A 72,089-nucleotide genomic window follows, 5' to 3' on the forward strand; every position below is an offset into this window, starting at 1 on the left:
GCTGCCACATGAAAAAGTCCCTCCAGTGGTAATTATCACATTAATCAAAAGCACATAAACCATTGATATCAGAATAATAGAACAAGTAAGCTGTGCAGAATAAAAGCAACTTACCTCTGTACACACAAATAAACCTGATACAAACCTTTGTACACACAAATAATAAAAAATGTTTTTGTCTCAAAAAGCACACATTACCATAGTGCTCCTTGGCACTGAAGAAAACTACTGTTTGCTATGCGCTCCCTGTGAAAGGGTAGCATGCCGTAACTCATAGAGAAGTCAGCCAATATTTGAATTGGGCTGACTCATTGCCCCTTGATGCATTCTCAAGTGGCTGGAAGAAAAAAGTGAATGACATGACTATAGACAAATGGATGACGTGGGGGTGAAAACCCTTATAAGTTACTATTTTATGCATGACATTTTTGTAAAATCGAATGTTCTTGGCTAACACAGATCTAAAATCACCAATCGTTCTGCCAGCCTCATGAATGAAAAAAAGAAAGAAAGAATGAAACTAAGTAAGAAAGACAGAAAAAAGGAAAGAAAGAAAGAAACTAGGCACGAAAGAAAGCAAAAAATAAGTAAAGGCAGAAAGAGAGGAAAGAAGGAAGGAAAGAACTAAAGAAAAAGAAAGAAAGAAAGAAGTCAAGTGAGAAAAAAAGCAAGAAAGAAGGAAAGAAAAAGCAGGAAGGAAGAAGAAAGAAAGAAAGAAAGAAAGAAAGAAAGAAAGAAAGAAAGAAAGAAAGAAAGAAAGAAAGAAAGAAAGAAAGAAAGAAAGAAAGAAAGAAAGAAAGAAAGAAAAAAGAAATTAAGAAAGAAAGAAAGAAAGAAAGAAAGAGTTACAGGTGCTGCAAATTCAACACCATAAAGCCTGTTTTTTTCCTTGGCCAGAGTTTAATAAAGAACCAGTGGTGAAACTGAGCCCAGAATACACCTCATCTGAAGAATTGTCCCCTTATGAATTCACATGGTATACTATTAAAGCTTTCAGTTTGTGAACTGTATGCATAGTAAAACAAGCATTGGCATAGCCAATGGGTCTTGCCGACAGGACCTAATTAGTGTTTAGCCACGCAAGAGAATAGGGTTTGGGGCAGGGAGTGGGTTTGCTTAGACTAGTGTCCTGCCCAACTGGTATTTTGCTGCATCTTTCCGTTATTGCATCCAGATATATAATACAACAATTGACATTACACCTAAAACAAGCCAGGACTATTGGCTTTGTCAATGGATGTTAGTTGCATAAGATAAATAAACAACAACTATGGCTTTGCTGTCCATAATATTGAAAATGCTTCACTTCTAAAATGATGAGACTGTGAACCAACCATAAAGAGTCTCTTTGAACTTACATCAAACACCGATGAAGGGTTTTCCATCTAGGCACCTGATTTTTAGAACTACAGGTGGTCAGCACCGGCAGGACCCGGCCCACTTGAAGCCCTGGTTTTACCAAGCGTGTATGAAGCTCACCGCCACTGCGTCTCATCATAGATTCAAACTTTTGATCCCTAAGTATGGATGCCCAAGACCATCTGCCCTGGACACAGGCACCTGGCATTCTATCCCGGAAAACATTAGACCTAGCAGGCTAGCACGCAACCCCCACCGTCCACAAGCTTGTGAAGACCTGTCTGCTTGGCTTGGAAATGGGTGGGACGCACAGGGACCGAGTTCCAACAACAATTCTTTGCTGCAATTCACGTCCCTCCTCGAGATTGTGTTTTTCATTAAGGGTGTGTCAGGGAGAGTCCATCCCAGCTGATATGAGAGGGGTACAAAGGAGGAGTTTGCAGGTCAAAGTTTGAAAAAATAACTCATATGTTGGCAGACAACGAGCTCCCCTCTCCACTGCAAACTATCTCTCATCGGTGAACTCCCAGTGAAAATGATTTCCATTTCCAGTTGTGCCTAACTCCTGTCTGTTAGCTTTATTTTTATTTTTTGCCCTAATCTTTGAAGCTACCATATGTGGGGTCGTGCTGGTGCTACACAAATCAACCACAAACAGAACCAAGCATATATCCACGCACACGTACAAGTATACACACTCATGCAAGTAGGCAGTGAAGAGGGAGCATGCGGGCACCTGATCTGCCAGCCAGAGTCTGTCTCCAGCTCCTCGTGCTGCCCAAGCAGAGCCCTCCTCCCCCTGCACACTGCACCAGATGCTTTAGGCACATGTCTTTTGTTATCCGGAGTGACTAAATCATTGATATCATGGATACTGTGACAGTAAGCACTCTGGCACTGTTAATTGTAATGTTACTGATGCAAAATAATAAATAAAGATTTTTAAAAGCACGTCTCTTTAAACAAAAAAAACAACAAAGTTACAAAAAGAAAGATTTTTAAAAAGGTGCCAACTGGAAAGACGATGTAGGTCCCCAGGCAGTGTGCCTTGTTGCCGGGTTTAACAGAATGCCAGCCGTGTCCTAATGTTTGAGGGTGAAGGGCAGGGGGGAGCTGGACATGAAAATCTGGGCATTAGTGAGGGGTGGGGTTTGTTGTAATGAGAAAGACAAGAATTAGCAAGATTGTGTTCCAGCTCGACGTTTTTTTTTTTTTTTTAAATGAATGTCGCAAGTTGCTAAACTGGCAACCAGTACCCATGTCGGGGAGAGATCGCCATGCCAGGCACATCGTGGGAAGGCTTTTACAGTAACGGTGACAAATCTTGTGCTGAAACAAAGAGGCCCTGTCTCCCTTAAGGGAAGAAAGAGAGAGATGGGTCCTGCAGAAGAGTCGGCGATTTCTGACATCCCTTTTCCCAGTCCTTCCCCTCCCCCTCCCGTTCCTCACCGGATCCGTTACCCCAACACTGATGCCCCTCGTGTATCGGCTTGGCAGACTAGCATTGGCAAAGCCAATAGGTCCTGCCTTTTGGCTTTGCCAATGCTTTTTGCTGACTCTGTTCAGCCTTTTAACAAACAATGGTGTGCCGCGGGGGGGGCAGGGCGGGGGAGCACCTCACGGGTTGCCGCAAGTGGGTAGGGGGGCAGAAACAAAAAAAATGCAGACAACGGAAGGAGGGCGGGAGCATGTGTCATGGACAACGGAAGGGGGGGAGCAAAGGATATGCTGACAGCGGGAGGGGGGCGGGCCTGGTGAGCATGGACACCAGGAGGGGGTGGGGGGTTACCTCACGGGTCACCGCAAGTGGGTAGCGGGGAACAAAGAGAATGAAGACAATGGGAGGGGAGTGGCAACATTGTGAACACAGACAATGGGTGGGCGGCGGGAGCAAAGCAACAGGAAATTAAACAAATGCAGCCGCTAAAGTGAAAGCGACCCCGCTGTGTTTAATTAGTAACCTGATCCACGACGAGGAATGCAGCTGCCACCCTACGTGCCGCTGCTTGCTCCCGAGAGTATAACGCTGTGGGAGTGCACCTTTAGAGAAGAGGTGGGACATGCACCCACATTTGGCCATTTGCGTGCTTTAATTAAACAAAGACACATCCTAACTCTTTCGTCACCAGGACTGTCCGTACTGGGTTGAATGCAATTCTCCTTCTGTCAGCGCTAAGAGACCAAATACAAATACAAATTATTGAAAGACACACGCAAAGGCCAATCCAATGGGTTAAGGGAGTCAGACCCACACAGAGAAGTTTAGAGTGCTCATAAGAAGCCTCCCATTGAGCATGTGCGCTGGGCTAGGCTCGACCAAAAAAAAAAAGGATAACTCAATACAGAACAGTTGCAATTGGATGTAATCTGTTATTCTGTGAAATAGTAACAGTCAGATAAGCAAAAGACACTCCGAAAGAAATTTACAACACCACTGGCAGGAGACAGGAACTGATAAAGTTGGAATGTGCCCTGTGTACACACCTGGTGGAGTGTGTCCTGTTATCACTTCAGGCTCTAAACACAAAGCAGCACCAAAGAAGTTATAAAGTAAAAACAAGCATTGGCATAGCCAATAGATCTCGCCTTTGGGACCTTATAAGTGTTTAGCCGTGCAACAGTTGCATAACTAAATACTTATAAGGTCCCAAAAGCGAGACATATTGGCTATGAAAAGCGGCCCTGCGGCCGCGAAAGTGAAAGTGATCGCGATCACGATCAAACATCAAAGCGGCCGTGCGGCCGCGAAAATGAAAGTAATAGGGGTAAAGCGCGGCGCGCGCGCCCGCGCACATGCACTGTAGCTCTAGGCTTGCCTGGTAGCACTTTTTGGAGCCCTCTCAATAAGTCTCGCCAGACCAGCGCATGCGCTGGATCAGGCGAGACCTAACAAAACACTGGGGCTAAAGGGAATTCCTTCTCTGCAGATTTGCTCAGTGTGAGAAAGGAAAATGCAGTCAATCAATGTGAAGTTAACCAGTGGCAAAAGTAGGCTGGCCCACTGCCCCACGCTGTATACTGTAGTGGATGGATGCAAAATGTGAATAACAGCTGATCAATGGATGAGGAGAGTTAGCGGAAAGCTCCTTTACGTAAGTATATTACACATATATTTTTTGTAAAATAAAAACGTATTGGCTAACGCAAGACCTAAACATGTTCTTCCAGGTTTTGTTCTTAGGCCAGGCCCTGTACCCAACCTTCCATGGGTGGCCAAGACGCCATGGCTGGCCAACCCCAATGGTCTTCCAGCGTCCCAATGCCCCATTCTTTTTCCCCTGAGCACAGCAGTACTACTGTGAAATTACATTGCATGGTGCTGCATTGAGTGTCACAGTAGTATCTAGAATTAAAAATCTCTATAATTTGACACCAGGGGCTGTCCTGCAGGGACCCCCCCCCCACAAGGGCCAGTGGCTCAGAGTACCCCTACCCTACACCACCTAATCCCTTATTTTTGTTTTTGACAGCATGGAGACCGAGTCATAAAATGTAAGCCACAATTTTCTTTTTATGTTGCGACCAACCAATCATATTGCATGTTTTGAGCTTGCTGTAGTAGTGAGTCACTAGATATCTATACATTGTTCACCGTAATATCTCAAAATTGCTGAACAGATTTTTTTTAAAAATCACAAAAGTACACTCTCAGGATCAAGATCTAGCTCTCGGTCAAATATGGTGTAATTCTGTTCAGCAGTTTTTGCTTTACTGTTGTTCAAATTTCCTGTGGGAATTTGCATGGGGAGACCTTGTTTTGGGACACCTGCTTTTTCTCAGCCCCAATTTACAAATTACCCCAAAACTTTCTGGGAAGGAGCTGAGGTAGGTGAACCTTTTTGGGAAAGTTTTATGAAAATTTGTCAAATGGTGCCAAAGTTATCAAACCAATAAATGCATTACTTTTGGAAACACGGTCCTCACTATAACTATACCTAAATAGGTAGCCCTGCCCATTTTACCTTTTAACTGTGTCCCCGCAGGGGGTGCGGGGGGAGATGGGGAGACTACCAGCTGAAAGCGATTAGGAAATTAAGGGCCAGATGTACGACGCGCAAAATAGCGCCTTGCAAATTGCGATGCGCTATTTTGCATGTACAACAGTGTTTTGACCACTGTTTGCGATTCCCAATGGGGTCGTAAATTTTGAGGCTCATTAATATTAATGAGCCTCTCGCAATTTGCGAGCCCATTGGGAATGACAGGCTCTCCCAGGTATGGTGGCCTGCTGGGTTCAGCAGACCACCATGTCCGGGACTGCTTTTAAGTAAAGCAGTTTTTTAAAATAAATGCAGCCCGTTTTCCTTAAAGGAAAAGGGGATGCATTTTTTTTTTTAATTGAAATGTTTTTGTTTCATTTTTTAAGTGCAGGTAGTGGTCCCTGGGACCCATGCCTGCCCTTAAAACATATTTTTAGAGATAGTCACAAAATGGAAAGGGTCCCCTTCCAAATTGCAACTGCATTACTACCCTCTTGAAGAGGGTGGTAATTTGCGAGTGTTTTGCAACCGCAATTGCTGGCACAAAACATTCGTACATTAATTTGCGGACGCATTTTCCTAATTGCAACTCGCATTTGCTAAATAGCGAGTCACAAATAATTTGCGACTCGCTATTTAGGAATTGTACATGGCCCTGTAGGTCTTTGCGGGCGCAAACGTGTCGCAAACCAGTTTGCACATGCAAAAAAGGGTCGTACATCTGGCCCAAAGTGCAGTTGTCCCACTGCCTGGCCGCCTAGAACTAGATAGTTAGGTGCGCTCCTGCAGCTCACATACGTCTTCGGTTCCAGCTCCTATCGCGCTTTGTTTCAGAAAGAGGATCGTAATTACTCCTATGGGTTTTGATTTTCATCCCCCTCCCTCTCCGGCCTTTGATTGAAACCAGTCATTTTGGTTGTTGGAAGAACCTAAGCCCCTCTGCAGTGTTTACTGATAAACGGCCTCTGCAAAAGCCATTTGCTCGAACCAGCCATCCATGTATTACAGATAGTACACAGTATTCCTTCCTTCTCGCTTTTTTTCCCCTTTTCAAGACAAATCAGCTCCGTTTTTAGTTTGATTAAAGTCTGCGCTATGCACTGTTGGATTAATGCAATGACTTCATCGCCGGCATGTATTCCCAGAGCAAGGTTGCATTCCTCCCGACTAAAGATGTGTTTTATTTGATTTGTTTTTAATAACTGGCGCTGTAATTTCATTTTCGAGCTGAATATGTTTGCATATTTTATTTTCTCTTTACATTCCCCGGGCGGAAAGGGCGCCCGTCCCGCATTCAGGCCTGGTTAGAGGCGATCCTTTATTTTCCCTGGGAGCGGCACTCGCGGTGTGCCACCGGCCACCGGCCACCGAGCGGGCACTGTCAGAGCACGTCGCACGCGCGATGAGGCCTAATTAGGCCTCCAGGATTTGCCCAGCGTGCCCCGAGTGATCATACTCACGGCAGGACTCAGGGGCATATTAACAAGCCAGGCGATAAAATTATCGCCGCTTTAGCGTCAGAAAACTGCCGCGAAAACGGCGATAATGGGCTTGATTATATGCTCTATGGAATTCCGATTGAAGCTTAGTTTAGATGCCCTTCACATCTAACATGGGTTTCAATTGGAATTCCATAGAGCATATTATCAAGCCCATTATCGCCGCTCGGCGATAATTTTATCGCGTGTCTTGATAATATGCCCCTCAGTGCGGTTGCGCATGGGATGCAGTTTTCTTTGGGGAGGGTGATTGTGCAGCAGAGTAATGCAGGCGCTGAGGCGCGGGGAGGGGCATCCTCCTGGGGGGCCCTATCAAAGGTCTATGAATAGCTGAGAAACGTGGGAGTCTCAGGACACCCTCGCCACATTCTGCGGGGTGTCGGGCAACGCTATTTTACATTAAGCCATAAACACACGAGGCAGCGCAAATGATTCACGTACCTCAGACACATCTTTTACCTCAAGATCCCTTCCTGGAGACATTACAGTACATGAGATCACGTGAGTTCGGGCCATGACTAAATCACTACACCCTGACTTTGATCTTACTCAAAGCACAAGTAGATGATGAAGCGCTGGAGGTCTCAGGAGGCCCCCTGCAGTTCTTGAATGAGGCTCGTGCACCCAGTACCCCTACAAAATCAGTGCCAGTGTGCCCAAAGCCCACACACACGCCGATGAGTTATCGGCCTCAGCTTCTCTAGCTTCTCTGGCTTGAAGCACCACTGACATGACATCATGTTAGGGTCACCAAGCATGGGTGCACATTCAGCCCAGTGAGTGTAAAAAATTCAGAACAAAGGGGCAAAATTCATGACAAAAATTCAGGACAGGAGGTCAAAATTTAGGACAAAACCTCGGGACAAAATGTAGGTATTACAGACACGTCAGAGGAGGTAGCACAATTGTATAAAAGTAAGTAAATAGACAACCACTGAAGGACAAGTCAAAATAAGTTTAAATTAGGTTGAGACAATCGTGCACTTCTCAGTTTTTCAGTTTGCCCGCAGCTTGCTACCTGAGACGATTCAAAACTAGCATCTCGCTCCAGCAGGTATGGGTCACCAGACAATGGTGAACCACACCTGAATATAAGCGAGGCCGCTTTTATTGTTGATTGAAAACTACTGGATATACAAGGCACTTTGCAGTGCCAGCTGCCAGAAACTAAACCGTCCCCTCCCAGGGAAACACCCGATGCCAGGTCCGGCCAGTCAGGCCTTGCTACCACCCTCCAATGGTGCCCCTCATCTTCACATAGACCGTCTCTCGTGTATTTAATTTCTTTTATAGTGTTACTTATCCTAAGCATGTAGGGCAGGGTCTTGAGTGCGTTACATCACACACACATTATATAGAGACAATGACTCATATAAACGTGAAAGTCAGTGTGTAGGAAATGTTACTTAAGATAGTGGATGCTACAAGATGTAATCATTCTTTTATCTATCATTCAGTCTTTCATCAATCATTCTGTCCTTCCACCTGTGTGCCCATCTATATCCAAACATATTCAACCATTTGCAAACATAACCACCATGTATCCTTCCATCCATAATTTCACTCATATCCCTCCATCCACACTTTCACTCATCCATCCATTATTCATCCACCCACCCTTTCACCCCATCCATCCGTACACTCATCCATTCACTCTTCTACCCATCCATCTATTCACCCATCCATCTATCCATCCATTTACCCTTTCACCCATCCAGCCATCCTTTCACTTACTCAGCCATCCACCCAGTCACTAACCCTTCCACCCATTCACCCTTTCAGTCATTTATCCTCCCTTTCTCTCTCCATCCCCCTTTCACTTATCCATCCATCCTTCCACCCACCCACCCATCCATTCATGAATCCATCCATTGGCCCTATTACTCATTCATCCTTTCACTCATCCTTCCGTTCTCTCATCCATCCACCCTTTCACTTCTTCACTCATCTATCCATCCTTTTGTCCATCTACCCCCTCTTTCACTCACTCATGAATCCTTACATTTCACCCATTCACTCATCCATCCATCCATTCACCCTTTTCACTTATCAATTCATCAATCCATCCATCCTTTCACTCATCCATCCACCCATTCACTCTCCCATCATCTACCCTTTCACTCATCCATCCATCCTTTTACTCACCCATCCACCCTTTTACCCATCCATCTACCTTTCCACCCATACATCTATCTATTTACCCTTTCTCTCATCCATCCATCCTTCCACTCACTCACTCATCCATCCATCCTTTCTTTTATTATCAACCCATTCACCCTTTCATTCACCCATTCATCCTTTCACTATTTACTCACCCACCTTTTCACATTATGAGCTGAGCCTTTGTCTGCAGATTTGCAGACCGAAGAGGCCCATCAAGAACTTCACCTCACTGTAGTTCCTAAAGCAAGGGGTGGGGGGGGGAGGGGTGGGGGAGGGTTCACTATGCCCCTGCACATAGGCAATCTGAAAACTAAGAAGTCATAAGTCATGCATGATGCACAGTGCCAGGAAGTGAGGTGACTGTGACATGGTGTTGTTTCCAGGGTTTTAAGTGGGGTAAAAATACTGGGGGGGTTGAATCCATCATCGTTCTTTAGCTCACTTTGCCACTCCAGTTCAGACACAGCTATATTCAAATCAGTCTTGACCCTGTGCCTCATGGGAATAGTCCAGCCCCAAACTGCCAAGCCATGTCTTCCCTGGACCAGAAACAAGCATCCTGGGACCTGGGGTGGTGGGCTGGACTGTTCCCATGAGGCACAGGGTCAAGACTGATTTGCATATAGCTGTGATTGAACTGGGGTGGTGGAGTGTGCTAAAGAATGATGATGGATTCAACCCAGATCTGTGACTGGGGGTGAGTGCTTGAAAAGTTTCAGCGCTCCGTCCATCATCTCCTTGTGTTTGCTTTGTTTGCCCTAAGTTGGCATGTTATGCCCAGACGTGAGTCTCTTGCTCACTTTGCCACTGGATTCAAGCTAGCCTGGCTGATGAGGGCTGTTAGCTTGAAACCGGTCCCAGGATGCTTGTTTCTGGTCCAGGGAAGACATGGCTTAGTAGTTCAGGCTGGACTATTCTCATGAGGCACAGGGTCAAGACTGATTTGCATATAGCTGTGTCTGAACTGGGGTGGCGAAGTGAGCTAAAGAATGATGATGGATTCAACCCAGATCTGTGACTGGGGGTGAGTGCTTGAAAAGTTTCAGCGTTCGTCCATCATAGATAACATCCATACTATTACAATTCGTATGACATTTGAGGGTAAAGCTGTGGTGGTTATGTGAGAAATCTTTAATGGTCATTGTGAGTACACAGGCTTTGCAAAGTCCACAACTGAAGTGCCCAGAACTGGCAGTAGGTTCCAGTGAGATGGTAACTCAATATTGGTTGGTAATTTCAAAAGGGCACTCACCACATGATCCCTTACACGTTTTCCCTTTTTAAAGGCATATGTGGGCGTGGCTTGGACGGCAATGGGTGCAGGCGCCTGAATCCAGCGCTCCGCCGAACCTGGGAGCGAGCAACATAAAAGAACTTACATGTGCTGATGAACAAAAAACAGGAAAATACCATAGGACGTCGGAACGATCGGGGGAGAAGCTGATCTGCTTATAAGCCCGCCAACAAGGAGAAGGAAATCAGTGAAGAAGGTAACTCCCAGTACGAAGGAGAAAGAAGATCCAAGATGGTGCCCGCTAACTGAAACCCCCCGTAGCCGATACCTGAAGTTTAACCACGCTCGCAGAGATTCCAGCAGCTAACTCACCTAAGGTTAGTGCTGGAGGGCCTCCCGTGTAGTATCACAGAGATAACGCTACTCACTGTAAGAGGCCGGGGGGAGTAGAAGATCGATAATCTGCCCAGAGCGAAAATGAAACTGATACTGGGAATGGGGGCCGCCATCTTGAGAGAGCTGACAAACAACTCGGCACATTTCGGGAGTGCAGCTGTGGTCCGACGAGAGTTACAGGGACGCGAACAAGGATCTGCGAAAAAGCGAACGGGGCAACTTAGGGTAAAACGCAAGCACGTTTTTTTGCCCAACGGGTACCTCCATGCACGAGATCTAACGAGATCTAACGAGTTTCGTGCGTGTGCAAAAAAATAAAAAAATAAACGAAATCGTAAGTGCTCCCTAGAGCCGCCGCCTCATATTGTTTTGTGCCGCCATCTTAGGTAACGCCGGACAAGCAAATTGGACTGTACAAGCTCCAGGCCAGCGCACGCTCAGCATAGCGGGAGGGATTGCGGTATCTTAAAGCTTGTGGAAACACACAGCGGAGGGCCAACACAACCTAGCCCAAAGAGATCAAAGTGTCTGAGGACCCTCGCGCAAGGGGGTGATCGGAAAGTAACGTAACAACCGGAGTGAAAATGAAAAGAAAGTCAGCAATAACATACCCCAGCCACAGTACGGACTGAAAATAATAATAACAAAACCGCCGCATGCTGAATACTGGTAAACGAGCATGCTAAAGACAAACCCCCATAGCGACCCATACAAACCTCACAGAACTCACAGAGATAGACTCCAACTTTTTCCATCGCGGACGAGATAATACCATACTAGCGCATGCCTAGGTAAAGCGCAACGGCGTTTTATCTCTAAGTAAAGTGCTAAATAAGATATGTCATGGTGAGCATGAGGTGAGCGTTTCGAACTCAGGGGGTTACATAACGTGGAGGAACTCGTACCATCCAAGCTTCAATAACACAATATATAGATCAAGGTGGTCTAAAGAATAACAGCAACCAGCTCACTTGCGTAGGCCAGCTGGCTCAAACCCATCATACAGTGTACAGAGTGGTCCAGACCTCTTTGGTAGAAGCGCAGACGGCAAGAACACCAAGCCCAACATCAGCCCTGCGGCTTAGAAAACTGTGCCGACAACCGAGGAAAGTCAAAAGCGATATTTTAGTACCAACAAAAGAGGATCACAAGAGAACCAACCATAGAGCGGAAGGTCAGAGGTAGGCTCAGCCTACAGCAGGAGAAGAGAGGGCTGGCAGCTATGGCTGGTAATGACGGGAAACTTACGCAGCAGCCCAAAAAGAATAAGAGTGACACTCTGGAATCCCCAATCAAACAAAGACCAGACATCAACAGCACGCTGGACATGATTTTTAAAAAACTGGCGGAAGTACATGACCTAGCTAAATCGACCAAGCAAACCACGGATGCTATCCAGCTGGAAATGGCTGCAGTCAGAGCGGGCATACATGCAGCGAACAATAGACTAACAGAAGTAGAAAAGAGGGTGAGTGATGTGGAGGATGGCGAGCAAAAGGCAAACAAGGCCTTGCTAGAAGTTTCCAAAACCACAGCAATGCTCCAAAGACAAACAGCAGACTTAGACGACCGCAACAGGAGGGGGAACATCAGAATACTAGGGGTCGCCGAGGGGGAAGAGGAGAAAAGTGGGTCATGCATTGCTTTCAGACAGGACATGATCCCTAAATTTACTAACTTAAAGTTTGACCTGCCATTGGAGCTAGACAAGGCTTACAGAGTTCCAGCCTACAGATAATCAAATATGGCTACACTGCGCCCCATAATATGCAAGCCTCTGATATTGCAGCATACCGAAGCCATCTTCGCAGTGGCCAGGAAAAAACAGAATCTGCTGTGGAACGGACAAACAATCATTCTCACCCAGGACTACTCCAAATACACAGTGGACATAAGAAAACGTTTTCTGGCCCAAAGAGACAGTCTAAGGAAGGAAAACATCCTATTCTCATTCATAGGCCCTACGAAATTCAGAATCACAGACAAGGGCAGAACGCACATCTTCGAAGACCCAAATGACCTGTCCAGCTATCTACAGGTCCGACTCCGCAAGAAATGAATTTCTCCCAAGCAAGCGCGAACAAGAGGAGAGCCTTACCAGAACTGGGGGGGAAATGAATAAATGTATATCATCTCAAAATTTCTGGCATTGTAGTCTTCCTCCACTACTATGCAAACATCCATGATCTACCTCACCTCACCATCTACCTCAGACAGGTCGCTACTTCCGTACACTTTTCTACCTCAAGGGCCAGATGGTCGAAACTAACTCAGGGAAGGCCCTGAACCTGGATCATAAAACGGACACACCGCTTTTGGAGCACTAACAGAGCACGTCCTTGAACAAAACTTTGCAGAGACAAATCATGCTGATAAGATATAAGAGAAAACATAATCACTAATATCCTTTCTAACATCAGTGACGTGAATAGAGTAGCATGCTAAATAAGTTGCAAGTAGCTTTTGACGCTAGGGCGATTAACGCCACAGATGCATGTGTACACAGTTCCATATTTCATCCCAGGGGAAACGGAGCTGGATCTTTGCTGTCGCATGTCCAGAATTCTAGGTGTGGGATGCGGGGGGGAGGGTTTTTTTGGGGGGGTTTAGCTTTTTTTACGTCATGTTAGTATTGTTTGTCAGGCACTCATGCTTAGTTTCTACCCTCTGTACCCTTTTCTCTGTAAACTTTCCACCTACACTTCCGCACGCATTGTGGAGATTGAAACCAGGTCAAGGGAGGGAGCGGGGGCGTGGGCACGAAGAAGTTTGAGACAGAAAACACATTCACGAAGTCCCAGAAAGAGCAGGAGTATTATCATACGGAGAGTGAACATGGCCTTGACTAATCAACCGTTTCCTAGCTTCGTAAAATGACATCTAACCCTAAGAATTCATTAACGTCCAACTTAAAGATAGTCTCCCTAAATGTTAAAGGCCTCAATCACCCAGTTAAAAGGAAAAAAATACTTGACTACTTAGCTAAAACTAAAGCGGACATCTTTCTCCTACAGGAGACTAGGCTATCCCTGGACGATGCAGAACGGATTAGGGCGAGATGGGTTGGCCAGATGGCTTGCTCTCCGGCAGTAGGTAAGGAACGTGGAGTGGTCACCTTGATAAATAGGAACTCCAAGATAAATATAGAAGATCATCAATGCGATTTAGAAGGGAGAATTCTATTAACACAGCTGAAAAGGGGGATGAAAACATTCATGTACTCAACATATACGGACCAAACACAGATGACTCCGCCTTCTGGGACAGCATCTCGGATAGGTTGGAGGCACTCCCACAAAATGACCTAACAGTGATGGCAGGTGACTTCAACATGGCGTTAGACTACACTATAGACAGACAATCACAGTGCCATACACTACCCCCGGGGGACACAAAGTACTCAAAAATGTATGTACCAGATTCAATCTGAAAGACACCTGGCAACTTCAGCACCCGGACACAAGAGATTACACTTTTTACTCAAACCCACACAACTCATACAGCAGAATTGACTACATACTGATCTCAGGCACACACACCCACCTAATAGAGCATATGGACATAGTCACGAGAACTATCTCAGACCATTCCTGTATCAGCCTCCTACTAAGTGGACGCCATAACGAGGATCATCCTCGTAGATGGAGATTCAACAGTGATGTGGTGACAGAACAAAGCAACAGAACTAAAATAGAGATGGCCATAAAAGAATACATTAACTTTAATGACACTACAGACACGGACCCAAAAACCATGTGGGACGCTTTGAAAGCCACAGTTAGGGGGACAATTATGGACATTAAAGGCAAGATGAACAAGAACGCTAAGGCCCAGTTGGACCAACTAGAATCAGACATTCAAAGACTAGAGACAGTACATATCTCAGACTCAAAGAACGTAGGGGTCCTTACAGAACTCACAAAGAGAAATACGAATTCAACAGAATTCGGAGCGAGAGAGCGGGTCTGTGGATAAACAAATTTAAAGCAATAAACCTATGCGAGGCCAACAAAGCTGGGAAGATCCTGGCATCCTACCTAAAACACAAACAAAGACAGCATACCATCTCCGCAATCACAGACTCACATAACATCACACACACACAACATAAAGAAATTCTATGCACATTTAGTGTATTCTACCAGGAGCTCTACAATAAAGACCAAACACTGGACGAAAAGGGCTGCATCGATTACCTTAACAGATTAAACCTCCCAAAAATAACGCCAGAAGGCGCTCTCACTTTAGGGAAAGAGATTAGTTCAGCCGAAATTGAGATGGCAGTTAAGTCTCTCAAAGCTAATAAGGCACCCGGGCCGGATGGATACACAATCACCTTCTATAAAACTTTCATAACCTTGCTTCAGCCAACTATGAAAAAAGTTTTTAACCATTGCGAGGGGACAGGGATGGTCTCACATACCATATCCGAAGCGAATCTTATAGTTATCCCCAAAGAAGGCAAAAATACCCAGTTCCCCAAAACTACAGGCCTATCTCCCTAATTAAGGTTGATTGCAAGATATATGCAAAAATCCTGGCAGCAAGGCTTAATAAGGTACTTCCACATCTTATAAGCAACACACAAGTTGGCTTCCTCAGGACACGCATGTCGCACGACAACACCAGACTTTTATGCCACATTATCGACAGAGCGGCCAAGTTGAACAGGCCTGCACGCACTTGACGCAGAGAAGGCTTTTGATAGGGTATTGTGGCATTTCCTAGAACAGTGCATGCAGGCTTTCAACCTGGGTAGCGCTTTCACAAGGAAAGTTATGGCACTATATGATAATCCTACGGCTCACATAGTGCTCAATGGGGCTGTCTCTGAGCCCTTTAGGCTCCATAGAGGGACAAGACAATGTTGCACACTGTCCCCCTCACTATTCTTACTTGCACTAGTGCCTCTGATTAAAGACATCGAGACCAATGAAGAGATGAAAGGGTTCGTCTTCAATGAGGTCACAATCAAACTAGCAGCATATGCGGAGGACATCCTCGTTGTCACTGAAAGCCCGAAAGCCTCCATCATGGCCCTCATGTATTCCATAAACAAATATTCGGACCATTCCGGCTATAAACTTAACAAAGATAAGTCGGAATGCAAACCTCTCAATTTACACACCACTAGAGACATATTGGGGGATTCGGGTCTCGCTTGGCAAACCAGTTTCATTAAATACCTGGGCATCTACTTTGACAACGATCTTAAAAACACACTGGAATACAATGAAAAAATTTTGTTGGACAAGATAAAGAAGCTGCTTGAGGGATGGTCGCTGAAATTTATTACGTGGTGGGGGAGGATTGAAACAATCAAAATGATGGTAACTCCAATGATCAACTACCTGACTAATATGCTCCCTCTAACTCTCATTGATGACTTCCATCGCAAAATAGATAAGATGTTAAATAACTTCATCTGGCGAGACAAAAAAGCCAGGATTAGCCTTAAAAAACTAAGACTGGCGAAAATTTTGGGCGGATTTAACCTGGCAGATTTTAAGACCTTCCAAACGGCCTTTTTGGCAAAACAGGGTAGCTACTGGATTCTACCAGACCAGGAGTACACACCTGTTTGGCTGAAAGTAGAAAGAGCTATACTAAATAACCTCGATCCATTAGCACTTCTAACAGCCAGTAAACATAAAACGTTAGTAAACCCTATACTCACAAACACCAGAAACGCCCTACTGAAGATAAGACCAGAAGCTGGAACATAGAATAATAAATTCGAGATGGGAATCATTATGGGCAAACAATAAGATAAAATACAAAGGCAAACCGCTCTCTATGAATACGTGGAGGAAAACAGGGATTTCCCTTCCCATTCAGCTCGAAGAGGGAGGGAGTCCCACCACTTTCAGCTCGCTTAAAACCAAACACAACTTGCCAGATATTGAGCTTTATAATTTCCTAAAAATCAAAACTGCACTGTCCACAGCGAGACTGTCTAATACCAAGCCTTCAATCATCCAGTATATGTCCAACCTTAATAAAATAGGTCACCAGTTATCACACATTTATAGACTTCTACGACCGAACACATCGAAACTTAACGAGAAGACATGGAATTACTGGGAATCGCAGCTCGGAGGTACACTGAGCGAGAAAGAAACCCAATTACTATGGTCCTCCCCTACACAAAGTAAGATAACCCTGGTACTAGCTCAGACAAAATTCTGGACACTACACAAACTACACTAGACCCCAGCGCGCCTGGCGAACCTAGGCTTGAACACAAATGACCAATGCTGGAATTGTAATAGCGGAAGGGGGGATCTGGCTCACCTCATATATCACTGTCCTAAAGTCAAAGCTTACTGGGAGAAGATCTTTGCCTTTCTAAAAGACATGTTAGGGTGTTTCTTAAAACTGAGTTTGCCACCCTGGTAACAGCCCCTATTAGGACCAATAGGGGCAGAACCAATCACACAACGGGATAGCGACTTACTTGATCTCCTACTAACAGCAGGTGTAAAAATGGTTCTAAATAAGTGGAAAGACACATCCAAGGCATCGTTTAAGGGTTGGCTCAACTGGGTGACATACCTTAGAGGTGCAGACGCGATGGCACTACGAGACTCACCATGGAGACAGCCCGACAGGGGAATGTAGGCATCCCTGGACAAGTACTTAGACCCCTATGAACCTCCATGAAGAAGTCTAGTATAGCGACTTGACTCCAACCTCTCTAGACAATCGTGAGCAAGTTTTTCTCTTCTCTCTCCGCTCTGGTCCCTTCTCTCTGCTCTGGTCCCTTCTTCCCTGTTCCTACCTGTGACCCTTTACTAGAACAGAGGGTGAAGGGCAGCCTATAAGGAAACAGAAATAAACAAACTGTACCTCAAACGGTACAACCAACAGGTGCTGCCCAGTAACATCACGCGAGACAAGGTGCATATATGTTTTATGTCTACTTGTTTAGTTTTTTCATTTTTCGTTTCTTTTGTTTTTGACTTTTGTATATGACAAAATCTCAATAAAATCTTATTGAAATTTAAAAAAAAAAAGGCATACGTGGGCTTCTTTTTGAGTCCCACGTCATCAGAGATCAAGGCTCAGTGCTGTTGATGATCTTTTTAATGGCATTACTCCTACAGCAGAAGGTGGTGAAACAAACAATTCTCTGCTGAGAAGGATCAATCTTTTGTTTGGATTCCAAAGTGTCTCCTGTGGACAATGCCACGCTCTCTTGTGTGAACGCTTGAGTAACCTTTTGGGGAACCACAGTTCCTGTAGTTTCTTGACCAAGATGTCAGATTCCTTGAAGTAATCAACCCTACGAAGCGGTTTTTTTCACTAAGCAGCCCTTTGCAAATATCAGCCCTTTATTGTGTTGTATTTACTTCAAACCTGGAAGTGGCATGGATATAAAATTAGTGCAGACATGGGTTCCAATACGAATGACACACACAATCAAGTTTCCATGGTCGAACGTACTCATTAATGTGTAATGGTACTTTCAAGGTCCTGAGATTTTCTAAACCCATGAAACAACGAAGATTATTCACTTACTATTTCATGATGAGCATTCATGTTATAGTTCACTGATATTAGTCCCATGTCAGCAGCTGTGCTGAGACCAAGTAAACAGACACTTGATGCCGTACCTTTCAGTACAAGAATGGGTGCTAGTACTTTCATTTTCTTGTGTTTCATTGTGGCTTCAAATGAACCTTGACTTTTTGATGGCATTGATGCAGCCTAGGTATACACTTTAGTTTTCACTGGCGCAAGCCATGGCAATGGAGATAGTTCATTGTATTTCTCCTCAGGCATTATGTTTATCAACACACCACTGTCAATAATAAAATGTATTGAGCACCTGTTTACCTTTACTATAATCTTTGGACAATGCTTGAATGACTTTGGGGCTTTTTCATGTCGACTTTTCTTTGACCTGTATTTTTCTTCACTAACGGCCAGTACAACATGCGCATTGTTCTGAGGTAAACATTGACACTGCACAACCATCGTCTTCACTGTCACTTGATGCAGATACTGAAGAACCCTTTGACAATAAGTTAGCTGATGATTGACTTCTTGAGGTGTCGATTTGCCTTAATTGGTGTGGTAGCTTGGGGTTGTGGGCATGCATGGCGTGTCTCTTCTTGAGCATTCGTGCAGCCATTTTGTCTTCACAGCGTGATAGAGTTGCTTTTTCCTTCGCTTTACAAAGCATTAATAAATAGGTCTCCTTCCCACAGCCTTTGCAAAACTGTCCAATGGTGGGACATTTCCCTTCATGTGGAATTGAAAATCCACACCTGAAGCACATCTTTCGTGGAGACATCTGTCTGAGTCTTGCTGGCTTGCGCTTTGGCTTACTTTTCAGGTTCATGACTGACTCACTCTGGGCACATCCGTCCTCCATGTTAGCAGCTTGTGTTTCAGCACACTCTTCAGCTTGGGCAGGCATTAGAACTCACACCAGACTAACAGTTTCTCTCAGCATTCATCGACTGAATGAATCTGACAGACATTCATCAATAATTCTGAAGTGTACAGCTTCTTCATCAAATGTCTTTATCCAACAGTCCATCTGTCCCCAATGTTCAGCTTTTTGGCAGTATCAAATGGTGGTGGTGGTTTCAGTAAGGTGGTGCCATTATAACCATTTGTGTGATTGGCTTATACTGAGAGTGGAGGTCTCTCCAACATTGTGTGCTCATTCATACCATCTCTAAGGCCCTGTGCTGTTCTGGGCCTCTGGGTCATCTTGGCAGGTCGATGGAACTATGACCTCCCTCTTGGTTTGTGTTGTGATGGTACCTTCTTTGTACTTGTGCTTTCTTGCCGTTCTGGGCTGGCATGTCACGCTTGGAATGCGGCTGCGTTCCGAGTGTGTCAGGTAATTTTGGGAGAGGCGGTTGCTGGAGGCAGATGTTGGGAACTCCGTCTGGTGAAGGAAACCGAAATAAACGTACCTGTTTGGAACAACCCTGGAGTCCGCTTCATGAAATACCCACTTGAACATTTTGGCGACGATTTCTTCTTCTTCGCCTACGGAGCACGGATCCACCGACGTCATTTCACCTCGATACCAACAGCTGCTTCTGCTGGTTACATACATCTTGTCACTCTTGGGAGGCACATGGTTGCAAGTATTTCTGATCACGATCCAGAGGAAGGTACTTCTTCTTTATTTTTATTATCCATTACGTAGATCTGCTGTGTGTGCGAGCACTCTTTCCGTTAGTGCTGTTCCTTGGCAACTGTGACTTTTCTCCGTCATTTTGCCAACCGCGCAGCTCTTGCCAACTATTACATCATCGCGCTGCATGCAATTTACGCAGCGTGTGGCCATTTTGATTTATGATAATACTTTGTGCCAACCAGTGCCAACCACGTATTTCCCTGCAGTCGTTTTAAGCCCACTTCACTGCAATTTCAGCACTTTTTTCCAATTATTTTGGTAACGCTTTGTCTCCAGTTCACCACCGCCCGATCTCCTTTTCAAAGTACAGTTATCCTGATGTACATTCCCAAGTGATTGTAGCAAATTAAGGGAGTCATGGATACTAAATTTGAATTTAAAGGCAGATCTGCTTTTGGTAAAGCATATATTTCAAGCGATGGGCCTGCTATACTGGGTTGGACGCAACAACATGATCTTCATATTATTCTAGAACCAAGATGTGATGAAACTGTTTTGGTTATTGATGACTTTCCAACTATTGATTCTGTTTTAACTAAATACAATGATGTATTCCGAACAGACCTAGGGAAATTAATTGGTTATGCTCAGGAAATTAAATTAAAGGACAATGCCCATCCTGTTAAACATTCCCATAGGAGAAAACCCATTTCTATTCATCAGGAAGTTAAGGATATGCTTGAGGACATGCAGAGGCAAGACATCATCGAACCAGTGGAAGTCTCCAAATGGCTTTCTCCGGTGGTTGTCACCAAGAAGAAAGATGGCAAACTTCGTTCTGTGTGGACCTCAGTTCCCTTAATCAGAATATCGTTGTAGATAACTTTCCCTTTCCTAACATTTCTGAAATGGTACTCTTGATGGACAGAGTGAAATTTTTTAGCAAACTTGATCTTAGATCAGCATATCATCAAGTTGCTTTACACCCTGACTCTCGTAAACTTACAAAATGTTGTCCATGGAAGGTGTGTTTCAGTTTAGGAGGCATTCTTTTGGACTAGCCTCAGCTGCTAGCGTCTTCCAACGCATGATACACACTTTATTGAAAGATTCAGAACACATACATTATTTTCAAGATTATATTCTTATTACTGGCAGAGATGTTACTGAACACAACAGCAATTTAGCTAAAGTACTTCAAATTTTACTTAATGCAGGCCTCATGTTAAGAAAAGACTAATGTAAATTCTTGATGGAAGAAGTAGATTACCTAGGCTACACCATTTCCGAGAAAGGAGTTAAACCCAAAGAAGACATATTGAAGGCGATCAGGTTAGCACCTGTTCCCTCCAACAAGGATCAACTTAAATCTTTTATGGGATTATTTGAATATTATTCCAAATTTGTCAGCAATTTTGCACATAAAACTGAGGCATTATGCTCTTTACTCAGAAAAGGTATTCATTTTTCTTGGCAAGCATCACAGGCTAAAGCTTTTCAAAATATCAGAGATGAGATCATTAATGCTGGTATTCTCACCCCCTTTGAATCTGGCAAGAGTACTTTTATCACTGTCGATGCGAGTGCTCATGGACTTGGTGCAGTTCTTTCTCAAATAAAGAATGGTATTGAGAAAATGGTTGCGTTTGCTTCACGTACGCTCAGTAGCTCTGAACGTAATTATGCTGTGATCGAACGTGAAGCATTAGCTGCTGCTTTGGGCGTTCAGCACTTTCGCACTTATGTATGGGGTACACATTTTATTCTCAGGACTGATCACAAGCCCCTCATAGGAATGTTGAGTCCTGGTGGTGCCAACAATGGTTCTCCTCGAGTAATGAGGTTTGCGGCTAGATTGCAAGAGTTTGCGTATGATCTCGAGTGCATCTCTGGCTGGAAGAATATTCAGGCCAATTGTTTATCAAGACTACCACTTCAAACGGAACAAAGTGTGGAACCAGATGATGATGAAGTAGTAGTGTGTGTTGTGGCTAGTGTGGAGGATGCTTGTTCTGAGGAATTTAAGTCTATTTCCAAGGATAAGTGGCACCAAGCTGTTGTAGATGACCCCAGGGCCGGCTTTAGTGCTGGTGGCGCCCTGTGCGACAATGTTTGTTGGCGCCCTCCCATGACCACCTCCACCACGGCTTCTCTCACTAGCACCCTTTAACAGTCACCAAGTCTCCATAACCACACTCTCTCAGATGCATTGAATTAGTTATATAGCGCCACTGATACCAGTGTAGGGTGTCCGAGCACTTTGCATCACACGCACATTACACAGAGACAATCAATCATACTGTATAAATCAGTGTATAGGAAATGTTACATAGGCCAAAGGACTAAAATTGTAGGAGTCACATGTCATCCATACTGGTAGGCAGTATAGTTTAAGAGTGCTTTGTGTGGAGAAGCACAAACTCAGAGTCAAAAAAGAAACAGCATAGTTGGGAGTTTCTTTAATAATAATCGATTTCTAGCCAAATTAACCCTTTTTGCAACATAATCAATGTTCTAATAATGTATACTTTGCAGTTTGTATGCAGTTCCAGGATGAAAGTTAATAGCTCACTGTTCTATATTAGGACTTTAAGTTCTAAATTGCAAGTAACAAAAGGATGCCTCTTTTGAAAGCAGTAACCTGCTGCTGATCTGTTTACATCATACGCACTCTGTAATCTACTTGGTACACGTTCTTTGCAGCAGGCATATTAACCTTCTGCACTAACTTCACCTAAGTCAAAACCTCAACTACACAAAATGCTGATCTCTCTCCAGGGAGATAATTAATCACACGAGTTATCTTTACATTTATGTGAGGCCTGGTCATTGCTGGGGGAAAGAAAAGCTGCAGCAGGTGCTTCAAAAGCATAATAAACGTTCAAACACGGCGCCCCCAGGAAGCCAGCGCCCGGTGCGGTGGCACCGGTCGCACCGCCCTAAAGCCGGCCCTGGATGACCCAGATTATTTTGAGCTTGTTAGTTCTATCCGGTCTGGTTGGAGGCGTGAGGGAGATGTCAAGTATTACCTACACAGTTTTGTCAAGTTGCACGACGAACTTAGCATTGGTCTTACTGATAATTTGGTTATGAGGGACGAGAAATTTGTTCCACCTAGAGCACTCAGGAAAAGTTTTTTTTTCTTTTAGCCCATGAAGGTCACCTTGGGCAAACCATTACAGTGAAGCGTATTAAAAACAATTTTTGGTGGCCGTGGGAAAAGGTCTGTTTAGACTTTATTGGTCCCATGGAATTTCTGTCTTGTGATTTTCGCTTCGCTATGGTCTTAGTGGATGTTTCTTAAGGTGGGTTATTGTTGATTTTTTGAGAAACATTACCACTAGTACAGTTATCAAACATTTTAGATCCATCTTTTTTGAAGGAAGGCTTCCCTCATATTTTGGTTACAGATAACGGCACTCAACTTACTTCTTTGGCCATGCACAGCTTTCTTTTGGGCAATGGGATCAGGCATATGTATACCTCACTATACAACCCTCAAGGCAATGGCATAGTTGAGCGTATGAATAGAGTTGTCAAAGGTACCATTCAGTTAGCTATTCAGGGGGGTCATGATATCTAAAGATGTGTGGATGATATGGTATGGTCTTATAACACAACTGTGCACAGTGTTACAAATGAGGCATCGTTTGTTAAAATGAGGGGGAGAATACCTAAAACAAAACTTACTCCCCAGTGGATGCTTGAAGATAGTTTATCAAATTTTTCTGATACTCGTTCTAGCAACAATAACAAAGATGAAGTGGGTGACCTTGTCAAAATTAAGCTTGGCAGGAGAGAGCAAGGATTGAACAAGTTTTCTGATCCTTTGAAAGAAAAAGAGGTGCACAGGTGGCATCTCGTATTAGAAAATGGACAGAGGTGGAATTTTAGGAAGATTGCTCTTTATTCCAAAAACAGTGTTCAGTCCCCTGTCGATAATGCAGTGTTGCAGCAACAGAATATTTGTAAAATGCAGCAACAGGATGTTCGCAACAAATGTTCTGAGGTTAGAAAGTTACGAAAAGTGTGCCTTCCAGGAACATTTGATGATTTTGTATTGTATTGAACATTTTGTTGTTTATTTTTTTTTTTAGAGATCTTTTTATTTAAACCAATTCGGCAGTCAAACAGCATATAGACATTGGCAGGCGTAGTCAGTTACAATCGGCACACAAATTATACATCTCAATACATGTGTCCAACGGAGTATCCTGTTGATTAGGGGGTTACATGAGCCTCATCCGCAGCTAGTCTGCTTGGTGGGGGACACACATCTCCTCTGTAGTGGTTCCAAGCTCCCCACACTTTACTCCACTTTCCGGGACAACCCCTAGCCACATACACCGCCTTCTCCCTCCACATGCACCAGTCTAAATCCTCCTTTCATTTCCCCAGACCGGGTGGCTGTACCGCCCCCCACAATTGCGCAATGTTCCGCTTCGCAATCATGAACGCCAGCGTAGCCCACTGTGTAGTGCACACGTTGAGGTCCGTAGGCTCCCAGACATTGAGCAGGCACCTACGTGCCTCTGGGTGGATGTCAATCCCTAGCACGGCCCGCATAATGCGGTGCACACCTCTCCAATACTCCGTTACCCGCCGGCACTCCCAAAGGGTATGGAAAAAGGTCCCTAGTTCCCCGCACCCCCGTCTACACTCCCCGCTTTCCGCCCTTCCCATACGAACCAGTCCTGGACCCGTTATGTATGTCATGTGCAAAATATTGAGCTGGACCAGCCTAAGTCGGGCCTGTGTTGCTACCACCCTGGGGGAGGAGACCGCCTCCTGCCAATCTTCATCATCTAATTCCAGGCCTTCGGCATTCCATCTTTCCCTAAGACGCACCAGCGGATCTTCCATGTTATTGATTAGCTTCTTATAAATAAGGGAGATGGTTTTCTCTGGGATATGTCCGTCTAGGACCCTAGCCTCCAATGGAGATGCCTCTGGCAGCGACCCACCCTCTGGGATCCTTCCCAACAACGCAACTGCAGATACCGGAAGTGCTCGGTGTCTGCCATGCCATTCTGCTCCTTGAGGGCTGGGAACGATAGAACCGTACCCTGACCCCACATGTCCTTGATGTGCGCGATCCCTATAAGATCCCACTTGTCAAAGCCCTTGGATTTCCAAAGACTACCCAGTTTTTCGGAACTCCACAGAGGTGTGGCCTGTGTTAGCTTACCGTCCCATCCCAAATGCTTGTTGACCGCATGCCACACCTGGACTGCATGGGCAGTAGGGCCTGTCAACGGGAATCTACCCGGCCTAGCGTACAGCGCCCTAGTATAGTCTCCCCCCGGCATCTGCCACCTATCCATGGCATACCCGGGATCCCCAGGGCCGCCATGTATCCCATGATTAATCGCAGCCAGCTGGGCCGCCCAATAGTACTTCCGAATGTCTGGGAGACTTATCCCCCCATCATACCAGTTCAGGGTCAGTTTGGTGAATGTAATCCGCAGTCTACCATCCCAAAGAAGCTGCCTTTGGAGGCCCTCAACCTCCTTAAAGTAGGACCCTGGGACCGGATCCATTAGGTTATGGAGCACGTACAAGAAACGCGGGAGTGCCATCATCTTGAAGAGGACGGCCCTCCCCAACATAGAGAGAGGAAGGGACCTCCAACGTGCAACATCCATCCTGAGTCGCTGCAAGGGCGGGTCCAGATTGGAAGCAAAACGCCGCCCCGGCTCCAGGGACACATAAATCCCGAGGTAACGGAAGCCATCCGCAGCGATCGTAATTGGGCAACCCGGCGGTATCGCTGGCGGATCACCTGCCAGCGGTGAACAACCTTTACAATGCAACTGTTACAACGCACTACACTTACAACAACATTTTTACAACGCAACATCCACTACAACGCATTCCATTACATAGCATGACACTACAACGCATGTTTAAAAACTACCTTTACAACGCATTCCATTACATCGCATACTACCTTTACAACGCATACCATTACAACGCAATCCAACACTTACCCTACTGTTGCACCCCCTGGAGTTAGAATAGTAATTTTTACCCCTATACTATGCGTTGTAATGGTATGCGTTGTAAAGGTAGTATGCGATGTAATGGAATGCGTTGTAAAGGTAGTTTTTAAACATGCGTTGTAGTGTCATGCTATGTAATGGAATGCGTTGTAGTGAATGTTGCGTTGTAAAAAATGCGTTGTAAACTCTATCCCGAACACAACTAAACGTAGAAAGGAGGAGGTAGCCCACTCACCACCCCCAGGTCCCCATCGTCTAAAGGAAGTCTGCCCTCCGCGTCCATCAGGAGTCCATTGCTGACCTGCCCAGCTCCCACTGTTCGAGTCCCTCCTGGGGTCCGCGACCCCCATACCTGATCACCAGGGTAGCGTCCAGAGGGCAGTCCGGCAGCTTCAAGCCTGCCCCGATATTTCCTCTTCCTCACCTCCGCGCCTGCCACCGGGCCCACGATCACGCCGCCCCTCGATCCAATCCGCAGCCCCCTCAGGGGTGTCGAAAAACCATATCCTCCCCTCACTCTCCACTCGCAATCGGGCCGGGAACATCATGGCATACTTAATCCCTTTATCCCAGAGCTGTTTCTTGACCCCCAGGAAAGTCTTCCGCTGCTTCTGCACCAGTTGGGTGAAATCCGGGAAGAAGGAGAGGTTGGCATTCTCATAACGGAGAGGGGGCGACTTCCGGGCTGACTGCAGGATAGCGTCCCTGTCTCTAAAGATAAGCACACGTGCAATAAGAGGGCGGGGGGGCGCCCCCGGCCTGGGGCGTCCACCCGGGACCCTATGCGCTCGCTCGATGGTGAAAAACTTCCCACGGCCCCCGGGCTTGAGGTGGTTAAGAATCAAGTCTTCTATGAAGAGATCCGGCGATGGCCCCTCCGATTTCTCGGGAACCCCCAAAATTCGAATGTTATTCTGTCTAGACCTCCCTTCATACTCGTCCAACTTGCGCTCCGCCAGTACACAGAACCCCTTGAGGTCGCGGACCTCCCGCTGGAGATCCGCCACATCTTCTGTCAGGCCGGCCGTTTTAACGTCCAAGGTCTTGACCTTCTCATTGACTTTGGTGAGATCCGCCCTGATCAGGTTGAGATCCACCAAGGATGACCACGTCTAGCACCCCTGCAGCTCCGCCGCGCCACGTCTCAGTATATACCAGGACCGGGGGGTGGGAGACCAGCCAGCCGGGCCACCCCTCCGGCACCCCCGACCGCCGACCACCTCGTCAGGGGTACGCCGCCGGCGCCCCCAGGGGTTCACCTCCAATTCGCCCCCTCACCGCAGCAATGCTTATGCCGGCATGCCCACGTGGCACATTCCCTCAGGTACCTTACGCCCCCCGGGCATCTCTGCAGGTCTTCTCACCGGGCCCCCGCCAGCAACAGGAGCGATCCGCTATATTTCCTACTGGCAGCAGGGCGCCTCCATCCAGCGCGGCCCGAGAACTCTTCCTCGAGGCGCCTCCGTCGCGGGCACCTCGCGAGTTCCGCCGTTCCGCTTGAAGTCCACCGGCCCGCCTCTCCACTGCTGCCGGGGGGAGGGGGGCCAGGCCAGCACCCGCTGCAGACGAGAGGTGCGGGACCTCCAGCCGCTCCCCCAGCCAAGAACGGGCAGAAAAATTGGTTTCGCTTTCCGGTAGGGCCCTCCGGGCAGCACCCCCGCCTTCCTCGCCTCTCCACTCCGCCTCCTCCACAAGCGAGCCCCCGGCTTGAGCGCTCGTGTAGGCCCACACGAACGGCGCAGGTAGCTCGGCCGCTCCGGGGGCTAGAAGGACCGCGGTTGCGGGACCGGGCACCGCTTCCACCACGGCGTCGATTCACGGACCGGGGGAACAGGATATGTGTCAGGATGGTGGGTCCCCGGGGCGGCGACCACGGAGCTCGGCGCTCAAGCGGCCATCTTGGTCCGATGCTTGGCTCCTCCCCATTTTGTTGTTTATTATTGGTTATTCGTAAGAGTTATCCAAGTTTCATGATCTTTTATTGTATTCAACACCTTTTATATCTACTTTTGCTTTCTTTTGAATTAGAATATATTTACCATATTTATTGGCATGCTGTCATATTAACATGACTTTCCTTATCCATGTTTTTTCTATTTTTGCATTTTGCTATGGGTTATTTTCATTGTTTCTTGTTTTCTGTTGTAAGAGAAGAAGATGTGTTGTGATGGTACCTTCTCTGTACTCGTGCGTTCTGCGCTGGCATGTCACGCTTGGAATGCCGTTGCATTCCGAGTGTGTCAGGCCATTCTGGGAGAGGCGGTTGCTGGAGGCAGATGTTGGGAACTCCGTCTGGTGAAGGAAACCAAAATAAACGTACCTGTTTGGAACAACCCTGGAGTCCGCTTCGTGAAATACCCACTTGAACATTTTCCTTGGGAGCCCTTCAATTTTCTGGAGCCCTCTGGAGTTGTTCTTAGCTGCCACGCAGCAGCTTTGATGATGTGATGCTTCGGGTATGGACAGCTCTATAAACACAATCCCGGGCACTTCTTCTGGGGCCACTCTGCATGACAATGTGGTATGATGACTCTCATTATTCAGTTTTGGTAAGCAGATGATCGTTTCTTCTATCTGAATTACTTTGTTTTTAGCCGTCTCCTTGCACTGTCCAACACCTAGTTGATCTCTGCCTCGTAGTGTTGCTGATCGCAGTGTGATCTTGCAATTTGCTATTGCTATTTGCTGCTCTTTCAAAACCTGGTTGTATCTGCCTTTAGCATTATCACTTCGTATGATGTATAGTTTTAAGTTGTGTGGACAATGATGTTGATACTTCTCAGTGAAGCTTTCATTATCTTCCAATGCTTTACACAGGCTGGACTTGAGCTTTGCCTCCACATACGCCAAGCATTGATTCAGCACTTCGACTGAGGAACACGTGGCACTTACAAGCAATTTCCTGGACCATGGCAAACTATCTGGGAGAGCACTGTTGATTTTCGGGTTGTTTATCCCCTATCTTGTTGCCAGTTTTAGCATCCTCCCCAGCCTGGGTACCTGCAAATGACTACACCACACACGGAGCTTAATATAACACATCTTTGTTCATCTGTGTGTAACCGCAAACTCAACATTCTAAACCTTCATTCACTTCATTATGCTCTAACACTTACATCACAGTTCTACAGAGTCCATCAGGAGCCAAAAGAGTTTCATCATTGCTAACTCACACAACATTACTGTGGCCATCAATTTCTAGATTTGCTGTAGTCCAATTGCTGTCTCCTGTGGGCCTTTCGTTCAGCGAAGTTCTGTACTTCACTAGCAGTTAGTCACTTCTGGAAGTTTGCACTTTCGCTTCTTCATCATGCTCCCACATAACTCAACTACAGCAGTGGTTGAAGTGCATTGAAGAAAACCATGGGAACTGTATTGCTGTGCAAAGTGGGGTGGGGACTGAGTGAGCGTGGTTAAAAACTTTTTTTAGTCTTTCACCTTCAGGTAACTACATATAAAATAATACAGATTCAACGGTGGCTGGGTATCACTGACACACACTTCTAACATAAAAAAGTAATACCTGTTGTACACTTATATCTCTATTGTTGTACTCCAAAGGAGGGGTGGTAACCTAACACCCTTAAAAGGCCAAGAGGTTCCTAAATAATGAGGAACATCCTTGAACACATGTAATTAAGAAGTCCACTGTATTGATATCACAAGTTCTGTTTCCAGTTGTCACATTTTAAGTTTTTATTGCTACTCTCCCAACACATGTTTTGTCACAAAGGCGTATTACCCACAACTTCATCAGGGCTAGAAATGAAACAAAATGTCCATTTACACAGGCTGTCCTTAATATTACATTACCAATGATATCCCACATCTCGTGACAAAATCATAAATAGTAGATATAGTAAAATCCAAAATCAACCGATAATCAAACAGATGCCATATCGATCATATTCAAGTGCCAATTGTGGAAACCCTTCAACACTAGTAAGAATACTTGTTTCCATCATCATTATCCTAAGCACAAAATGCGTGGAAAAATCATTGATAATTGTCAATCCTATATTAATATACTGTTCACATACATCTTTACCAAATTAGGCAATGATGAGTGCAAACGTCATCATTGTAAAGTGGCAATATTATTAAGTCTCATACATTTTTGCCCATCATCACAATCCATGAGCAGCATTCCAACTACTCTCCAAAGTGGCCATCATCTTAGAGAGTGTAAATACCCACGGTCAATAAGTATTCATTTCATACTATTCCAACCACCCTCCGAGGGCCTAATATACTATAAAAAATATAATTGACTCTTGAATTTTTAGTTCATCGGTGTAAAATAATCACCATCCCCTCATGGTCAAAATTAACCCCCTCATGGTCAACATTAACCCCCTGCTCCGCTGCCTTTAATTTCATGATCCACATCATCTGGGTGTCAAATATCTGTTGCCACCCCTGGGGTCCCTGGCTATGTGATCTATTCCATAAAATTGGAAGCTATGGCATTGGTTCTGTGCTTCACATTCCATAGTATGTAACACAATGGAGTATTTAAATCGCCTTGTTTCAAAGTCCGCAATTGTTCACCAATCATTTCTCTAAGTGATCTAATTGTGCTCCCCACATACATTTTGTTACATTTACACACACGTATATATGCAACCAATTTGGTACCACAATTAATATTCATATAAATCACAAATTCCTCATCAATATCGTAACTGAATCGTTTGATCTTATCCCAAGGACCATCTACACACACTACAGTACCTACATTCATAAAAACCTCTAGATCTTTGAGTCAACCAACTTATCTGTTCCCGTTGCCTGGGGTAACTCAGACTAACGATCATTTTTAAGGATCTTCATTTATAATTAGTAATATCAGGTCGGTCTGAAACATACCCACTCAGTAGTTTATTTGACTGGAGTAAATGCCAGTGTTTGCGTAAACACTTCCAAAGTTTGCCACAGTTCCATTTTTAGTTGGTGATCAATTGTACCTTTTAGTTTCTTGTGTATTGCTCTGGCCCTTGTTAACACAAAGCCCCTGATTATGATGTTGGTCCGAGTCGCCTCCGACCGACATCTTCATGGATTCGGGACCGACTGACCTCTGGTCAGCAGTCCTGACTGCTGTATTACAATGTGACCTCACATGGTGCGGTTGCACACTCCCATTTCTCTATGGGAGCCTGTGCTGCAGCCGTGAACAGGCTGTAGCACAAGCTCCCGTAAAGAAGTGGGAGATTCAGTTAATCCCAGCACCGCGTGGCAGGCACCTCATGATGCCTGAGTCATGGTGCAGGGATTAACAGGGGGGCATCAACTTGGAGGCCACAGGGAGAATGGGCCCCCAAAGTCACTTTCTGAAAGGCTTTTCATGTCAGAAAGCCCAACATGGAAAGCCTGTCAGATATCACCATCATAATCCCGATGGCGGAAACGCCGTCATAAAGGGATTACGTGCCGGTTCCGTCAGGCTGACGGGCTCCTTGAGCCTGTTAGAAGCCAGCTGGAATGACCGTCCGGTTTAAATTCCGACTGCCTAGGTAGAAATTAGGTGGTCAGAATTGAAACCGTAGATGTCAGTCAGAAAGCCTCCGACCTGTGGCTGGAAGCTTTCCAACCAACTTCAAAATCAGGCCCATAGTGTTGGGAACCGATCAGCTTTTTGAATTTTATTCCTAGCAGATCGACTCACATGTGCATCATACCCCCTCTTAATAAATCTCTGCTCCATGTCTTGTAAATATTCCATAAATTCACACTCATCACTACAGGTAGGTCTTGGCCCTCATCATCTTATCAAAAGGTATAGCATTGATCTGACATTTAGCTGGTTACATACAATGCCAAATTACAAGACGCAGATTTCTGAAATATCCTACTATTGATCTTGTTATCTTTGATATATAGTTTAAGATCCAAAAAGACAATATGATCAGTACTGTATTGATATGTAAAGTGCATATGGGGATCATTCAAATTCAAATAGTCACAAAACCTCTTCAGCTCATTTACATCTCCAGTCCAAATCATAAAACAGTCGTCAATTAATCTTCCCCAGTAGAATATGTGAGTAATCCAATTTGAACCCCACGGACCCCAGATCTGCACCTCCTCAAACCACCCCATAAAGAAAGGGCAAACCAGGAGACCATTGCAGTTCCCTGCAGTTGTCTTATCCATTCATTGTTGAATAAAAAACATAATTCTCCAACATGATTTTAACCATTGCAAACAGCATCTCTGGTTGCTCCATTAGGTCAATTGACCTAGCACTCAAAGTTTGTCTCAGGGCCATAATGGCATGCTCATGTTTAAAGCTCATGTATAATGAAACAATATGAAGCATAACTATTAGCATACCTGGTTTCCATGTTATTTCACTGAGTAGAATCAAAATATTTTTCATGTCTCTAATATGAGAAAGTAGATTTATCACATAGGGTTGTAAAAAGATATCTACAAACTCTCCTGAGATCCGCTCAGTAGGTCCACCAATTCCCGAAATAATAAGCCTGCTTGGCGGAAAAGGTTAATCTTTATGCACCTTAGGGAGTGTTTAAAGGCACGGGTATTTAGGACAATCAACCAGTAAGTAAAAATATTAATCACCATTAGATAAAGATCCATCATGCCATTTTCTCATTTCACCATTAATTAATTTGGTTATTTTCAAAGATAGGGTTGGATCCCAACTTCATATTACACATCTGATCATCAAATTGCATGTATAAATTACGTGTGTTAAAGAATATCTCTCATTACATATATAATAATGAACCCCTTGAATAAAAACTAATTGCAAGATATGTTAATCAATGGGAATGCACTATTGTACATTATGAAACCTCTATTAGTTAATGCGCCGCACCAGAGAGCTACAGAATTTCATCCTGGTTGGTTCAGTGGAGAAAAGTGACTTGTATATGTTTAGGGCTACAAGGTCCCGGTCTGTGAGAGAAAGCACTGTGAACATGTAAGTCATTATTTTAAACTTGCATTACACACAGTATATGTTAGGCTGATACAAAATGCGCAAAAAGGATTAAGATAAAAAATTGCTGTCAAAATATCGATTTAAGTAATACCCAAACTGTACATAGTACAATTATTTTGTATAACTGTCTTTTAAAAGAACACACTTCACAGTTTAGCTGGTAGTTCTCTTATAATATTGCTCAAAAACATTAAATGTGTGTCATCAGGAAGCTTCAAGTGATTCCATCAATTGAAGCCAATACCTGCTTCCAAGCACCCTTTACTTTTGTAGATTGACCAGTTGCACATATCTACATTTCTTTTAGAGAAGCAGGCTCCCAGGGAAGAAGGCTTGGTTAGCTGTCTGCTCCTCCTTCAGTTTCACAGCACAGGAGGCTCCCTGTCTTACACTTCGGCTGAAACATTTCAACTCCCGGGGCAGTTGTCTTTTCACAAAAAGTAGAGGAACTGTTTTTCTAAAATTAAAAAAGTACGGGCACATCGTGCCCCTCAGATCCCTCCCACTTCAACCACTGAGCTCCAGCAGCAGTTTCACCAAACTTGGCATTGACTTCTTCCTAGTCTGGGTGGAAGACAGCAACTGTTAAGGTCCTTTTTGTGGGTAACAGTTTTTCTCAGCTACACTGGTGTGCAACTCCTCCTTGATTGAAGGCAAAATGTGGAACATTGGACTGCTAAAGGGACCAAACAGACCTCTTCTGCCTTTTATATCTTATGGAGCCCCTCCAATCCTGGAAGGGCATGATAACCAAGAGATCAGTACATGCACAGTAATACTTTAATGTAACTTTTTCTGAGGTGGTGTTAACTGGTGCAGCTAGCATGCATATGAGTCTCATGAGGTCCCATCCAAAATGTATGCATATTTAATTTACCTATCAGTCCTTTGTACAGTGGTATCTCATACACCCAGGGCCAGTAAATTAAATGCTACTGGTGGGCTTGCAGCGCTGCTTGGCCCAACCACCAAAATAACCTTTCAAACCTGTCCCAGGCCTTTGCCACTGCAGGACCTGTGCGCGCAGTTTACTGCCGCTGTGAAGTGACATATAAAGTGGTTGCCACATCTGTGACCCCCCCCCCTTTTACAACATATCATTCACCCCTAAGGTAGGCCCTAGCCTGTCCTATGGGCAGGGTGAGGTGTAGGTAAAAGGTAGGACATATGCCTTAACTGTGTGGCATGTCCTGTAGTGACAAACAGCCTATTTGATCTATCACTGCTGTGAGGCTGCCCTCTGATAGGGATGCATTGGGGATGCCCTGATATGTGTTTCAGTGGTAATTCCTGACATGTGAGGAGTAGCGTGATCAAGTTTGGTATGTTGGAATAGTGATGATAAATGCTGCGTACTAGTGTTCGCGGATTTATTATCACTATTTTAGAAATGCCACTTTTAGAAGTATATTACAAAAAACAATGGTCCTGGACCAGTTATTCTGAAAATATTATTGAGACGCAATAATGGTTTTCACACCATTAAAAGCTCACAATACTGAGCTCACAAGACGTATATAAATCGTCAACTTTAACAAGAGAACATGATGTGCAGGACAAGAATAATTTTACAAAAGTTTTATTTAATGCAAGACAAAGAATTTTTTATTCAAAAATTGGTTTAAACACAATATAATTAAGAGGGTCATGGAAGAGAAAAAGCGGGGGAGATTGCTCAAGCGAACGTGTATAGAAGGGGTGCTCAAAATTAGAAGGAGTCAAGAAGACTCAGAGTTTAAATACAGAATATATGGGGCATATATTTACACAAATGTACAACAACTGATAATGAATAAACAGTTCAGTGCAACCTGGGAATATACATAAAAATTAGTCATTCAAATTACGAAGATTTAAAAGAATTGGGAACATGGGAAATGGGAAGGAGGATGGTCCAGGTGCGAGAAGGGATAGCGTCGACGTTTCGATCCGACTTAGAGGGAACCGAGGGAATTTAAAGCCTCAGCCATGCGGATCTTCCTCAGGACAAGGGGATGGGTGTGTAGACCCTATAGAGTGAAACAAGGAACTTAAATTGGGTACTTATTTGTGTTTACATCACTTCTTATCTGGACATCACTGGACTGAGCACCCACCTCAACACGAATCTTGTAGGCGCTTTGGACGGTCCAGTGAATGTGAAACCGATATCTGTAAATTAAATAATAATATCGGTTGCCTGTAAAGTATAACATAATGCAGTTTGATTATAAGAAGGGGCAGGGTATTGCGACTTACTCAAGTTGATGACAATTTTTAACTCTGTGTGAAGTAGATGCCGCTTGTTAAAAATCCAGTTTCCGTAACCGCATAGAAGCGCGGGTCACGTGATTGATATGAACCATCCAGGGCACAGCTTAGTATATACAGCTGAAAACAAGAAAAGTGCGCTAAGTATGGAATCCAGTAAGGAACACTATCCTACATGAGTATCATGCTCAGAATCCGAGCTGATTCAAGGATAAATACCTGATAGCGTTAGGGAACGACTTCCATCCTCAATCGCGGTAGCAGCCGAATGGCAGCGGTAACACAGGAGAATTTAAGCAGCGTGGGGGGCGGTGACCGAAGGGGGCGGTTACATGTAAATGGTAATGGGTGAAAGACTCATGAATCTGTCTGAAGCTTCCTTAGCAAGCAATGCAAGGGTGCGTTGTTCTAGAAGCGGTAGGGAGCAACCGCTTGTGATTGTTGATTAATGAAAAGGCACAAGGTATACATAGTGAACCTACTATGCATACGGATTACAGTATTTAAAAAAAAAAAGGATTGCATGAGGCAGGCCAGTTTCCCGATAACAAAACACTTATATGATGAGGCGTGGCTAGCCAGCCAACATGGCGGACGTGAGTCTCCTAACGCTCCGGCCGATATCCCCTTATTATCCGACAAAACGATCCTGAAGTGGTGCCATCTGTGCTGAAAACAAGCGGACAAAGCAAAGCCAAAGGGGATGATGGACGGAGCATTTGAGCAAATCTAACGCTCACCCCCAGTCAACTGATCTGGGTTTAATCCATCATCGTTCTTTAGCTCACTCCACCACCCTAGTTCAGACATGGCCATATGCAAATCAGTCTGACCCTGTGCCTCATGGGAGCAGTCCAGCACGAACTGCCAAGCCATGTCTTCCCTGCAGTGGAAACAAGCATCCTGGGACCGGTTTTGGGTTCATAACCCTCATCAGCCAGGCTATCTTGAATCCAGTGGCAAAGTGGGCAAGGGACCCACGTCTGGGCATACACTGCCAACTTAGGGCAAACAAAGCGATGCCAAAGGGGATGATGGACGGAGCATTTGAGCAAATCAAACACTCACCCCCAGTCAACTGATCTGGGTTTAATCCATCATCGTTCTTTAGCTCACTCCACCACCCCAGTTCAGACGGATGTATGACGTTACAACGCATACATTTACATCGCGGTACATTACAACGCGGTTTTTACAACGCAAGTCGTTACAACGACTTGCGTTGGAGGGCGCTGGACTTAGAAGTAGTATAATTTACTATTCCAACTCCAGTCTACGTACAGTAGGGAAGGTGTTGGATAGTAAATTATACTATTCCTTGTCCTAGAGCGCCATCTAGCGCAAGTCGTTGTAACGACTTGCGTTGTAAAGACCGCGATGTAATGGCATCGCGTTGTAAAAGTTTTGTTGTAAAGGTTGTTTACCGTTCAGACATGGCAATATGCAAATCAGTCTGACCCTGTGCCTCATGGGAACAGTCCAGCCCAAACTGCCAAGCCATGTCTTCCCTGGACTGGAAACAAGCATCCAGGGACCGGTTTCGGGTTCATAACCCTCATCAGCCAGGCTATCTTGAATCCAGTGGCAAAGTGAGCAAGGGACCCACGTCTGGGCATACCCTGCCAACTTAGGGTGAACAAAGCGATGCCAAAGGGGATGATGGATGGAGCATTTGAGCAAATCAAACACTCACCCCTGTCAACTGATCTAGGTTTATTCCATCATCGTTCTTTAGCTCACTCCACCACCCCAGTTCAGACATGGCCATATGCAAATCAGTCTGACCCTGTGCCTCATGGGAACATTCTAGCCCGAACTGCCAAGCCATGTCTTCCATGGACTGGAAACAAGCATCCTCGGACCGGTATCGGGTTCATAACCCTCATCAGCCAGGCCATCTTGAATCCAGTGGCAAAGTGAGCAAGGCACCCACGTCTGGGCATACCCTGCCAACATAGGGCGAACAAAGCGATGCCAAAGGGGATGATGGACAGAGCATTTGAGCAACTCAAACACTCACCCCAAGTCAACTGATCTGGGTTTAATCCATCATCGTTCTTTAGCTCACTCCACCACCCCAGTTCAGACATGGCCATATGCAAATCAGTCTGACCCTGTGCCTCATGGGAACAGTCCAGCCCGAACTGCCAAGCCATGTCTTCCCTGGACTGGAAACACACATCCTGGGACCGGTTTCGGGTTCATAACCCTCATCAGCCAGGCTATCTTGAATCCAGAGGCAAAGTGAGCAAGGGACCCACGTCTGGGCATACCCTGCCTACTTAGGGCGAACAAAGCGATGCCAAAGGGGATGATGGACGGAGCATTTGAGCAAATCAAACACTCACCCCCAGTCAACTGATCTGGGTTTAATCCATCATCGTTCTTTAGCTCACTCCACCACCCCAGTTCAGACATGGCCATATGCAAATCAGTCTGACCCTGTGCCTCATGGGAACAGTCCAGCCCGAGCTGCCAAGCCATGTATTCCCTGGACTGGAAACAAGGATCCTGGGACCGGTTTCAGGTTCACAACCCTCATCAGCCAGGCTATCTTGAATCCAGTGGCAAAGTGAGCAAGGGACCCACGTCTGGGCATACCCTGCCAACTTAGGGAGAACAAAGCGATGCCAAAGGGGATGATGGACGGAGCATTTGAGCAAATCAAACACTCACCCCAAGTCTACTGATATGGGTTTAATCCATCACCGTTCTTAAGCTCACTCTACCACCCCAGTTCAGACATGGCCATATGCAAATCAGTCTGACCCTGTGCCTCATGGGAACAGTCCAGCCCGAGCTGCCAAGCCATGTCTTCCCTGGACTGGAAACAAGCATCCTGGGACCGGTTTCAGGTTCATAACCCTCATCAGCCAGGCTATTTTGAATCCAGTGGCAAAGTGAGCAAGGGACCCATGTCTGGGCATACCATGCCAACTTAGGGCGAACAAAGCGATGCCAAAGGGGATGATGGACGGCAGTTCGGGCTGGACTGTTCCCATGAGGCACAGGGTCAAGACTGATTTGCATATGGCTGGGTTCAAACTGGAATGGCATGGTGAGCAAAAAAAACGATGGATTTAGGCCCAGATCTCTGTACTGGGGTGAATGTATGACATTGTTCTGCATTCTGTCCATCAACTGTTGTTTTTGCATTTGTCACCCCAAGTGGGACGGGTATGCTCAGACGTGAGTCCCGTGCTCTCCATGCCACTGGAATCAAGCTATCCTGGCTGAAGAGGGGTGAAACCCCGAAACCAGCCCTAGGATGCTTGTTTCCAGACCAGGAAGAACCTGGCTTGGCAATTCGGGCTGGACTGTTCCCATGAGGCACAGGGTCAAGACTGATTTGCATATGGCTGGGTTCAAACTGGAATGGCATGGTGATTAAAAAAATGATGGATTTAGGCCCAGATCTCTGTACTGGGGTGAATGTATGACATTGTTCTGCATTCTGTCCATCAACTGTTGTTTTTGCATTTGTCACCCCGAGTAGGACGGGTATGCTCAGACGTGAGTTCCGTGCTCTCCATGCCACTGGAATCAAGCTATCCTGGCTGAAGAGGGGTGAAACCCCGAAACCGGTCCTAGAATGCTTGTTTCCAGACCAGGGAGGGCCTGGCATGGCAGTTCGGGCTGGACTGTTCCCATGAGGCACAAGTTCAAGACTGATTTGCATATGGCTGGGTTCAAACTGGAATGGCATGGTGAGCAAAAAAACGATGGATTTGAGCCCAGATCTCTGTACTGGGGTGAATGTATGACATTGTTCTGCATTCTGTCCATCAACTGTTGTTTTTGCATTTTTCACCCCGAGTGGGATGGGTATGCTCAGACGTGAGTCCCGTGCTCTCCATGCCACTGGAATCAAGCTATCCTGGCTGAAGAGGGGTGAAACCCCGAAACCGGTCCTAGAATGCTTGTTTCCAGACCAGGGAGGGCCTGGCATGGCAGTTCGGGCTGGACTGTTCCCATGAGGCACAAGTTCAAGACTGATTTGTATATGGCTGGGTTCAAACTGGAATGGCATGGTGAGCAAAAAAACGATGGATTTGAGCCCAGATCTCTGTACTGGGGTGAATGTATGACATTGTTCTGCATTCTGTCCATCAACTGTTGTTTTTGCATTTTTCACCCCGAGTGGGATGGGTATGCTCAGACGTGAGTCCCGTGCTCTCCATGCCACTGGAATCAAGCTATCCTGGCTGAAGAGGGGTGAAACCCCGAAACCGGTCCTAGGATGCTTGTTTCCAGACCAGGGAGGACCTGGCTTGGCAGTTTGGGCTGGACTGTTCCCATGAGGCACAGGGTCAAGACTGATTTGCATATGGCTGGGTTCAAACTGGAATGGCATGGTGAGCAAAAAAACGATGGATTTGCGCCCAGATCTCTGTACTGGGGTGAATGTATGACATTGTTCTGCATTCTGTCCATCAACTGTTGTTTTTGCATTTGAAAACAAGCGGAGCTGATGAGACACTGAGGAGAGGCATCTGTGAAATCTAGTGAAGTGCCAATTCACCGGGTGTGATCGCGGCCGCAGCCTGAGGGAGGTGTGAAGCCCAGGAAGAGCGAAAGCTCGAAGAGGCAACGTGCGGAAAGGGACAGGGACCGCGGCCGGCGCCCGCGACTACGCCCGCAGTGATAGACTCCGGGTGAGACTGCTTGAGTCAGTGAGAATGCTCAGGTCAGCTATGCTCTTACGAGGAGGGGGACCCCCGAAGTCCTTGGACAGAAGACAGATCCCTCAGTAAGTGGAGGTCTCTCGGGGGCGGCTGCGAGCGACCAGTGGCGCCTGGAGATGACTGCCATCTTATGTGGCTGAGGCATGGAGTGTGGTCTGCGGAGTTGCAAATCTGCAGTGGCGAAGAGGTGCGAGAGGCAGCGACCTGGGCCGGTGCTATCGCCCGGGACTGAATAGGTATCCTACCACCGGAAAGAAGGAGCGGACCTCTGATGGGACCTCACTGCAGGAAGCGTGACTATGCAGCGTGCGCAAGACATGCGCTGAGGGGACACTCTCCAAAGATAATCTCCCGAAGTGGAGTCCACCGAGGCGGTGTGCCACCCTGAGAGACCGGTGAGTGTTGAGCAACGGGAGAGCCCTGGGCCTGATAGGGCAGAGGCAGACGAACCGGGCGGGAGCCAACTATAGGTCCGTGCCATCTTAGGAATCTGAGGTGAGAAGTGTGGCCTGTGTGAGGCACGTATTTGCGGCCACAGTGCGGTGCGCGGGGCTGTCACATGTGACCAGCGAAGCACCGCAGCGCCAGACAGGAGGAGCGGGTCCCTGTCGAGACCTTCCGACGCATAGTGAGACTGTGCAGCGGGCGCAAGAAGCGTGTGGAGGGGGCAGTTACCGGAGTCCACCCCTCGTGGCGGGGGCCGCCGAGGTGACATGCCACGTTGAGTGACTGCGGGGTGGTACGGAGCAGCGGCTGGGAGTGGAGTCGAGGGATTACTGAACAGCACAGGCGGACTTTGATGTAAGATACTACCAATTGCGGGGACAAGACCCACACGGGTAACCGTCTTTGGGGAGATTATTACTGACTGCATCGTCTTGCAGCCGCGAAGACCGACAGCCCCGCGCTCCACCACACACGCATTACTGTAACCAGACGCTCTGCCATCGCTGGCAAACTGGGAGACCTAGCTGGAAAACTGGGAGACCTACCCTACTGGCAGGCTATCAAGGTGGAGGTGATACACAGACCCCACAGGTCAGTGCACACGACCTTGCACATAGGCTACGACAAACGGCCCCATCTGGCCGCATCTCCTGGGTGGCCCACGCAGGTGCAGAACTCTCTAAAAGTGACTGCCACTGCCAGTGCATCGCCCCCTCTGGTAACTAACCACGAATGCCCACGGCGCAGCAGGTTGTAATGGGCCAGATGTGAGCCAAGATACAGCAGGGACTCCTGCGCGCGGGCAGCTTGGACCCCGTAAGCAAAAATGCTGGAGGGGAGACAGAGCCAATGACTACAGCCTTGTCAGCCAAAATGTACTCAGTACTCGCAGCAGTGGAAAGATTTGGTGCCGCGCTAGAACACACCAGGACCTCCCTGGAAACTCAAATAGATAAGGTCACCTCAGAAAGTCACTACACAAGGCCAAACACTGAAGGAGCTCCAGCCTGTCATGCAAAGCCATACAGCTGCACTGCAAGACTTGATAGACCGCGTTCATGCCCTGGAAGACAGAGCAGAAGATGCGGAGGGACGCTTTCGCCACAACAACATTCGCGTGGTGGGCCTACCGGAGGGTGTGAAAGGAAGGAACCCAGAGCAATACATGGAGCGTTGGCTGCGCGATGTCCTACGCCAGGTAACATTGTCAATGCAGTTTGCAATAGAAAAAGCCGACCGCGTGCCGGCACAGAAGCCCCAACCAGGAGCCAGACCATTTTAATTTTTAAAATGCTCAACTACAGGGACAGAGATGCGGTACTCCATGAAACACACAAGATGGAAAGCCTCAAGGTGAGCGGCAGCCAAGTTATGCTCTTCCCAGACAACACTGCTCTGGTGCAGCGACATAGGAGTAACTATGCAGCGGTGAAGCGCCAGCTCAGAGTTCTAGAACTACCATATTCGTTGCTGTTCGCTGCCCGGCTCACGAAAGAAGGAACCCGCTTCTTTGTCTCTCCCGCAGAGGTTTGGGACTGGCTGGAAGAGTCGAGGTTGTGGATTGGCGAGAGGCCTTCGGGCCCAGATGGCGACAACCCAGCGGGCAGGTGAACCAGACGACGAGGATGGCGAGGGACTATGAGAAACGCAAAACCAGGGACTGCAGCCCCGAGCCCGGAGAAAATAAGGAAGGAAAGACAAGACGCCCTGGAAGCAGTTACAACCCTTGGATCTCCACACCCCAAAGAACGATTGGACTGCTACACACGAGATACGTTGGTGGCCAGTGGCTCCTCGTCGCCATCGCCGAGGATCTTGGACTACCAGAGATAACCCCACAAACTGCTGATGGCATTATATGACAAAGCAACGGCGTGATGGACTCTGACACAGGCAGCTCACGCAAGTAGATTTGGGAAAAAGGGGGTGGTGATGGACAGAGTTTCTGAATGATGCAGAATACTCTTACCAAGTCAAGAGATCATGGTTTTAATCCATCACCGTTTTTTAGCTCACTGCACCATCCCAGCTCAGAACCTGGCTACATGCAAATTAGTCTGTACCTGTCCCAGTGCATGATGGGAACAGGGCAAACCAAACTACCATGCCAATTCTTATACTGGGAAGGAAACAAGCTTCCGGGGACCGGTTTCTGGCATCACAGCCTTCGTCGGCCCGGCTTGCCTGAATCCTGATGGTGCAATGAGCAAGGGACTCACGTCTGAGCATACCCTCCCACACTGAGTGTGGATAAAATCGATTTGGGAAAAAGGGGGTGGTGATGGACAGAGTTTATGAATGATGCAGAATACTCTTACCAAGTCAAGAGATCATGGTTTTAATCCATCACCGTTTTTTAGCTCACTGCACCATCCCAGCTCAGAACCTGGCTACATGCAAATTAGTCTGTACCTGTCCCAGTGCATGATGGGAACAGGGCAAACCAAACTACCAAGCCAATTCTTATGCTGGGAAGGAAACAAGCTTCCGGGGACCGGTTTCTGGCATCACAGCCTTCGTCGGCCCGGCTTGCCTGAATCCTGATGGTGCAATGAGCAAGGGACTCACGTCTGAGCATACCCTCCCACACTGAGTGTGGATAAAATCGATTTGGGAAAAAGGGGGTGGTGATGGACAGAGTTTCTGAATGATGCAGAATACTCTTACCAAGTCAAGAGATCATGGTTTTAATCCATCACCGTTTTTTAGCTCACTGCACCATCCCAGCTCAGAACCTGGCTACATGCAAATTAGTCTGTACCGGTCCCAGTGCATGATGGGAACAGGGCAAACCAAACTACCAAGCCAATTCTTATACTGGGAAGGAAACAAGCTTCCGGGGACCGGTTTCTGGCATCACAGCCTTCGTCGGCCCGGCTTGCCTGAATCCTGATGGTGCAATGAGCAAGGGACTCACGTCTGAGCATACCCTCCCACACTGAGTGTGGATAAAATCGATTTGGGAAAAAGGGGGTGGTGATGGACAGAGTTTCTGAATGATGCAGAATACTCTTACCAAGTCAAGAGATCATGGTTTTAATCCATCACCGTTTTTTAGCTCACTGCACCATCCCAGCTCAGAACCTGGCTACATGCAAATTAGTCTGTACCTGTCCCAGTGCATGATGGGAACAGGGCAAACCAAACTACCAAGCCAATTCTTATACTGGGAAGGAAACAAGCTTCCGGGGACCGGTTTCTGGCATCACAGCCTTCGTCGGCCCGGCTTGCCTGAATCCTGATGGTGCAATGAGCAAGGGACTCACGTCTGAGCATACCCTCCCACACTGAGTGTGGATAAAATCGATTTGGGAAAAAGGGGGTGGTGATGGACAGAGTTTCTGAATGATGCAGAATACTCTTACCAAGTCAAGAGATCATGGTTTTAATCCATCACCGTTTTTTAGCTCACTGCACCATCCCAGCTCAGAACCTGGCTACATGCAAATTAGTCTGTACCTGTCCCAGTGCATGATGGGAACAGGGCAAACCAAACTACCAAGCCAATTCTTATACTGGGAAGGAAACAAGCTTCCGGGGACCGGTTTCTGGCATCACAGCCTTCGTCGGCCCGGCTTGCCTGAATCCTGATGGTGCAATGAGCAAGGGACTCACGTCTGAGCATACCCTCCCACACTGAGTGTGGATAAAATCGATTTGGGAAAAAGGGGGTGGTGATGGACAGAGTTTCTGAATGATGCAGAATACTCTTACCAAGTCAAGAGATCATGGTTTTAATCCATCACCGTTTTTTAGCTCACTGCACCATCCCAGCTCAGAACCTGGCTACATGCAAATTAGTCTGTACCTGTCCCAGTGCATGATGGGAACAGGGCAAACCAAACTACCAAGCCAATTCTTATACTGGGAAGGAAACAAGCTTCCGGGGACCGGTTTCTGGCATCACAGCCTTCGTCGGCCCGGCTTGCCTGAATCCTGATGGTGCAATGAGCAAGAGACTCACGTCTTTTTCCCAAATCAGCTCACGCAAGTAGAACATTGTTTGTTAACTTCTACGATCTTGCTCACTGCTGAGTGGCGGGGTGGGTCTACTGGGTCAATTACCATACACAACTCACACAGAGATGATATAGTAACAATGTGCCCGCCACTGGCCAAATTATACATATTACCATAGGAAATACATTCACCCGAGATGGCATTTGGAACTGCGCATTGCTGGTCCCGCAAGACAATGAAGGTGACTACATAGATGGCACACCACACACAAAGGAATTGGGGGGACGGCCATAGCACAACACCACTCAACAGTCAACACACTGACCTAGTTTGCACTACTCAGTTGTTACAGAGGTTTGGACGGACATTTCGAAATGGCCGCCCCAGATGTTATGATGTTTTTAGTTCATCTATTATTTTTGTTGCAGCATCCCGACACACTTATACCTGTCCCTGACCTCCGTGCCCCGTGGCGCGTCCCGGCCTTAGCACCCCTGTCGATTAACCTCATCAGAAATGACGTGGGCTGACATAATCACATGGAACATACGCGGCATGTACACGCCCACGCGACGCTATTTTATATTCGCATACCTCCAGAGGCACTCGGTTGGAATTGCCCTACTGCAGGAAACACACATGACACAGCCGGAACTAGACAGATTACGTAGACGCTGGAGGGGACAAGTGTACGGCACGGTATACTCAGCGCACGCGAGGGGCACATTAATCTGGGTGAGCGCGGGCACCCCGTTCATTTGTGCAAACACGGTGACAGACCCTGAAGGCAGATACACCTTAGTGCGGGGGGACACTTAACGGCCAAAAAATATTGCTGGGCTCAATATACGCCCCAAATACAGACCAGCCCTCATTCCTAACACAGTTGTCCACAGTGCTGACCCCTTACGTTGGGCTCCCCTGATTACTGGGTGGGGATTTCAATTCGGTGCTCGATGTACACATGGACAGATCCTTTCCACCCCTCAGGAAGATGACAGCGGTGTCAAATGTGCAGGCGCTCACAGACTGGCTCTCACATTGGGCATTACTAGACATGTGACGTGTCCTACACACTAATGAACGTATCTATTCCTATTACTCTGCAGTACATGACTTACATGTGTGACTAGATAGGGTGGTGGGCTCCCAGACCCTAATCCCACTAGTTGAGGTGTCGGAATACCTAGGGCGGACACACTCCGACCATAACCCTATGAGGCTCCATACCCACTTGGCGACACCACCCACCCGCACTGGAAGACCCAGAATTATGTTCATCCGTGGAGACAGCTGTTCTTGAGTATTTCGAGCTCAATGAAGGGACGGCGAGTACCGGTCTGGTGGAATGGGACGCTCACAGAATTGCTGTCAGGGTTCACTGTCTCGGAGCCAAACGTAAACAATTAACATTATCGCTCATAAGCCTAGAATCACAATTACTCCAATACGAGTGAGAGGGTGAGGGCGGAGGCAGACAATCAGGCCATCTGGAGAACCTTAGGACGCAACATGCGGAACTCATAGAGCGACTGCGGTGCCACAACTATACGGCCCATACGGCTCGTACACCTGCTAGAGCGGACAGAGTGGGCCACCTGCTGGCCTGGCTGATGAAGCAGGGAAGTAATCGTACCCCAATCGGAGCCATACGCACACCAGAGGGGACCCTGGTGTACACACAGCATGAGATACACAGGGTGATGTTAGACCATTATACACAACTTTATCAATCCAAAGGGCGCTGCTCCGGCCCCGATCTAGAGAGATTTCTAGAACCTATCCAGCTGCCCACAGCCTCAGAAGCACACCAGGAGGCGCTTCATGGTCCCCTCACACTAGAGGAAATCGGGGAGGTGATTGGGTCCATGGCGTCTGGGAGAACGCCGGGACCAGACGGCCTACCTGCCGAATACTACAAGGCCTACCGGGAGTCTCTAGTGCAGCGTCGGCATGCCCTTTACTCCACAGCCCTAGAAGAGCACACACTGCCCCTATTGATGCGCGAGGCCTACCTGGTGTCCCTGATCAAACCAGATAGGGACCCCAAAAGCCTGGTATCGTACAGACCCCTGGCGCTCCTCAATGTGGACTATAAAATATTCGCTAAAGTGTTGGTGGAGCGATTGGCACCAGTGGTCCCCGAATTGGTTCACAGCGACCAAAATGGATTTGTGCCCAAGCGCAGTACATCACTGAATTTGTGGATGTTTTTTAGGGTGGCGTCGTATAGTGTGCGGGAGTGGCTTAGCGCGGGATGCCTTGTGTTGGACCTCGAGAAGGTTCAGCTGTTTAGAGTAGAGCTACCTAGCGGCAGTGCTGTTGCGATATGAGCTGGGCTTGGGATTTCTCCAGTTGGTTGACCTATTATAGAAAAATCCTACAGTCTGGGTGCGACTGGGGCCATACATCTCTGACGTCATACTAATACGCACGGGCACCCTCCTATTCGCGCTCGCAATCGAACCCCTGGCAGCGGCACTGCAGGCAACGCTGGGAGATGGAATACCCCTAGGAGATGCGATACACCAGGTGTCGTTGTGCACGGATGACCTCCTGGTCTTCGTGAGGGATGTAGAAAATATACCAACTCAGCTGACACACACATTGTGCGACTTCGCCGCCCTCTCGGGACTCCGAGTAAACGCTAACAAGTCCTGTCTTTATGCATTCGGGGAAACCCAAGACCCGGGTAACATTCTGGATGGTACAAGGGTGCAGTGGAAAGCTGATACCTTCCGCTACCTAGGAATCCAGATATATCGTCAGCCGACAGACCTCTTCGACGGTAATCTGGGACGAGCCTTGACAGCCATCAAGTCACAAGTGCACTTCTGGAAAACGCTTCCACTAACAGTCACTGGCAGGGTAGCGCTATCCAAGATATTGATCCTTCCCTGTCTCCTGTACTACTTTACTAACCTGCCACTATATGTTCTGGCGCCCTTCTTCACCACACTCACTAAACTGCTTAGGGACTTCCTTTGGGGAAACGTACGCCACATGATAGTGTTAGTGAAGTTGTACCTGCCTACTGATCAGGGGGCCTTGTTGCGCCTTGTTTTGAGCACTACTATTTGGCTGCACAATTGTAGTGGATAGCCCGCTGGCTCGCAGACAGAGGCCGTGAAGACACTGCGACCACACTCCCTCCCCTTTCTCTGGACTATATCACCAAACTTTTTCACCCAGCCACTAAAGCCTCAATGCCGACACCGCTCCTCCTGGCCGTGGCATATAAGTGCTGCCGTCGCGGTCTGTACCTCACTAGAACGCTAGTCCCCTACGCACCAGCGATACACTAGAGGGTTTCCCTAGCGGGCCTCGGGTGCTTACACCTCTTGAACTTACGGAATGGCACGAAACCGACATACAGATCCTGGGAGACTTGTACCGGGATGGCACACTCATATCATATGAATCCCTGTTTGAGGAGGTGGAGCTGCTACCGGGGCAATTCCTGAGACGCCGCTCACTGATCACGACACTAACCTCTAGATGGGGGGACATGAACGCGGAGCCGAGCCAACACCTCACCATACAGTACCTTCACGTTATGGAGCGTGGCAGGCACTTGATTCGCTGGTTTGCGGCATCCCTCCGTACATACGCAGCAACAAGTCTAGATCCACTCCGCCGCAAATGGAAAGCAGATCTGGAGCGTCAACTGGAGGACAGGGAATGGGAAAAGATAATAAAGAGCCCAATACGCATAACCAGAAACATGAGGCTCAGACAAATACAACTGTTCATAGTCCACAGAGCATACCTTACACCAGAGTAGCTTTATAGATACTTCCACCGCACGGGGGCTGGACTGGTACACATGCTGTGAAGCTGTCACAAACTACATGCCTATTCGTGGACAGTTGGTGAGGCACTACACACATGTACAGGCCGAGACATAGCCTTTGAATGGCCTGTTTTCTTATTACACCACTTCCGCAGAACCCCGGTCACAAAAGTTTCATCTCGTTTCCTTGACTTGGGAATGGTGGTAGCTAAGCGGCTTCTAACTAAGCGGTGGAAGGCGCAAGACCCGCCGCACATACGGGCATGGAGGTACTCGCTCCTAGCATGGGCCAAAGCAGAGGGAATCGCCATCCTGCGGGAGGAAACGTTGGGGCTACTCCAGGCCCTAATGCAAATAGAGGGGGGACAGCTCTGAGGGACAACCTGAGAATGAGGGAGGCGTGCCTACAGTAAGTGACGGATAGCCCGCCAGTAGACATCTGTAATGCCATGTACGCGCACATACACCATCTGACACCTAGGGTGGACATCGCTGCGGTCAGCGGGTGGAGATGGTGGCCTAGACAGTGCCACGGGACGGGACGATAGGGATGGGGGGGGTGATGCTGGGGGGACAAGGAGAGGGACGATAACACAAAAGTCGGTCAATGCTGCTATTACTGGTTTTGAGTTTTGTTTGTTCTTACCTATAACATCTGTTCAATTGCCCACGCAGAATTATCTGAAAAGACTCTGTGCAACACACTAATGGAACCACATTGCTAATGTACGGTGGCTTTTACCCTTGATGGAATGGACTACCTATTGAAGTTCAACTTGTAACTGAGCCAACAATGTCATCGACATGCATGTTAGATTTAATATCTGCTCAACTGAAATGTCTATTTGATATTGATGGATGGTTCAATGTATGGTCGGCTTTACATAATGCAATTTGTCTTTCATGAAGATGTAAAATCAAAATTAATAAAAACAGATTTAAACACAAAACACTTCTATGGTAATACATAGAGGAATAACATAAAACATGCAAAATAAAACGTTTAAATACAAACACAAATACAATATTGCATTTCAGACATTGGACAAGGAGATGGAAATATGTCCTCTAAAGGCGACTGCCATAGGTTGGCTAAGGTTGGCATATATGAGCAGGCGGAGCATGATCACTGCTATCAACCATTGCTAAGTGCGGATATCTGTCTTGTAATCTCTTCATATTCGTTTAATCCTCTCGCTACAGTGTCAAAACCGTGGATCCATCTACACTCGCGAAAGCTCAGAACTTTAGAGAAGTCTCTGTAGTGTTTGCTTTAACTTGGAATTCTTGAGCCCATTATGTTCTGGACTCAAGAATTCTAAGTGGAATGTTTGGGTTTGAATATTGTACTGTTGTGACCTGGAGGAGCTGAAGGAGCCGGCTGCTGCGCAGCATCCAATTTGTCATTAAAGATATATTTATTCTTCTTCATCGTGTCCCGACCTAATCACTACAAAATTGGCGACGATCTGGGATTGGATGCTGCAGAACCCGCAACGTGTCGTGTAACGAAGTAAAAAAAAAAAAAAACGAAGAAAAGGAAAAGAATCGGCACCAAGGAAGAAACAAGCAGCAGCGGAGCTTACCGCGAAGGAAGGTGTGACGCAGAGGTTCCGGGTGTTTTTACAGACATTTGTGATTGTCGTTTCGTCTGTAAAGCAAAGGAGAAGAGTTGGCGTTCTAACTGTCTTGGCTGTTGGTCTACACGCCATCTTGGGTGACTACGTGCCCGAGAAGAGAGGCGTGTGGTAGTGTGACGTCACCGATCTACGTCGCACGCCATTGTGAAAGCACGTACCCGTGGAAGGGGACGCATTGGAACGTAGCGTCACTGTCATAGTTACCAAGCCATAGTTACCAGCGTAAGAATTTGCCAACGAGAAGCGGAGCTCTGACTGAGAAACGAAGCAACGAAGCTCGCGGCGGGCTCAGCGGACTAAGAAGCGGACACCGAAGCAACAAAGCTCGCAGCGGACTCGGCGGACTGGTTGTCTTAAGAGAAACGCTGCGCAAGTATTGCCTTTATTTGTGGAAGGAACCATACTTGTAGTTTTTTGTGTGCAGAACTGTGGCACACATACTACAAAGGGGTTCTCACCGTTCTATTTTGGTGGCATGTACATTGTTCCTTTTGGATAAAGAACGTAAAAGACAATGTAGTCATGATTTACTCCGGTGAAAAGCACTTGCGAGACAGTATTTGTTTTTAGGAGGACTAGTGGGTTTGAAAGGTCACAAACACGTTTTTTTTGTGCTAAAGAAAAACAACGCGCTATACATTAGTAGTTTAAAAAAAAAGGGAAAGGTTTTGGTGTGCAACAGAACAATTTTAAAGGTGACATATGTTAGTATGTATTAATTGTTTCTTTCTCTTTTTGGGTTACAATCAGTTCCTGTTAGGCTCAGGCAAAAATGCAATCGGTGTCTCCTCCTCCATCCTTTTTGGAAACACCTGGTGGTCCGCCTATCTCGTGAAAAAAATGGTACGATGCATTCTTAACATATATAGGTGCCATTGGTGGTTCACGGTATAGGGCAGAAAGAAAAAAATGTCTTTTACTAAATGTCTTGGGATTTGAAGGAAGAGAAATTTTTAAACATTTGCCTCCTCTAACACATGTGGGTGGTGAGGAGGGAGACATGGATGAGTTTCAAGAAACAGTAAAAAAATTAGAGTTGCGTTTTGATATTCAACCGAGTTTGGTAGTTGAAAGACATAAATTTCTAAAAAGAGAACAGAAACCAGGGGAAAAGGTAGAAGATTTTATTTCCGCCTTACGTGTTCTTAGTGCTGAGTGTCAGTATGAAGTGTTCAGAGACCAATTGATAAGAGACCAGTTTATTTGTAAATGTAATGACAAGAGTATACAACAAAAGTTATTGTCTCTTGGAAATCCAACTCTAGAGGAAACAATACGGATTGCAAAAAGCATAGAACTTTCAAAATTGTCGGTAAAAGAACTTGATGGAAGAGTTACTATTTCGAATGGAAAGGAGGAAGAGTGTGTTAATGTAGTGAGAGCAAAGGAAAATAAGAACGCAATTGGCTATCGTGGGGAAAATAAGTTTTTCAAGCAAACAAATATTTGTTTTAAGTGTGGGAATGCTCCACATTTCAGATCTGGACGGATTTGCCCTGCTAGGAGTGTAACTTGTAGGGCGTGTGGGAAGTTAGGTCATTTTGCTAAGGTCTGCCAAAATGTGAGAAGGAATTATTCAACCACACAAGAGGGAAGGATGAGCAGTAGTGTTCCATTCTCTTCTGCTAGTTCCTCCGTTGCAAATATTTCATTGTGTGAAACGAAGTGTGATGAACTAGCAAAAATCCAGGATGACCTGAGAGACATGGTTGTTGTGGTTGTAGATGCGAGTCAAGTTTGCAGTCTACAAGATGAGTGCGTGGATCCATACGTGGATATGAATATTGGTGGTGAAAATGTGTCTATTGGTTGATTCTGGAGCAATAATAACAATGGTTATCCAAGAAAAATTTAAAGAAGTTTGGGGTGTGCGTTCGCTATTTCCTCCAGATAGATCGCCTGTCTCGTACGAAGGGAGAACCATTGAATTGGCAGGTTATTTTGAGGATTACTTGTCTTTCCGAGGTAGGAGGATTTTTGGGAAAATGTATGTAGCCATCAAAGGTTTGAATATTCTTGGATGGTTCCATCAAGGTTTATTCAAAATGGTTTTGAGACCAGGTACGAAAGATCAGGTTTCCATTCTCCGGGTTGATGATTTTGTTGACTCTTTATCTGAACATTTTCCTGATGTTTTCGGTAATGGGCTTGGATGTGTCAAAGGGTTTATGCATACTATTAAAGTGAAAGAGGGTGCTATTCTTGTTAAGCATCGGCTCAGGAATGTACCATTTAGTGTCAGAAGTCAACTTGAACAGGAGCTTTCTGGTCTTTGCAAGAAGGGGATTATAGAGCCAGTTGAATCGTCTATCTGGCTTTCTCCGTTAGTGGTCGCTAAGAAGAAGAATGGCGAGATTCGCGTTTGCATTGATTTGCGCAGTTTGAACAGGAATATATGGATAGATTCTCATCCTCTTCCCAACATCCCAGAGATGTTGTCTTTAATCAGTGGGTCGAAGTGGTTCAGTAAGTTAGACCCAGCATCAGCATATCATCAAGTTGTTCTTGATCCGGCCTCAAGGCATCTGACTGCTTTTGTTTCGCCCATAGGAATTTTTCAATATTGTAGGATGCCGTTCGGTTTAGCGTCTGCCGCGGCAGTGTTTCAAAGGATCATGTCTAATTTACTTAAAGGTATCAAAGGGGTGATCGTATTTCAGGATGATGTTTTGGTACATGGTGAAACAGGTGAGTCGCATGATGAGACCATGTATTGTGTATTGGAGGCTTTGCGCGAAGGAGGTGTCGTGTTAAAGAAAGAGAAATGTGTTTTCAAGGTGAAGAAGATTGAGTACTTAGGACATGTTTTGTCAGAGCATGGTGTTGAACCAAGACCAGGGTTGGTTAAAGCGATAGTGGATTCCTCACCTCCCATGGATAAAGCTGGACTTAAATCGTTCAGTGGTTTATGTGAGTTTTATTCGCGTTTTGTTCCTGGGTATGCGACAAGGTGTCAACCATTGTCTAACATGCTCAAGAAAAGTGTTCCATTTAAATGGGACATTGAGTGTGATGACATTTTTAAATGGGTCAAAAATGAACTCATCAGTCCTAGAGTTCTCAAACCATTCATTCCAGATGCTCTTTGCATTATCACGGTTGATGCTAGCGGGTTGGGTTTGGGAGCTGTTCTCACGCAAATGATTGATGGAGTTGAGCATACCATTGGGTTTGCATCAAGAGTTTTGCGTGGGTCTGAACTTAATTTTTCAGTAATTGAAAAAGAATTGCTTGCATGCTGGTGGGCGATTCGTAAGTTTAATCCATATATTTGGGGCAGACATTTTAAACTAAGAACTGATCATAGTCCGCTTGTTTCGATTTTATCTGGGGATAAGATCAAAGAGCATACGCCCAGGATAGCACGTTTTTCTACTAAATTGTTGCAATACGATTTTGAAGTTAGTCACATTCAAGGTTCTAGGAATGTTTGTGCAGATTATTTTTCCAGACATCCTGTTGAATCAAAGTTGGATTTGGAGGATGAGGATGAAGAGGAGTGTTTTGTCGCCTCTGTGGGTTTGGAGGAAATGTGCGCTGTGAGTGAAGTTGAATGGAGAGATTTTCTGGCTAAAGATACATTGTTGGGTGATGTCATCAGATGTGTAAAGGAAGGTTGGCCTAGGGAGAAAAATATAAAATTTTCTCTTCAAACTTTTGTTAAAGTTGCTCCTGAACTCTCAATAGAGGATGGCTTGCTTGTACGTGGAGATAGGTTGGTCCCTCCTGGCATGTTAAGAGCGAGGTTGATACAGGGAGCACATGAAGGCCATTTGGGTAGAACACTCACGAAGAGGAGACTTCGTGAACGTTTCTGGTGGCCACAGATGGACAATGATGTGGATTTGTTTGTGGGGGAGTGTGTGATCTGTTCTGGTTCAGATAAGAGCTTGAAGGTCCATACTCCACCTCTGCAACCTATCATTCTACCAGACAGACCTTGGGAGAAGATAGGGATAGATTTGGTTGGACCGTTTAATTCCCTTCCTAGGAATTCAAAATTTGCGATTGTTGTTATAGATTATTATTCTAAATGGCCAGAAGTACGTTTCATTGATGAACCCAATTCGAAGAATGTCATTGACTTTTTGAAAGATATTTTCCTCAGAGAAGGGTTTCCATCCACTATTGTTAGTGATAATGGTGTACAATTCACCAGTCAAGAGTTTGAATTCTTTTTGCACCAGGGTGGCATTGCACATGCTAGGAGTGCACTTTATCATCCTCAAACCAATGGATTGGTGGAGCGGATGAATAGAGTTCTTAACAATTGTGTTCAATGGGCTTTGGCAGGTGGATGCAATGTGCAAAATGCCGTTAGATCAATGTTGTGGTTTTATCGCACAACTCCGCATTCTTCTACGAAGGTTTCTCCTTATGAGCTTCTAAGAGGGAGAAAGTCATGTTCTAAAGTCTGTCCAGGTTGGATGTCTAAATGGGTCAAGTTGGATTCTATGAGTGATGTGGATGGTGTTGTAAGAGAAAATGTTGCTGAAGCACAGTTACGTCAGAAGACATATTTTGATTCAAGGAAGAGATCTGTTGATCAGCCTTTGGTTGTCGGAGATGTTGTACGTGTAAAAATTCCTATTCATTCTAGGAAAGGATATTCTAAATTTTCTGAGCCTTTCACTGTTGATAGGGTTTTCAAAAATGCAGTGAGAGTGAATTCAAAGAACTGGTGGAATGTTTCGAGAGTGGTGAAAGTCAATCCGAGTGTTGAGAAAATCTCGTCTGAGATAGACGGGGCAGCTTTGCCCGATGTGAAAGGTTTACGCAGGAGTTCTAGACTACGTTTTCTTCCTGCTAGATTTCGTTAGCAGTTTCTTTTCTTGTTTTGGGTGTTATTCACATGTTTAGTTATTTTTGTATTTTTCTTGGTTTTTGTAAGGGGGAGGATAATGTAGTGTTTGCTTTAACTTGGAATTCTTGAGCCCATTATGTTCTGGACTCAAGAATTCTAAGTGGAATGTTTGGGTTTGAATATTGTACTGTTGTGACCTGGAGGAGCTGAAGGAGTCGGCTGCTACGCAGCATCCAATTTGTCATTAAAGATATATTTGTTCTTCTTCATCGTGTCCCGACCTAATCACTACAGTCTCCCCCCGTGGGTTGGATTGGACTTTCTCTAGGACGCACCAACGAAGGCTTTCAGGTGTGTGTCCAAAGGATATGAAGTGTTCTACAAGGGGTGCTCTTTGTACCTGACATCGTATGCGGCTGCAGTGTTACAGGATACGGGTCGTTACTTTTTGAATGGTTTGTCCGATATATACAAAGGCGCACGGACAGGATATGGCATAGATTACCCCAGTTGAGTTGCAATTAGTATGTTCTTGAAGTATATGTGTATAGTTTTTTTCTTGTTTGTTTTTTTGCAGAATTTTATATAGCGCGAACTTGACCCAAATCCGAATCGGGTATCAGAGCGCTTTACATAGCACCAGTTACGTTACATGAGGACACACATTTATTTTTGTTAGGCATGGGGAGATTAAGTGATTTGCCCAGAATCACAGGATGTTTAGCGTCATTACCGAGACTCGAACCCAGTTTCCCAGGTCGAGCGCCCTAGCCGTTAGGCCAACTCCTCTCCCCTAATAGTTGTTGTGTTTAAAGGTTTTTAGTTCATTGGTCATGGGACATGCCCTACATTGGCCGCACTTGAAATGTCCCTTGACAGGTGGAATATTCCATAGTGTTGTCTGCGAAGTTTTGGGCTCCATGGGTAGCAGAGACTTAGCTACATGTTCCCTCGCCTTTTTGCCTTTGTGGAACGCATGCATAGGTTGTGGTAGTCCACCAAGTTCGTCTGACACTAGGTGCCAGTGCCTGTTTATAATTTTCTTGTGGGTGTTGCTATTAGTGCAAAATGTGGTCACGCAAACTAGCCTTTCCTGATCCTTAGGGCTTCTCTCTTTGGGTCCCAGAAGGGATTCCCTATGATTAAACCAGGCACGTTTTCGTGCCTTTTTGAGTAATCTTAGAGGATAGCCCCTATAAATCAAATGGGACATAAGTTCTTCTGACTCACGAAAATAATCATCCTTTTTGGAGCAATTCCTCCGCAACCTCAGGAATTGCCCGAAGGGCAAATTGTCTTTAAGGTTGCGTGGATGATGGCTAGAGTAACGCAACAAGGTGTTGCGTTCACTTGCCTTTCTGAAAGGGCTGGTGTATAGTGTACCTCCTTCTGCTCTTATGGTTAAGTCCAAGAACTTAACTGATGAATTGCTGTACTCCAGTGAGAATTTAATATCATCAGAACAGTTATTCAGCCAAACATGAAATTCTTTAAGTAGTTCTTCACTGCCTTGCCAAATCAGTAGTACATCGTCAATGTACCGACACCATAGGTCGATACACTGACTGTAGGGATTCTGTTCACTCAGGATATGAGTGTGCTCATAAATGTCCATAAATATAATTGCTAGGTTTGGCGCGAAGCTCAGCCCCATAGCAACTCCCTTCGTTTGGATGTAGAAATCACCCTGAAAACTAAAGAAATTTTTCATCATGGCTACATTAAGAAGATTTATAATGAATTCAGTGGGGACTAGGACGTGTGTCCAAGACTTCACGCATCACTCTCAATGCCTCTCCTTGAGGAATATTCGTATATAAGGATGTAATATCCATTGTAGCCAGAAAGGTGTCATCAGCATCATATGGGCGTTTGTCCACAATCTGAATAGTTTGCATAGTGTCTCTTAAATAGGTTGCGGTGTTCTCAGCGATAGGCTTGAGGAAAAATCTATATATTTGCATAGAGGCTCCAGCACAGAACAACAGCCGGAGATTATTGGTCTCCCTGGAGGATCAGGCATCCTCGCGTGGAATGCTTCCTTTCTACGGTGCCCTCCCTCCCCAGAAGTGCTGGGTGGGCGCTTTCCACCTCCTTTTCTGAGCCCAAGGAGGAGGCTCAAACCCCATGTACGGCGGGCACAGTATGATCATGCCACAAGGGAAGGATGAAGCTGCTGAAAGCCTGGCGGCTGTTGCCTGTTTGAGGGAGGGGCTTTACTCGAAAAAGCAGAGAGCCCCATGTGTTGCCAGAAAACAAAAGCAGAGAGCTGAGAGAGAGCACAATGCTCCTCTCAAGTATTCACCTGCTTCCTGTGGTGGTGGCTGGTTGACCAGCGTGTCCAGCATGCCTCCCATGCTGTCGAGAGGGCACAGGCGTCTCCGCTTCAGGAGCTTGACATGGGAGGAAAGGCTGACTTGCCGGAAGCCCGCGGAGCACCCGGAGGCCAGGCAGAGAAGAAGCCTGGTTGTGGGCGGGGCTCCAGAGAGGCAGCCTGGGGATTCCTGACTCGGCTAGAGTATAAGGGAAGTTCCCCGACCACAGGTCGCTAAGAGGAGGAAGACCCGGCGAGGTCCCCTCACTGACAAAGGCTGTGTGTTGTGCCCAGGCCGCATTGGAGGCTGAGTGGAAATCCTCATGCTGGTGGTTCAGTGAATTGCTACATTCCCGTTTAGTAGTTGGGCACATGGCCCAGAAGCCTACGGGAAGGACACGAGGTACCATCAAAGGAGCGCAGAGATCGATCTTACTATTGTTCTGCACTCATGGTCAGGCCATGTTGGTCTTTCCTAGATGCTGTGCCCTGATGTGAGTAGGTTATGGATGTTACATTGCCAGGATCTTGCACCACGGGTACAGTGATGTGATGGTAATGTGTACACTAGCAATTTGTGTGTATTGCGCCCTGATATAATGTTGTCTCATATAGGGGGATTCACAGTGATGAGGTTTCATGCCTTATGCCTGCTGCTTACATACGTGTGGTATTACATTGCCAAGGTTGGCGCCCCATGCACCATAATGGTAATCTGCATATGTCTAAGGTGGGCATGATGTATTTATGATGTGTGTCGTGCTACAAGTGTTTACTATGGTCCACTGCTGATGCCTCTGCATGAGGTGTTGTGCTAAGTGTAATCCTGCCAGTATTTACTGGTGATGCTATATGTTTATGACAGTGGCTTGATGGGCCTAATGATTTAGGTAATCCCTGTAAAGTCATGACAAGTGCCTGGTGGCACAGTGTATATATGTGATTATGTTCTAATGTGCTTATGGATAATACAAAGGTTATTTTTACATAACCTTGGGTGGAGTTTCTTTTATGGTGTGCCTAGTGTGTTGCTGCTGTGTGAGTGTGTTGCGCAAACGCTTTACACATTGCCTCTGGGATAAGCCTGACTCCTCTGCCTAGCTACCAAGGGGGTGACTAGGGGTTATCTTTAGTGTGTAACTCCCTTCCCCTGACTAGAGTGGTGGTTTCTGCCTGGCTTAAGCGCATGCCCTAGCTAACCAGAAACCCCATCTCTAACAGCTCTAACACTCAATAATTCCTTTCACGCTTGTAGCTTATTTGACTGGACTTGCACCAAATGTGTTACTTCCTGAAGTACATGCTTGGGAAAGGACTGACAAAGGATGAGAGCATGGACTCCCCTACTTCCTAGATGTTATTACCAATCGGATGAAATCTGTGGTCTTATGGAGAATGCAAAGTAATGGATCACTTAATCTACCGGATTTGTATACTTTACCTACTACACCATCTTATCGAAACTGACCAATGAGACAGAATGATCTGATCAAATTGGTGATGTCAAGGGGTGTCAACCAGAAATTGATGGAGTATAATTGCCTAAAGAAACCCAGCGATAATCTCACTAAATGTGGCGTTAGCTTGATGATAGGGCCTCACAAACTTAGCCATGATATCCACCTTCCATAGGATATCATGGCTAAGTCAGTCCTGAAGCAGGCGTAAGGAAAGTAGCGATAACAGGGGTTATCGCTATTTTTCTTGCCACTATGCTTCATAGCGTCGGGCTTGATGATAGGAGAAATGTCGCTTAGTGACATTTCTCCTGTCATGTTAGGTCAGGAATGTCCACTTTGCATCTCATTAGAGATGCAAAGCTGGGCGTTAAGATTTTGTGCGCTAAAGCAAGGTTTCACGCGTTAGTGTGACCTTTCTAATTAGGCGATAAAATTATCGCCGCTTTTCGGCCAAAAATGGCCGCAAAAGCGGCGATAATTTTCTATCGCCGCCTTGTAGGTATGCCCCTAAGACAACGGGTAGCAGGGAGTAGGCTATAGGATTTAAACCTGTATACGTCTATGTTCAGCATGGATCTTAACTAGCCTTGCTTAAAGCAGACCACCATTTTGTTAACATCTGAGCATGTGAAGTCCAATGGGCTCAAGATATCATACATGCAGCAATTCAGGAATCATAGCGTCCTAGTTTTGGGGGATGAGAAGGAACTGAATCCGCAATGAACCATAAGGCATTCCCCCACGAGTTACGCTGTACGTACCACAAGTCTTTTGTAGACGTGGTAGATAGAGAGGGCAGCAGCATCTATCTATAAGGGATGCTCTCTTTGGGCACCCACGTCGACATCAGTGGGTGCCCACCGTTGATGCCTTTAGCCATTTCAAGAGGCCTCCCTCATGACTCTCGAGTTCATTAGGAAAGCACTAGGTTCACAGAAAAAGACTGAGGGCAGAGCAGCATGGCACCCCAGAGCCAAGCAAAGGACTTTTGCTCCAACAACACCAGAGTCCTGCAATTTAAAGAGTGTTTTTAGAAATTGAATTAAATGAATCCTTTTGCGATCCTTAGCACTATCACGGTGATTTGTAATGCCGCCTTCCTTTTATTGGCTGACCCGGCACTCACAGCGGGCTGTTCTCTGTCACAACATCATTCCACAACGTGGAGGCTGTTATGAACACTGTAGTAATCTTTATGCCCGACTACTGCAATTCTTTTCTTTCTTCTTCGTTGCCCTGCTTCTGCTTTTATAATCTGTTGGTTATTAGACTCCTGCTCTGTCAAAAACAGACACAAGATTCTGCTGACAGTGGTTGCCAGTGGAAATGTGAGAGTGGATGACAGGGACATGAGAGGATTTGTGATTGGATGATAGTCACATGTGTGGACTCAGCTCATATATCACTCTATAATGAGATCATGTATTCAGTATTTTAATATATAGTCCTTTCACCGCCATAATGAACAAATAGTACACACTGATTTTGTTGCTGTGTAAAACCCCTGATAATATGTTATCAACATTCTGTAGAAAAAGCCAGACAGAAGATTTTGCACAAGGATGACATTTGTTTGTTATGTAGCACTTACATATAGCACAATCCGCTCTTAGCATGGCATTGAAGCGTTTCCCATAGTGTGGGGGTGACAGTCCACCCAGTTCTATCAGATTGTGGGCAGGTTTGACATGCGCTGTGAAGTAACGTCTTTTTTAGACTCATGCATTACACATAGGACCCAATTATAACTACAGGACTAATTCCATTAGGATTCCAAGGGGCATATCATCAAGCCCGGGAGATAAAATTATCGCCTCTTTAGCGTCCGTTTTTGGACGGAAAGCGGCGATAATTGTATCGCCTAATCAGCAATGTCACGCTATCGCGTGAATCCTTGCATTATCGCCCTTTCACCCAACGCCCATCTTTGCAGAGATGCAAAGTGGGCGTTCCTGCCCTGACATAACTGGAGAAATGTCGATAATTATCAATGGGCACGCTAACCTGCAGAGCGGCAAGCAAAGTAGCGATAACCTCTATTATCGTTACTTTCCTTACACCTGCTTCAAAACTGACTTAGCCATGATATCCTATGTAAGGTGGATATCATGGCTAAGTATGCCTTGCCCTATCAGCAAGCTTTCGCCAAACCTTGTGCGATTATCGCTGTATTTCCAGCGATAATCGCACAATTGGCAGCTTGCGCTCTGAATTTTATCGCTTTGGAGATAAGCGTTGCTGATAGCACGCTATCTCCGCGATAAAATTCAGAGTTGGCCGGCGATAATTATCCTCGCGCTAAGAGCGCTGAGCGATAATTATCGCTTGGCCTTGATGATATGCCCCTAAATTGGGTGGTATTTGCTCATACACTAACTACAAATTGCTAATTGCGCCTGCAGAAATTAGGCAACCCATGTTGTTTGCCCAGATGTCGATGACAAGTAAAACTTTGCTAGTATCTTCTTGGCAAACAGTGAAATTCTGGTTCTGTATTCTGTAAAGTGTTCTGTGGTGCAACATTTTGATTTCCGTACCCAGGAACTAATTCCACAGATTACATTTTGTTCTATTTGTCGACAAGCTTCTCATCATGTTTTCCTTCCACATACCTGCGGGTACACAATCGTACTTTAGTAACTGCATTGTCTAGTTGACGTACTGGTGCACAGTCCTATGCTAACATAGTGCTGACTTGGAAAACTGTAGGCGATCCATGACACGAAGATGTTCACCCCAGTTGGGAGACAGTGAAATAACAGTGCAAGCCCTGTCATAGCAACGATAATTCAAGGAACATTGTGAGCTTCTGTGGACTGATGGTACCCACAGAAAACAACTAACAGAAGGTACTAAGTCCAAGCACACAGAACAGAAAGCCACTCAATGCTGTTAAACAAAGTGAGAACCTCTTCAAATAGTTAGTACATCACTATGTCAGAAGTTAAGAGTCCATCAGCCCACCCTCATTGGCGGAGCTTCGTCATCTGAGACTCTGAGGGGTCAAGGTCTGGGCCCGTAATATCGAGCCAGCCGGCTCTACCGGGTACCCGACCTAATGATCCCAAAGTACAAAGACTCCTGACACAGTGTGTAATCCAACTTGTGAAGACTCAAAGAGAAATGTGCAGTGCTCTAACGTGAAAGTGTGTTAAAAATGACTACGTGGGCAAAAGATATGTTTATTGAGAATTGACCAGGTGTCATATCTAAAAAACCAAATAGTCTTAAAAAAAATTGACTATTTCCTGACTTGGTCTCGTGAGGTCGACATGTTTCAGCCGAAATGGTCAACTAACCCGGCTTTCTTCAGGACCTAAATTGATGGAAAACAAGGCTACTGCAGGACTGACATATCTAGTGAAAATTGTGAAGAACGAAAATTCGTTAAATTTACGTGGCGACAGCCACCCTACCAGACAAACAACCTTTTTGTTTGGGTATAAGAACTTGGTCTTCTTTCCTACAAGAAGTTAGGAGAATCAAACCATTAGAGAGGTGTATCACAAAATCGAAAACAGCATCAGTGACCATCCTTCTACAGTGACCTGTGTACACTGCACTTTTCATCAAAAAACCCAAAGCGTGGTTACTAGTAAGTAAAGTATTCTACAAAAATATATAGTAAATTCAACTCACCCAGCTTTCTGTGGGAGGAAAGCCTCTCCTCACCCGGCTGACTGCTCGGTGAAGGAGGCACCGCTCTGTTAAAAAGTAAGGAAAGAGGACAAGTTGCACACAGATGCTCGTCCATCTGCACCCCTTACACTATATTTAACACCCCAAAACCAATAAAACCTTGACTTTAAGACACCTGCCCTGCAAGCAAGACCGGCCAGGTATACGGGGAAGTTGTTGTCTTTAGCATCCAATCCATATAGATATTCTCATCCCAGTATGACAGTGAACAGGAGGATGAACCACTCTTAGAGAATATGGTGCAATCAAATGGGGGGAGGGAGGGGGAAAAAGGTGCCACCCTTCATGTGATTCAAAGGTAACAACCTCTCTCTACAGACATTATGCTATCAGGTCTGGAGAGATTACTGCCCCCCCTGCTTGTTTGTTCAAAGGGAGATGGTTCTATTGCCCTGACTACTATCCAACTAGCCACAACAGACTCACACCAGATGTACAGGTCTACCATTTGTAGAGCTTCAGGTTCCTCTCTCCTTACCTGTCCGTCGGTACCTCGAGCCGGACTACGAGCAGTCTGGGAGGTGACGGCAGGAAGGAGAGGACTTCTTAAATATCCGCTCTAATTGGAGCAATCATTCACTCGAATAACAGGTGCAGGTATTGGTCTTCTCTGTGAGCCAGCGCATCTGAAACGCGCATGAGCGGAAATTGAGACACTTGTCTCTACGCACATGCGTAGTCCGGATTATTCGAGAGAATATAGCATCTCTCATATGCTCATGAGCGCGCGCTTGTTCACTGAGACCACCGGTCTCCAGGTACGGGGAACAAACACAGTAAACAATCATAAAAGCCGGGATCCGGTTTCCAAACATCCCAAATCACTCCCAGTTAGGTATGAGACCAGGACCCATCATAACACTCCGATGTCTAGTCGGCACAAGCGTGTAGAGACACTAGTCTCCACGCATGCGTCTCACAAGGACCGGTCGAACAGAGTATCCAGCATAAAGCGCACGTGTCAAGCGAAACACAAGGGGCGCGCTGCACCTAAATTATCCTGCGTGAGGTGACCCGAAATGGCAAGCATTGTAAGAAAGGGTCGAACCTATCCTTGTCTCTCTCTCTTTTACTAAAAGGAGAAACACTCATCATGGTCTCTCATAATGGTCTCTCACACACGCTCCATGCAGACAGAAAGAATCTGTGTACAGTATGCCCTAGCCAACAAATCATGCCCAATGTAAACCAGCGACCAATGTACAAAGGCACTAACAAATACCATACACACGATTAGCCAGGGTGTCGACGGAGTGGAGCTAAGGCTTAGGGCGAATTTACCATGCTCTGACATGACTACAGTATGAAGAGGGGAGTCACCGCCCAATGTATACGGGCTAAGACAGACACCACACATAATATATTGGCTGGGGTATCGATGACGTCGGGCAGAGGCTTAGGGTGAAATCACTGTAATCTGCCATACATCAAACACGAGGCGGGATTGAAGACTGGGGCTCTCAGATCTAGCCAGACTAAAGATGACACCCATGCTACAGGTGCTGTCAGGGCACAGGCAAGTGGTGATTAGATGAGCTGACCCCTATTTAAGGTATAAGAGGTTGCAGAAAGTACCTTCGGGATAAGTGTGTCACGCACAGCTCGTAAATAGGCATCAACACAATCAGGACCTAGTTACAAGGACAACCAATAGTCCTCATTACTTATATAGCTCACCTCCATCTAACGCAAAGATGTTTATAGAATTTCTGGACAATAATGGTGTAGGGAGGAGACGGCAAACCTGGTCCACTTGATGACTAAAATACATGTACTCTGGAGGTCTCTATCCAGTATGGGTTTAGGTATGTGATACTATCAGGATCTAATCAAAGTCTCGGGGGAGATATGTTGGAATCATATTAATGCACCACATGTACCTGCTATTAAATCCTCAAAGGTGTAGTTTCATGAGGGTACATGCTGATCAAAAGTCATAAACTGTCATGGACCTAATTCAATGTCCGTGATGGACTCCCTAAGATGATGTGAGAGTGTCGATGAATAATTAGGGATCATATGAACATACAGTTTAGATAGAGGTCCATGGAATGCTGTCATTCAGACCATGTATGTCTGTTTTCATTTTAAAAATCCACCTCTGCTCTCTCGAGAACAGAAATCTTGTAGTGTCTTTTACATGTTGAGGAATGAAGGGTCGTTCCAGGATGATCCACCTCAGATCATCGGCTTTGTGTTGTTTAACCAGAAAGTGATCTGTAAGGCAGGTAGACTGTTTCCTACATCGGATCGTGCTCTTATGCTCACTGATGCGGAGCTTGACTTTGCGTGTAGTATGCTCAATATAGTGTAAAGAGCAAGGACATGTAATCATGTATATCACGCACTCAGAATTGCAGTTAGTGTGGCTGTTAAGTATCCAGGGGCGACTAGTTCCTATGTCGACTGATGTGACCTTGGTTTTCTGAGGACAAACGCTGCAAGAGCCACAGGGGTAGTGACCTCGTACCGGGGGTAATGACCACAAGGTGTTATCAGTACGTACAGGCCGTGTTGGTGGTCGAGTGTGTACCAAGCTGTTTCGTAAACTAGCTTCCTAGGACCGGTTTCTGGCATTTCAGCCGTCTTCAGCAAGGCTTGCTTGAATCCAGTGGCAAAGTGAGCAAGGGACTCACGTCTGAGCATACCCTGTCAACTTATGGCGAACAAAGCAAAAACCAAAGGAAATGATGGACGGAGTGTTGAACATTGCAAGCACTCACCCCCAGTCAACTGATCTGGGTTTAATCCATCACCGTTCTTTAGCCCACTCTGCCACCCTAGTTCAGACATGGCCATATGCAAATCAGCCTGACTCTGTGCCTCATGGCAACAGTCCAGCCCGAACTGCCAAGCCATGTCTTCCCTGGACCGGAAACAAGCTTCCTAGGACCGGTTTCTGACATTTCAGCCGTCTTCAGCCAGGCTTGCTTGAATCCAGTGGCAAAGTGAGCAAGGGACTCACGTCTGAGCATACCCTGCCAACTTATGGCGAACAAAGCAAAAACCAAAGGAAATGATGAACGGAGTGTTGAACATTGCAAGCACTCACCCCCAGTCAACCGGTCCTAGGAAGCTTGTTTCCGGTCCAGGGAAGACATGGCTTGGCAGTTCGGGCTGGACTGTTCCCATGAGGCACAGGGTCAGACTGATTTGCATATGGCCATGTCTGAACTGGGGTGGCAGAGTGGGCTAAAGAACGGTGATGGATTAAACCCAGATCAGTTGACTGGGGGTGAGTGCTTGCAATGTTCAACACTCCGTCCATCATTTCCTTTGGTTTTTGCGATTGGAGATAATACTCAAGAAAGAATTTGTTTTGGTAAAATGAAGTACTAGTGAAAAGGACGTTCTGGGATTAAGAAACTGAGCTGCTCATCCAGCCTCTAATAGTAAATACCTTCAAAACTAATGCCGCCATCTAACTCAGTTGGAAGGATAAATATGAGGAAATTAGAAGTGAGAAATCATAAAAATTAATATTAAAAGAGCCCTGATGAAGTCCTGGGTTATAGGACGAAACGCGTAGGCTGTGCCTGTGAATATTAAGAACTTTGAACTTTGAATATAAAGATGTGATGATCTGATTTGCGAGAATAAGCAGATGAACTCTGGAAAATAAATCAAGTTTGATAAATATCAATAGAGCTTCAGATATTTTTGATCAATGGACTTGAATTGATGATAATTTATCATTGAAACTTATTTGTCATTGATGCACTCCTCTCATTGTATATGTTAAATTAGGGTGGCTGTTCGAGCGGTTAACCACTGAGAGTAGAGAGCAGAAAGAGTGTTGGATTTTTATTTAATATTGATGGTTAGTACGCAAAGGGATCTATCCTTAACCGCGTCTCTTTTTTTGAATATGTGAAAAGCATTACACTGCTGCTGGAGTTATAGGTCACCCAATGAACTGAATTATATGAACGAATCAATTGGATTACATTTTATCCATTAATTTGTTTGAAATATCTTTATTATTTTGGTTATACATTGGCTTACACTGGTCAAGCACTGGGGTCATATTCCCCTTAAATCATACTCGCACAGAACATGTTTTTTATACCTTAAAAATTGTGAAAATATTTCAACTTAAAGTGCTTTTTCCATCAATTGTTTTGCATTTCCCTTTCAAATGGTTCTCCTAACCCCAAGAATTATATAGGATTTTCCACTGACTTTATTGGCATTTGACCACAAATTAGAAACGTTTTCTGAACTGATTTATATTATCTCACGATATACACTTTATTTCCTCCGGAATTGATTTGTTGTAACGGATCCATGTACTGGATTATATAGACTTACTACATAGGTCAATTTCTAATGTTTCATTTTTTATTTCTAACCTTTTAGCCCATTTTTTTTTGTTTTTTTTTTGTTTCAGGATGTTCTGTATTCAGTGCCAGGGTTATTCGAGCCCTTCTACAATGACAATATGAATAATTTTATATTGTGATAGATATGAAATAATAATAGTGCACACAAATGTACGCACTTCAAGGACAAGGTTCATAAAAATGAGGGTCATAGTTATGACTTTGTGGCGCAGGGCAATGCAGAATGTCACTTTTCTGCGCTGCACTGCGTTATAGGGAAAGGCAGAAATGTGCCGCATTTATCCAATATGGCATATTCCAGTCCTTTCTCCTTGCACTGGTGTGATTTTGGCAGCCTATCGCCAACGAAGGCCCCCTTACATCAAGGGACACATCCTGCACAAAAACAATCCTGAGATGCGTTTTCCTCTTTCTATGCAAAATGCAGCACACATAGAAAGAGGAAACATCTAGGAGAAATAAGGATATTTCTGCCCGTTATGCCTCACCTGGGGAAGCGTATCTTTGTGGCGCATTCCCAGGTTTAACAGGTTTAGGAAATCTGGGAATGTGTCAAAAACCATGAAAGTTTTGTGGGAACACCCACACAGCGCCTCCCTTGCACAGAGTAATGCAATGCAGTGTTTTGCGCTGCGTTGCATTACTCCATTTTAAACCATTTAAAGCAGGCAAAGTGGCTTTGCGTGGCTTCAAAAATATGACTATAGGATTGCATTGCTCTTGCACCTCCTTGCGTGGTGCAAAAGTGGCGCAAACTGGGTCATAAAAATTGCTCCAAGTTTCCTTTAGATGCATGCGTATGTTAAGCATGTCTTCATCTGAGTGTATATTGCAAGGTGTTCGCGAAAATGGGCGATTCACACCTATTTTCCTAACTCTTTACATTGTGTATGATCTACAGTGTTGGCTGGCATCTATAGGGAGGGCCAGGCGCACGTGCAAAATAAAATTAAAATAAATAAAATTTACCGAACACGCGGTCCTCCGGTCCTCTTCTTTCCACAGCAACTGGATGTAGAAACTCCCTTGACCAATCCTGGCACTGTTGTCATGCATCATGAGAGCAGCACCCTGATTGGAGGGAGCGGCCTCACTCGGTGCTCCACAGCCCTCTGGAGGCCTGCACTTGCTCTAACCCAGCTGTCTGGTTAGACAGCTGGGTTAGAGATGTTTAAAGTGCACATGTGTGGCTGGCCATCGCAAGAAGGCCTGTCAAAAAGACATACACACTTTAAAAAATGCATAGACAGCTCATCCTCTTCCCTGCTACGTTCACTCAGCAGCGACCCCACCCCTATCCGAACTCTCTGTTCTGGACGGGGGATGGCAATTTAAATGGTAGCAAATTACCATTTTGTTTTTGATCTCTGGGGTTTTGGAGGGATTTTAAGTGGGGCGACGCTCCTTCACCCCAACAAAGGAGCCCCCCCTGATGCTTTATCAAACAGTGCATAGTTATTTGGTAGAAGAAAATAACACATTGTATTTTCCTCAAAATTTAAAACATTCCCTTTCAAGCCATATGTGCCTTAGAAAGCCTCCACCTCTTGGTGCTCTTTGCTGAAATAGGTGTACCAGTTGCATTAGGATTACTTGACTTGAGTGTATGTGCTTAGAGATGTGTGGTAGATCTGTCTGTGGTTTTCAGCATGTCATCAAAGCTTCTAGTTTGTGAGTGTTGAGAGGATTTGTCCACTCCTCTGACCATTCCCTTGAACACTCATGTGAAACTAGGTCACTGATGTTAAGTAAATTAATTTAGGGCCACATGTAGAAAATTACTGTTTGGGATTACCAAATAGCGATTTTTTGCGATTCACTATTTGGTAATTGCAAACACTAATGTATTAAAGTTTGTTTTACACTTTTTGCAATTCCAAGTAGGTCACAAATAGACCTACCTCATTAATATTAACCCATTGAGAATTGCAATAAACATGGGATGGTGACCAGTTGGGATCAGCAGACTCCCATGTCTGTGATAGCTTTAAATAAATCAATATTTCCTTTTCAAATGCAGCCCGTTTTCCTTAAAGGAAACAGGATGCGTTTCAAACAAAAAATGACGATTTCTTTTCATTTTTTAAGAGGAGGAAGGGTTTGGAGGCCAGCTGATCGAAGGGAAGCCTGCCCCTGGGGCAGATTGGGAGGGTGGTGCAATCCAATGACTACCTTTTTGTGTTGGGCTACATTATGGCCCAAAGGTAGCCAATCATATATTTAGGGGGTTATTTTGGGCTTACCAGCCACCATTTTAGGTTCAGGTGACCTGGTGGTTTCGTAGTTTGACCTTAGTGATAATCTTTGTCGTCCCTCCCGTCTCTTTAATTAGGGCTTCGGGGGGTGAAAAATGTTATGGGTTATTAGTTAGGCTCTTGTTGGGACAAGTGCGTGAAAAATTTGACAGGAGTTTTCAGAAGTTGCTTGGTGTTGCCAATTGGGGAACATGTGCAAGGGGAGGGTAGGCAGGCAGTTAAAGATTCAGTTTAGGACATTTCGGGGTATATTTACAAGAGTTGCTGCTTACTAGCGTTAGCGGCAATTTTCTTACCGTTACTTGTCACTGAAAACCATTGCCATGGTACCGACGTATTCACAGTACGTCGCTACATCATGATAGGATCTGCTCGCGGCGGCGAATGTTGCCGCTAACACTAGCATCAAGGTGATAAAAAGTTTGCTGCTAGCGAGAGAAAAGTGACCAATTAGAGGCAAACAAACTCATGTTCGTCAGCCCAAGTTTACTTTTCTGCCTCTAAAGACAAAAATAGCCTATAAGTACACCCCCAATTATAAACAAGCATTGGCATAGCCAATAGGTCTCGCCTTTGGGACATTATAAGTATTTAGCCATGCAGCACATTATCCTTGGTGCTTTGCCGCCATGAATTGAAGAGCTGTATAATTACTGTATACTGTGTGATGCAGTCCTTAACTACTGTGAAATTTTAAGTACAATTTCTTTGAAGCATCCTTTCCCTGTGTTTATTATGAAAGTTAATAACTTTAGCCAAATTTTGATTGTTAGAAAGTGTTACATGTATATAGGGGAAATTATAGGAAGGATGCGGAATAAGAAGGGAGGAGAAGAGAGAAGGGTGAATGAAAACTTCTGGTTTGGAGAAGTGGGTGAATGACATGTATTGAAGGGAGGCCTTTTTATGCACACGGTGCAGCACTGTTTCTCTCATCAGGGTAAATCATCTTGCAACTTTACCTGGGCACTTAAAAATATAAAGCATACTTATGAAGCAGACTTTGAGTGTAATTGAGTAGAGTTCAGACGCACTATATTTTATTTTGTTGTCCATCTTTAATGCGATGACGTTTCCCGCAGGATTCCTTTGCTTCCTTTTCACATGCAACCTAGAAGGTTGTCTCATTAAAGCAGATCGATTTATTTATTTATTTTTTGTTTTGAAACATAGTTAAGTTGAAATGGTTCAAAGGTTAAGAAAAAAATTATAGTCTAGATTATACGTTTTCTTAAAGTCAGACCATACTGTGCAATGTTAATATCACTTTCAATTCAAGTAAACAGATTGTAAAGTGGTGTAAAAGCTCATCTGAAATTGTATAATGCACCTAGTAATGGGGAAGATGAAATAACTTATAGATGGAAAGGACACAACACCGGAGGAGAACTCCCTTAGATGAATGAATATATACTGTCAGTGCAGAATGGATAAGTATAATAGACAGCCCACCTGCCCAACACTGCCTGCCGGCCTTGCATTGCTCGGTTCAGTCAGCACACACGCATGCACCATGGGGAACCACCCATTTGTGGCGGGATCGGCGCTCCTATCTAAGCCTTTGACCCAAGCCTCTAGGGAGGCCTCATTCTAAGGATATCGGTGCTCTTCGGACACCGGAAGATATGTCGAACCATTTACCCCATTGACTTCTATAGTTGAAGATGGGTGAGGCGGAGCGGACGAGCCGCATGCACTCCCAGGCTAGAGCGCCAATCAGCACCTGGCCATGCATTATTCATTGCAGCAGGCCGACTGACCAGCGCGGTTCTATTCCCCGGTGCAAGGAAGGCGGAGAGTGATCTGTTTCTGGAAGTATTGTACACTCCACAGGGCTCGAATGTGCTGTTTCAGGAGGTACAGCGCCCGGCCTGGGTCTAGGAAACTGCGCGTTGAGTGATGAAGGCGCAGAGTTTATGTGTCAAGCTTTAGACTGGAGTGCCTTTTCTTCTTGCTGTATTTTGTGCTTCTAGAAATAATGTGCTCTTTTCCAACCCTAAAAGGCCATGGTTTATGCTTTGTGTGTGGTAAGGCCGGTCTCGGGTCCACTCCGTGCAACGGATAAATAAATGCAGACAGCAACGCCGGAGGGAGTGACTCTCTGTGATCTTTTTAGTGCGCACACAAACCTCTCCCATGTGTGCGGTCCATTGTTAAGCAGCCTGCGGGGAACGTAAAACAAGCGCTGAAACACAAACGCGGCCCCGCAGCCGCAAAAGTGAAACAGTACTGGGCTGACAAGTGGGAGGGGTGGGGGGAGTGCGAGAGAACACACAGCGATTCCCATGCTGGAGCGAGCAAACATATGTTGCCAAAGCTTGCTCCCGCAGGGGAATCTCCAGACTTGCATACATTGCCACTGAAAGCAATGCAATGCGTGCACGTTTTTTTGGCTGAACAGCCGGTGATTTCTATAAGTCTTTTTCCTATGCAGCGCATGCGCGCTGAGTAAGCGAGACCTAAAAATAAAATCAAAACAATGGAATGCAGAATGTAGCAGCCAGGGCCAAGTTCAATATAGGGAAACAACTCCCCAAAACTCCCCAACAGCCAGGATGACCAGACAGAGTCTGGGGGTGGGGAGGAAATGCAGATTCAGGGGTCCATATATGTAATGAGGCGCATCGCTGGGGTAAACCAGTGATGCTACAATTTTCATTGCGCTTCCTTTGCGACACCATTCCAGCCAAAACCTGGAAGCATGGACAGTCTCTGGGAACCGGAGGCCTCGCTGGGCCTGCGTCTGAGACCAGGAGTGGGGGGTGGAGGTGCTGTGGAGTTGCTGCGGCCTGACGGTGGAGGCGGGCCATGTCGGGACCAAGCCTTTGGGCCATGGCGGTAGACATTGAGGCATCAGTGATCGCCCCTACCTGGTGGTGAAGTCTGGCAGGTTGCAGGGAGACACTTTGCTGACATGTGTGAGAAGGCCGCCTGGCACCCCTTGGGGCTGTGATCGGTAGAGGCTCTCCTGTGCACCAACGTAGGGAGGTCTGCATCACATAATGTGCGCCACCAGTACACCGGGGTGCACGGAGGAGACTGCCAATGGTGGGCCAAGCCTTTCTGCACCACAGGCTCAAGGATGAGGCGCTGTCCAGACACTGTGGAGGGTGAGGCCCCTGAGCTGTGCCAAACTTGTGTGGTGGAAGCACTGCAACCTCACACCTAAGAGGGCCCTGTTGCATCACCTGCATCAGGAGGTTCCCCAGCGGACTTGGCGACGATTGCTGTTCCCAGGCTTGGTAAAGCCCACCATGCTGAGGCTCCTGCTGGCTGAGTCACTGATTCTGAGACAGTGCGGCTGATTGAGCAACGGTGTCGAAGTCCAGGTGAGGAGAAACTGGGACGGGAAGCAGAGAAGGCTTGGGGTCGTGTCGGGCCCAGGCCTAGCACTGGTGGGTGGCGCAAACTGTGCCCTGACCAATCCCAGCCCTGCAGAGGATACACATTGCTGAGGACACCACACAAGACTGGTGGGGGACTTTACTAGCTGGCTCAAGTTGCTGAGATCGCCATTGTTGTCAGCGGGTGCCAGGGGCACGGGGCCAGTTCGGGCCCAGGCCCTTGGGTATGCAGCTTGATCTGTCATTACTCGCTAGGGAACGGGGAACATGGAATCTGGTCGCCACTGTTAGATCGGAGGAGGCAAACGTGTGGTGCTGTCTTTCCTCACCTCTTGGTAGTGAGCTCTTGGGTGTATGGGGGAATATCCCTTAGTGGACTTGCTCTTCCC

This window comes from Triturus cristatus, chromosome 7 (assembly GCF_964204655.1).
Source record: "Triturus cristatus chromosome 7, aTriCri1.1, whole genome shotgun sequence".
Classification (NCBI taxonomy): Eukaryota; Metazoa; Chordata; class Amphibia; order Caudata; family Salamandridae; genus Triturus; species Triturus cristatus.